At 41.0% G+C, this 72,089-nt stretch overlaps 2 protein-coding genes across 2 annotated transcripts; both read right to left on the bottom strand.

The window, feature by feature from the left end:
- Positions 1-25,879: 25,879 nt before the first annotated feature.
- On the bottom strand, positions 25,880-27,856 carry LOC114490854 (interferon alpha-4-like). The gene has a single exon (XM_036021543.1). The coding sequence runs from the start codon at positions 26,756-26,758 to the stop codon at positions 26,183-26,185; it is 576 nt and encodes a 191-aa protein (XP_035877436.1). The 5' UTR covers positions 26,759-27,856; the 3' UTR covers positions 25,880-26,182.
- A 6,052-nt stretch (positions 27,857-33,908) lies between these two features.
- On the bottom strand, positions 33,909-38,342 carry KLHL9 (kelch like family member 9). Its single transcript, XM_028508344.2, has one exon. It carries the CDS (start codon positions 37,692-37,694, stop codon positions 35,841-35,843), a length of 1,854 nt encoding a protein of 617 aa, XP_028364145.1. The 5' UTR covers positions 37,695-38,342; the 3' UTR covers positions 33,909-35,840.
- Between the last annotated feature and the right edge of the window lie 33,747 nt (positions 38,343-72,089).

The following is a 72,089-nucleotide window of genomic DNA, read 5'->3' as shown; positions in this document are numbered from 1 at the left end:
GTTCCTGTGAAACTTTGAAACCACAATGAAAAGGTCTGTATTTGGGGTGAAGGAGTAGTTTGTCTCCCCAGTTTTCCAGCTGCTGCCTCACTTTCACCCTCACTCAGGGCCTGAGCTGATTCTGCCCTGGCAGGGAGTTCCCTCTAACCACAAGTCAGCAGCTGATGAGGTAGAGACTCCACCTTCAGGCCTCCTACCTGGTAGGAAAAAGGCAGGCTGTGCATCTGGGGTCTAAGTGCCACTGGCTTCAAACTCCTCCCTTCCTTTTCCCTTTCCCAGCTCCTGGATATCTAGCCACAAGCCTTTGACTAGACTCATTCCTCAGTGTGCCTCCTGGCTACCTTAGCTGGGAGTAGGCCACTTTGCTGGGGGCCCTGCCTAACTCTTGCTAACTGCAGCCCTCCTCCACTATGCACACCAGCCAGAGGGTTCTACACTCTGAGCCCCTGCCACGTGCCATCAACAGGTTGGTGGCCCAGGGACACACAGGGGCTGACTACCCACTGTCTCCCACCATGTGCTGCCAGGACTCCTGCTGCTGCCAGACAGACTCCAGACTGGCCTTCTCAGATACTAATGCCAGTCAGCACCAAGGCTGGATTGCCTTTCCCCTTCAGTTAAGAGGCAATTCTCTGAACTGGACATATTGAATTCTCTGGGGGTTGCACTGAGCTGGGACTAGGGCTGAGAAGAGAATCCAAGGGCAACACATCTACAGCAGCTGCTGCATTAGCGCGAACTCCCTTTCCTCTGCTAACACTAGACCTGTGGTGTTGCCTGTTTTCTAAGTGAGTTTCCTGTCTCCGAAGAGGTTTCAGGATCTTTAAAGTGAAAACGCTCTACATAGTTGAAACTTGCCACTACATTTCGTTTTGTTTCATCACCAGAGATTGGATCATAAGCCGAGGAGTGCAAAAATAATGACGAGCTGATGCAACAAGCGAAAGGGAAACTAAATGCAAGCTGTCAAAGTCGATTTGAGGAATGAGGTCAGGGTTTCCCTCTGGCCTGGAGGCTTGGCTGAATAGAATGGAAAGAATCTTCACAAAGGATTCTTCTGGCTGCCTGCCTGCCAGATGCCTACGTCATTGAGGTGGAAAGTTTTAGTTCCTGAACAGGAGGGAAAACCATGAAACCAGTGGAAGGATGCATGTCCTTGCAGACAGCTGGTGTGTGTGCCAAGTAGGAACGGCTCTGCCCAGAACTCTGGGATATTTCCTGTGGCACACATGGCCCAGGCATCCCAGTCAATGGCTGTTTCTCTGCTCCCTTGTGCAGTGGTTGAGTTGGCAATAAACGTCTCCTGGATAGCTCTCGAGGAACTGCCTCATCTTCCTGTCCACCGACCAGGAGTGAACTTCTCACCAGGTTTAAAGAGAGCTGACAAGTGAGGAGCCCCCACTCCTCACCAGAAAAGTGTCAGGTAGCATTCTGAGCACAACACACAAATTAAGGGAATTAATTCTCATCATAGTTTTCTGATGTGGTACCATGATTATCTTAGTTTCACACATAAGGAAACTGGGCACTTGAGGTCTCTTTTCCTTTCCTGGGTTAAGAAATTTAACAATAACAATAACATGCTGGTCTTTAAGTTTTAGTAGGAGCATTAAAGGCCTGGTATAACTTTCCCAACTTTCATTTCTGGACTCCTTCCTTATAGGGAAGGAAACTTAATCTTGTCCTTAATTCTTATTTATTTTTTATTTTTATAAAGTGTCCAATTTTGCCAATCCTTTTGATTTGGCTTTTGCTTCCAAATGGCCTGCACATCTCTGGTCCTTCTCCCATCATCCAATTATTTAACTGTCAATCCCTATCCATCTATCACTCTTGCAGCACTGATTATTTGCTGATGTGTCTCCATTTCACTCCCCCTTCACCTCTCCACCCCCACCTGCCTATGGCTCTTTCCAATCACAGCTCTTCTCTTAGAAGACTTACTGTTCTGTCCTGTAATTGATGGTTTATTTATTCTGTTTCTTCCTGGAAATTAGACTTTTTGGGTCTGAATGTGGTGTCTCCAGTCATTAGCCAGTGTCTAGCCCATGGTAGGCACTTAAGTATTATTTATGGAATAAATATTGTGCTTTGGTGAGTTTCTGGCTGTCAAACTGCAAAGAGTTGTCTGACATTGACACAGTGCAGCAATGGAAAAGAATGCAGTGAATGTTTATGTACTAATAGAGGAAAATCTCTAAGATCTATTATTAAGTAAAACAAACAAATCAGAGATTAATTTTATGGACTAATAATATGTATGTAATATGTTCTAAATATATTGTGTATGTGTAGATTTACTAAATGCATGGAGGAATGTGTAGAAGGATACACAGTAAAGTATTAGCAGTGTGGAATGGGGTGGGTCCTCCAAGAGCAAGGATGGCCTTTCTCCTTATATGAATTGTTTGAAAATTTAAGGATCACAAGAGATTCTTAAGTGTATTTTGTCAATGTAAATAAATTTAAGAAATCCTCTTTAGTTCTTTGAAGTCACACTTATCATGGCAGCTACTTACCCTCCCATCTCTCCTTTCTCTCTGCAAACCCCAGCCCACCTTGCTCTTCTTGCTGCCCTCTGAACAGCTGACTCAGACTTTATTATCCCACGAGTAACTTCATCTGTGCACCTTCATCCTTAACCCCTGAGAACACTGATCACCAAGAGACACAAACAGGGGTAAAAAAGAGGCCAAGAACATTTACTCTTGAATATTTTTCTCTCTGTTGTGTAGATTTTGGAAATGAAATACTTATTAACGGTACAATGTAATGCCTGATAAATGTATGTGCAAGAAGCTACAATAAGAACAAGGAGAAAATGATGGGAGCTCATAACCTGAGAAGTTTCCATGAGTCTCTGTTTTAGTTTTCTTTTCTTGTTGTTTTTTTTTTTGTATTTATCTGTGATGAAATAGCTTTCTTAATACTGCCTTCACATTTCTCACTGAATAGGGCTCAGTCTGTCACTAAGTCAGCAATGACATTACCCTCTTCATGATTACCAAGGACCTGAATGACAAACTCAATAGACTTTTGTGAGCTTTAATAATTACAATGATTACAGTCCATTGTAAGGGCTAAGTATTGTTCTGCAGTACATACATCATCTCATTCAATTTAACAACTCTCCAAGGAAGGTATTATCATTCCCACTTTGCCGAGGAGAATACTGAAGCTGCTCAAAAAGGTTAGGTGTACTTCCCAAGGTCATTCACTTAATCAGCAGGAAGCCAGAACTTAAACATTGTTTCAAACTTTGAACTATCCCATCCCCAAACCCACAATTTATGATTCTTGGCTGTTCATGCAACAATTTAAATGTTTTCATTTTAATTGTGATAAAATACACAAGCATAAAGTTTACCATCTTAACCATTTTTAGGTGTATAGTTCAACAATGTTAAGTATATTCACTTTGCACAACCAATCCCCAGAGCTCTTTTCATTCTGCAGAACTGAAACTCTGTACCCATTAAACAAGTCCCCATCCACTCTTCTCCCAAGCTTGTGGCCCCCATCATTCTGTATCTTAGAACTTGACTACTCTAGATACCACAGATAATTGAAATCATGCAGTATTTGCCTTCTTGTCTTATTTCAGTTAGCATAATGTACTCAAGTCCAGCTATCCTGTAACCTGTGATGAATTTCTTGCCTTTTTTAAAATTTTATTTTTATTTAATTTTAAAAAGTTTTACTTACAGTTGATACACAATATTATATTAGTTGCAGACATATGACATAGTGTTTAGACATTCATTTAACTTATGACATGATCATCCCAATAAACACAGTGAGTACCCACTAACTATATTCCTTGTTGCTGTACTTGACACCCCCAAATTTCCTTCCATGTTAACACTGAATCATAGTCCATTGCATGGCTACACCACATTTTATTTATCCATTTATTTATCTGTAGATACTCGTTGCTTCAACCTTTCAGCTATGGTGAGTAACAGGGCTATGAACATGAGTGTACAGATCCCTCTCAGAGACCCTGCTTTCACTTCTTTTGGGTATATACCCAGAAGTGGAATTGCTGGGTTATACGGTAATTCTATTTTTAATTTTTTGAGGCACTACTATACTTTTTTCCAGAGCAGCTGCATTCTCACCACCAGTGCTCAAGGGTTTCCATTTATCCACATCCTTGCCAACACTCTTTTTGATAGTAGCATTCCAATGAATGTGAAGTAGTCTCTCATAGTGGTTTTGATTTGCATTTCCCAACGAGGAGTGGTGTTGAGCATCTTTTCATGGCCTTGTTGACCATTGTATAGCTTCTTTGAGAAAGTTCTGGCCAAGTCCTGTGCCCAATTTTTAATCAGGTTAGGTTTCTATTGTTATCTATGCAAAACTTTTATCCCCACCCTCCACACTCTTGTCCTGTGGTTTTTGAGATACTGTAACTTCTCAATGTTTATCTTTGTATTTGACCAGTTCTTTCTCCCTAGCCCCCTAAATGTAGAGGTGTTAACCCAACATTAAGAAGTAGCTGAACTTGTTTATATAATTAATACACAAACTCAGAGATGAAGAATTATTTACTAACTGCTGTGTGCACAGTTAATAACAACAGCAGCAGTAACGAATTTCTCACATCTGCTGGTTCCCCACCTTACCCAGTTGTTAGCATCTCCAGTGGTTAGGGGCACCAAGCAGGCAACTGTGCCCAGGCCCTGGGCTTTCTTCCACAGGTGACCCTGCCACCCTAAACTGTATCTTAGGGAACCACATTCAATTTAAAAACAAATGGGTTTTTAAAAAATTGTTTGTGTTTGCCATACTTAAATATGAAAAGTAGTCTCATAATAAATATAATAATAAAGAGTGCTTTATGACCAATAAGCATTTAAATACTATGGGTAGCATAAACATTTCAAATAATTTAAATAAAAATGATAAAAGCTTTTCCAGGAATAACATATGGATTGTTCATTTCTATGTTCTGAATGACCTATTGTAACTTACAACATTTAATACAATTTTATAATTGATACATTTGCTATTATTTATTTATTTATTTATTTTTAAAGATTTTATTTATTTATTTTTTAGAGAGGGAAGGGAGGGAGAGAGAGAGAAACATCAACGTGTGGTTGCTGGGGGTCATGGCCTGCAACCCAGGCATGTACCCTGACTGGGAATCGAACCTGCAACACTTTGGTTCACAGCCCATGCCCAATCCACTGAGCTACACCAGCCAGGGCTACTATTATTTATTTTTTCATCTATTATAAAAGTAGAGATGAAGATCACACTTTGAGTCTCAGAAAGGAGCCATCTAGTTGACCAGATGACTGGTTTTCAGTATCAATGTCTTCTTTATATCCTGGGTTCTCCTGTGAGGGTGTCAATGCAGAATAAACACCCTCTTCTTTCTACCCTGACAACCTTCCAGGCACAATGGCTGCATTTGTTCTCTTTCAGGTAGAGTCTGGTTCCTGGGAAGCACCTCTTCACAGCCAGTCTACAGTTCTTACTCCTTGGAGGTGACTGTTCCATCCCCCTTCCCTTTTCTAAACATGTGTCCAGGTCATCCAGTTGCTAATAAAGTCCAGGGAGGAATGTGTCCAGGAGGGTCTCACTCCAAGCTGTTAAAGAGCCACTTATGCTGAAGAGGCTAAAGATATACTGCAGCCTCTCACACATGATGACCAAGGCTTTCTTCTTCTCAAACTGGCTCATATCCTCAAGTATCTGAGGAAATCTGAAGTCAATGCTGTCCCTCAGAAGGACAGAGAAGATTTTCTCTCCATTTGACTCAAAAGTGTGCAGGTTCCTGGACTGCCAGGGCTCAAAGGCAGGCCACAGCCCAGGAGCCCAGGGCTGGCAACACAGCACCACCAGGGCCCAGCAAAGCAATGCACAGGGCCACTGGGGAGCAGGAGGGGATTGCACAGGACTGCCCCAAGAGAAAGTCTTGGCAAGTTCTGAGGACTTTGGGTGACGAATTCCTTCCAAATAAGGAGCAGAGAAACTTTATTTCCAGTTTTATTCTGCCACCTCCTTCCTTTCCGCTTTTTATTTTATGAAGTTAATTAAAAGTGTACATCTACTGACATGAGTGTCTAGATGGGGGACTCTAAACTACAATTGCCAATGCAGTATCTTCCACAGCATTATAACATATTTTCCATACCTCCTAGTTTGTTTTGGAGGAAAAAAGCCTAGATGAAGTCAGAGAAGGGAGAAACACTCACCCAATAAATGGGAGCTTTTGTCAGGACAGTAGGAAATGTAAAAGAGCAGATTATGATTTTTTTACAATTTTCCCCTTGTTGCCATTATTTCCCTTCTTTAAAAAAATTTCACTTCTATATGTGTTATGAGTAGACTGGGGCCCATTCACATGGTGCCTTGGTGGGCAACCCAACAATTAATACTGGAAGGAGCAGGTCGTTATTTACAATAGTCAAACCTTGGGAGACTTAGAACACCTCAGCTAGGACTCTCCTTTCCCACAAATCCCAGCACTTCCCGAGCTCCCCAAAAGATGTAAGACATGAACCTCAAAAGTAGAAGTTCCCCATTTCCTTACCTTAAGCCAACTGTGCAAAGAGTTCTCCATTCCCTCTGGCAGGTACCAAAGTCGCCATCCTCATGCAGCAGTTCTCTACTCAGGATCTGGAGTATGAGGTCATCAGCCTGCACATGATGGTCCAGAGAAGTATGTACCATGTTACTCTGGATCATGGTGACACTCAGGAAAAGCACAGGTCTTAAAATGCAGGTGCAGCAGGACAGGATCTTACAAGCAAGTCCTTTGCAGCTCCAGAGTTAGCGACAGCAGGCATGGTCATAGCAGCGGCATCTTTTTAATTAGTCCAGGCAGTATGGCCTCCTTCCTGCCCCCTCCCCCCGCCATGTGCCCTGACCAGGTATCAAACCCACAGACTTTTTGGTGTATGAGACAATGCTTCAACTAATTGAATCACCCTGCCAAAGCTGTGATATTAACTATTAAAATGGGACAATATTGTAAAGCGATAGACTTTTATCTTAGTTTAAAAGGGCAAATGATGTTTATATGAGGGGGGGCTCAAAAAACAGAATTTATTTATAAAAAATTGTGCATTTATTCTTACATGTTTAAACATCAGTCACCTTCAGAGTACTCTCTATTTGATGCAATACAACTATTGAGACATTTTTTTCCACTGCTCAAGCAGTTTTGAACTCATTGATTTTGATGCCTCAGTGCTTCTGTCATTTTTTGTTTCACTTCTTCCACATCAGCAAAATGTTTTCTATGGATGACTTTTTTCATCTGGGAAACAAACAAAAAAATTGCTCAGGGTGAGATAAGGTTAATACGGAGTATGGGGCACTGGAGTCATGCCATTTCTGATCAAAAACTGCTCAACACTCCACATAGTGTGGACAGGTGTGCTTGTAAATCACCCACCATGAAATGGGCAGATTTGTTGAAAGAGTGGTTGAAAAACTTCACTTGGAACAGTTTAAGTTGTCCCAGAGGCTTCTTCAATATCTTTATTTTTTTGGATTTGTTTTCTTCTTGTTGTTCTGATTGGTTGGTTTTTGCTTCTTTATGTTCCAAATAATTGATTTGATTTCAGCTTCATCCACTCTACTCACTATAAATTGTTTTTTATTTCAATTAGTGTATCCTTCATTTCTGACTGGATCTTTATGCTGCTGAGGTCCTCATTAAGTTCCTTGAGTATCCTTATAACCAGTGTTTTGAACTCCACATCTGATAGGTTGCTTATTTCCATTTTGTTTAGTTCTTTTTCTGAACTTCTGATCCATTCTGTCATTTGGGCCTTGTTTTGGTAGCCTACCTGTGTTTGTTTCAATGTATTAGGAAGAGCTGCTATGACTCCCTGTCTTGGTAACATGGCCTAATATAGTAGGTATCCTATAGGATCCAGTGGCATAGCCTCCCTGATCACCCAAGCTGGGTTCTCACTGTGTGCCCTCTGTGTGGGCTGGGTACACCTTCCTCTTGCAGTTGAGCCTTGGTTCTGGCCTCCTTTCTCACTATAAACTGCATAGCTGCTTTCTTACTTCTCTCTTCTCACTGCTCTCTTTCAAACTGCATGGCAAAGATCACCTGCTACAGATAGGATACTTCTTCCCTCACTACTACTTTGCACATGGCAGAGAGAGAGAGAGTTAGAGAGAGAGTGAGAGGGGCTTATGGCTACTACATTATTTCTCACTTCTTCATGGCTCTTCTACTCCCTTCCAAGCTTCATGGACAAGCACCCTTCTCCTTCCCCAGCTGCATGGCCAAGTGCAAGAGAATGGCTGCCATGCTTCACTTTAAATTCTCACCCTGGCCATCTTCCACAACCCCATTTCTGACTCATCCCACTATGGGCTACATCTGCCCATCCCTGTAGCCTTGACTTTCATTGGCTGCCATTATTTAGTCCAGGCAGTCATGGCCCCATGGTGAGGAGCCAACTGCCTCCTAGCTCGCCAGCTTGTGCTGTAATCCTGGGCTACCACAAGGGCTAGAGTCACACCCATCTCCCTCACCCTGAGGGCGGAGGCTCAGCTATTTAGCATAACTATGAAGCTAAAGTTGCCAAAGATGTGCAAAATACCTCTTGAGGTCTGTCCTCCTCTGGCTCCCCAGCCAGGTTTCTGGGTTTCTTTGTTTTTTCCTGAACCTCCTCTCATATACCTCATATCATATGTACCTCAAAGATATCACCTGAGTGGTCTTAAACTCACTGAGGATATTTTAGGGGAACATTATCACAAATATCGTTTGTTAAAAATAAAGTTGGTGCACCTATGGTCTGCCAGACACCTTGTAGGTGCTGGTTTTCTAGAGGTTTCAAGACTGCCAGTGTGCGACTCTCCCTGTTCTCTAAAGGACACACCATTCACAGTGAAACTTGCCTCCCTCACTGTGTGGTAGAGCAGGTAACATCATGTCCTCAGGTGTTCCATCGACCAGTGACAGCCTACCACACACTCAGGGACACTGAGGCTGCAGTGGTCTTCACAGCTTATCGTGACATGTTTTCATGGAATCAGTAGTGCACAGATTATTTTAATGAAATTAATGGCAGAAATCTTGAATTATATACGGGCCTTCAGCAAAGTGTTTTACAAACATTACTTTATTTAATCTTTACAGCTTCCCTATGAGATAATTACTGTAATTATTTACATTTTGCAAATGAGGAAATTGAAAATTCAGAAGTTCCTTAATTTGCTAAAAGCCACAATTTATTATGTAAGTGGTACTTACTGCTTACCGTTCTGTTTGCACATTACTCCTCATTAACTTTAAGTGTTCTTCTTTACATTCTGTGTGCTTATAATTAAGTAATCAATCTAACAGTTTAACATAGGACTGCCCACCAGACTGTAAGTATCCTGAGGGTGGTAACACCCGTGTCCGGGTGTCCAAAAATGTGTCTGTCATGGAGGAGATGCACAGAGGCCTCTCTATCCCACAGCAAGTACAAAGAGAACTACATATTCCAAAAAGGGAGGTGGCCTAGAGTTTCAGAACTGTGTCAGAAAATGAGTCTTGTGAAAACAAGGATAGCAAGAATGAATTTCAAATAGACACCTTTATCTTCCTGGATAATTTCTGGATGAATTCGGAAAAGAAATCTCAGATGGGAACAGGGTGTTCCAAAGTTTCAGGAGAACTGCACGAAACACATCATTTGAAAGGCAGGCAGAATTGAACAAGTGAAAAGGAAGCTGCATCCTCTTCCAGTGCATTGTAATGTCTCTGAAATGAGGGAGTGTTCCTTTTTATTGACTATGAAAAATGGGAATTGGAGAGTAAGAACTTGGTAACTGTTTATCCAAGACTGCAAGAACTTTGTCTGAGCACACACCACAATTTAGTGGTTAGGATGGTGGACCTTGGTGTCTGTTTATGTCACAGCTCCAGCCTGCACTGGCTGTGCAACTTTTCTCCTCTGCTTGGAAATGACAATCACATCTTTTTGTTGGGTTGGGTGAAGACTGAGTGATGTAATATGGCTAAGAGCATGCTGAACAAAATAAGCACTCAACATCTGTTAGCCTTTCCAACAAGGGACTGAACTAACCCATCCAACTATGGGTTCTGAATGGAAGTTTCCCTGAGATGGTCAGCTTCCCTCCTTTCATTCTCAGCTCACTAATAAACGTGTTTTATCTCTAATTTCATCTCTTATGTGAACATAGGCTTGAGTTCATGTGACAGGGAATGTTCTGCTCAAATGACTAGCCTCTATTGGCTTCCAGGTACTAGTTGACCCCTCACACATTAATAAAATGGCCATCCAGTGTATAGCCCAGTCACATTTGGGTGTGACTAAATCCTTGGAATCTGATAATTTCCTTGGATGGTGACAAAAATGATAGATGATAGATAAATAGATAATACATAGATAGATTGATAGATAGATACATAGATAGATAGATAGATAGATAGATAGATAGATAGATAGATTCTGTGATTTAGCAAAGCTGAAAACTAGCCTCTTAGTAAACAGCTTGCCCTGCTTCCATACTTGTCTGCAGCTACAATTGCACAAGGGCTCATTTGAAACCTGTCACTCCATAGAGCTTAATCCTGACTTGTGTAGTTAAGTCATTTCATCATTTGGATAGAGAAAATGTTACTTCACTTTTTCATTTTCAGCATTTACTTTTGATTTGCCTTTGTGTATCACTTTTCCATAAGTGCTTACTTGTACTTTCTAAGAATGTTAAAAGAGAGGGGAAAGTTCTGATGTTTTGAAAAATCATAGAGGAAATATATTACCTCTTCTTTCCTTTATACTTTCTCTTCCCTTTTTTTTTTTGCAACAAACCTCAAAGTGGATATAGAAAATATCGCAGGAACATTAGAACAACATTTATAAAATGAAAAGACAGATAAAAAAAGAAGTAGTAATTTTAAAATTATGTAAAAATAGCTAAGGAAAAACTGGGTTGCTTAACCACGACTTCAGCAGAGCTAGACCAATAGCCTGGGCTAGGACAAAAGAGGCTGTCACAGGAAGAAGCAAACCCACATTCTAACTCTTTGAACACCTGAATGGTAGTAGTGGTTGCACTTTACTCTTCTTGAGAGCAAGATTGGAGGTTTGATTATCTTGGTATATCCAGCCTGAATTCTGTGTAATGATTGACATCTAGTAAATGTTGAGTAATTTCCTCAATCAAATAGAATAAATAAAACCAAATTTAACAAACTAAATGTGTTTTCAGCAGAAAATAAAGTAAGATCCATGACTATAAATCTCAGGCATATTTTAGTTGATCAAGACTTCCAAGACAGATATCCAGAGGTGGGGAAAAGAAGGTTTGAAGAAGAATCCTAGTGAAGCTTCTTTAAAAGTTGCTCTTGGGTATCAAGATGGTGGTGCAGTAGGAGGATCTTTCCCATATATCCTCCCAGAACCATATAAGCATTAAAAACAAACAGACACCACTGGTTGGCATAGCTCAGTGGATTGAGAACAGGCTGTGAACCAAGGTGTTACAGGTTCAATTCCCAGCCAGGGTACATGCCTGGGTTGCAGGCCATAACCCCCAGCAACCGCACACTGATGTTTCTCTCTCTCTCTCTCTCTATCTCCCTCCCTTCCCTCTCTAAAAATAAATAAATAAAATCTTTAAAAAAAGTGACAGGATGCTAAAATATTAATTGATGTTAGTTTGCCTACTCTGGCTTCTTACTGTAGAGAAGAAAAAAATGGATTTAGATCTGTTAATGAATATATATTGTACTTTTTTTGAAGTATGTCTCTTGAAAATGTCTGTGTTTGCCATTGGGGGAAAAAACATTTCTAGAAATTATGAACTATACTCATAAAAGTATCAATCTTAAGAATTCTAATTAGGGTGAAAAGAAATTGCATGATTTAGTAATAGAAAGTATACAATATGAAAACACTTGTTGAAGAAAAAAAGAGAAAATAATCTGTTCTAAAATTGATTATTTCTGAATGAGTTAAGAAGAGGAAAGCTAAAAGAGACCATGTAACTTGCAGAAATATTATCTAAGTTGTGGGGGGTTTATGTACATTTCACAAGGTCTGTGTAAATTAAAGAAGGTTTGTAAAGAGAGATCTTGAGAAGAAATTATATAGGTAAACTGAATAATAAATTTAATTAGGTAAATGAATCTAAATATCAAAAGTAAGCTAGTACAGAATTTGTTTGGTTTTTCTTCAGCTTGTTAAAAAGGAAAAGTTTTTTCTGTATCTGCCTAGAAAGCAAAGATCCTATTTTTTCAAAAAGTACTTATGTGTTATATTGTGTTAATCAGGTACTCCATTGCTTAAAACCCCATATTCTTTATTGTAAGAACTAAAGTTTTGCTGTCCTGTACTTATGTTTGATATCTTTATTCTCACTTTGGGTAGATAAATAGTTTAATATCATTTCATAATGATATATAATCTTTTGGTCAATATGTTTGACAACCTTTCTAGGATTAAAATTTTGAGACATTTTCTTGACTCAAATTGACTTTGGGTCACTCCAGTAGGTCCCTGGAATGCCACAGAGATCTGTTCTCCTTATGATTAAGAAATTCTGAACTAATTAAGCCTATTTGATACACATAAAGCATACTAGAAGCTTTATCAAATAAAGAAATAGTATGTTTTGGATTAAGGAAAGACTTCTGGCCAAGATGGAGGTGTAGACAGATACACTTTGCTTCCTCTCACAACCAAAATAAGGACAACAACAAATTTAAAAGCATTAAACAACCAGAACTGCCAGAGAACTGAACTGCATAGAAGTCGGACAACCAAGGAGTTAAAGAGGAAATGTTCATCTAGATTAGTAGGAGGGGCAGAGACAGGCAGCTGGGGCAGAGAGGATGCATGCTAGAGAGTGGACTAGGTGGTCAAGGCAGTGGCTGGCAGACCAGGCAGTCCCCCATTCATGTGTGGATAAGCTAGGAGGAACAACTGGGGAGTGAAACAAACCATGCAACCTATGGTTCCAGTACGGAAAACTAAAGCCTCAAAACCTCTGGGGTTAAAAACCTGCCTGAGTTGCAGCAGCTGGAAAAAGTCCCAGCCTCACAGGAGAGTTCATTGGAGAAACCTGTTGGCCCCTAGAATCTACACAAACCCACCCACTTGGTAACCAGCACCAAAAGGACCCAATTTGTTTGTGGGTGGCAGGGGAAGTGATTGAAAGCCAGCTGAGAGCTGAGCAAGCACATTGTCCCCTCTCAGACCCCTCCCCAACAATGTAGGGAAGTGGGTTCCCCCACCCTGGTGAATACCTAAGGCTCCGCCCTTACAATGTAACAGGTGCACCAAGACAAAGAAATATGCTGCCAAATGAAAGAATAGATCAAAACTCTAGAAAAAGAACTAAGCGATGAAGAGATAGCCAACCTATCACATGCAGAGTTCAAAACACTGGTAATCAGGATGCTCACAGAAATGATTGAGTATGGACACAAAATAGAGGAAAAAGGAAGGCCATGCAAAGTGAAATAAAGAAAAACATACAAGGAACCAACAGTGAAGGGAAGGAAACCAGGATTCGAATCAATGATTTGGAATAGAGGGAAGAAATAAACATTCAACCAGAACAGAATAAACAAGAATTCAAAATTGAGGAGAGGTTTACAAACCTCTGGGACAACTTTAAACATTCCAACATCTGAATCATAGGGGTGCCAGAAAGAGAAGAGGAAGAGCAAGAAATGGAAAACTTACTTGAAAAAATAATGAAGGAAAACTTCCCCAATCTGGCAAAGGAAATAGACTTCCAGGAAGTCCAGGAAGCTCAAAAGTTCCAAAGAAATTGGACCCATGGAGGAACACACCAAGGCACATCATAATTATATTATCCAAGATTAAAGGCAAGGAGAGAATCTTAAAAGCATCAAGAGAAAGGGAGACAGTTACCTACAAAGGATTGCCCATAAGACTATCAGCTGATCTCTCAAAAGAAACCTTACAGCAAGAAGGGGCTGGAAAGAAGAATTCAAAGTCATGAAAGGCAAGGACCTACATCCAGCAAAGTTATCATTTCGAATGGAAGGGCAGATAATGTGCTTCCCAGATAAGGTCATTTTAAAGGAGTTCATCATCACCCAGTCTTTATTATATGAAATGTTAAGGGACTTATCTAAGAAAAAGAAGATCAAAACTATGAATAGAAAAATGACAACAAACTCACAACTATCAACAACTGAACCTAAAAAGCAAAAACAAGCTAAGCAAACAATGAAAACAGGAACAGATTCACAGAAATGGAGATCATCTGGAGGGCTATCAGTGGGGAGGTGGAGCGGAGGAAATGGGGGAAAAGGTACAGGGAATAGGAAGTATGAATGATAGGTACGAAATAGATGGGGGAGGTTAAGAATAGTATAAGAAATGGAGAAGCCAAAACAATTATATGTACGACCCATGGACATGAACTAAGGGTGGGGGGAATGCTGGAGGGAGAGGGGTACATGATAGAGGGGAATAAATGGGACCACTGTAATGGCATAATCAATAAAATATACTTAAAAAGAAATAATATGTTATATTTGTATACACATATTTCATTATTAAAATTGGTATTTTAGAAATGATATAAAAATCTCCAAGGGTGTACAAAGTTCTGATAAGCTCTTATTTGTAGCTTTAGTTGTTATAATGTTGCTATAGGAAAGCAGATTCCTTTATCAATTGCATTATAATCAGATCTGTAACCATGCCACTTACAAATATGTTCCATCTTCAGAAAGATCCATGGAAAGGACTCTGACATATTCTAAATTATTATACATATTTCTGAAAATAAATTTTCAGATCATATTTTTGAACTGGATGAAGATTACTGGAACTCTGTGGAATAATTGGACCCATAGGAATACTGGCAAATAATCAGCATAAACAAAAATTGATTATGGGACAGAATAAGCTGAATATGAGTGTAGTTTTATAAGTTTTTATTAAAGATATTGTTCATTTTTAATCCTTTTGTTTTTTACACATCTAGAAACTTATTTCTTTTTTTTTCTTAAATGAGTTTGTTAAATTATGCTTTCTTAAGCAATACTGAAGCATTTTCTCCCTACCTGATTGCTCTGGAATTTGGAAACTCTTAATGAGTATTATTATTTCCATGACAGTGTTTGTTTGCATAAATCCAATAAAAATCTGATTTCTTCATAACAGGACATAAAAAGCCAGTTTCCAATTGTGGTTTTGTCAACCAGGACTATGGCTGGAATGTCATGTCTGAGAGAGACATGCCTAAACTTTGGATGTCAGTAAAAGCTTTAAGGAATGAAGATTGAAGATGATAAAAGCCCCTTGGAGAAATGACCTGGTATCTTGCTTATTCTTAAAGTTCATGGAAGTCTTCCAGGTAAGGAATGAAGGTTGTTTTCCTGGGAGAGGGCAAAGAAGAACCTCAAGACATTTTGGAGACCTCGAGAACTCAAGGAACTCACCCAGAGTTTTAGTAATTGCAGGCAAAGCCTGATGGCAACTGGATGGCTCGGCTCCTCTGCCCATGGGGCTAATTAAAGCTCAGTCTGACAAGTACTGATCAGATTCCAGCAAAGCACATTTAAGAAAGCCTATGTAATCATCTGCTATTCCTGTTGTGTTTATGCAAATAATCAAGCTGAATTGAAATTGGACTTAATACAGAATAAGAATTATCCTTGATTTGGCTCTTTGATAAAAAATAAGGGTGATTTTAGGGATTTAGTGTATTATAGAGTCTATTGTGTTTCAATTGAAACACAATAGACTCTATAATACACAGTTATGGGTATTAAACCCTAGTTCGGTTTTTGTCTTCAAAGCTTTATTTTTCATTTATGCACAAATTGAAGCAAGGACAACAGACCAGGTGCAGAAGGTCACAAAGGCAGAAAGCCCAGGTGCCTAGCTAGAGGCACAGAAAAGATAAAACAATTAAAAGAGGCACATAGGCAGATGGCAAAATGGAATGGTGACTCAGATGATGAATCTAGAGGGGCCCAGGGTCTCCTCTAGACACCCCCAACCATCACTACTTCCCCACAGGAGCCTCAATACAATTGGCAGTGCTGATTGTCAGGAACAAGTTGCTGATTGACTTTTAGTAGACATGGGAGCTAATACACACTCTGTATTGAACACCATATTGACTTTCAATAAACCCCAAAATAATCTCAGTGAAGGGATAACAAGACAAATGCAGCAACAAACTTCTGTCCAGCCTTTAGAATGCCAACTCAGAGATCATAAGTTATTACACATCTTCGTCAGCTTCCTCTACTTGCCTGAATGTCCCATCCTTCTGCTGGGATGGGATTTGCTGTGCAAACTGCCCATCCAAGTAACTTTTTCTCCTGAAATGCAGCAGCTTCACCTGTGGGTCCCATAGGAACATGCAATCCAGCTCCAGATGCTTTTAACCTGTTCAGCGGGACCCAGGGGAGAACTGTTCCCTCCAAAGATTTATAAGTAAGTAAGTAAAACTGTTTGGGGCAGTGGGACTCCAGGGTGAGCAATCCAATGTTCATCTAAATGGGCTAGGATCTTCTCAGAGGAATTCCATTGCTCTATCATTGGAGAAGGCCTGAAAGCAATGACGCTTCACTAGGAACCAACCCATTCACCACTCAGATCTAGGTCACCAGATACCACTTTCACTAAAAGAACCAGGACTCCTAGAAGAAGTGACTGATTCCAGGACTGCAGCAGGAAATACACAGCATGAACAGGATCATCATGCAGTGACAGACAGAAAGCGATAACCTGTGCACACCATTGCAGGACATGTCACAGGGACACACAAGCCCACTAAAGGAGCTTGTAATTGCCAATTCTGGATGAACCTGAGCAACAAGGTAGTATTGGATTATATTTCAAAGCACAAAAATGCTCATTAGTACATAGTGACATCCATAAATTATTGAATAAATAATTATGAGAAAAGAGATAAATCTCCTGTTTGGGAAATTCCAAATAATTTATAATAGCTCTTATGCCCCCAAGGAGTTGGAAAATAACTCCTTACTCTAAGTGTGGGCTGCATATATGCCCTTTCTTCTGAAGAGTACAGTATGGAAAGGGAAACAGTAACTTCACAGTAGAAAAACCTGACCCCCCACCACAGCCAGGTGGTGAAGTGGAACATCAGCAGTAATAAGTCATGTTGATAGTGTACACATTCAATATGGTGTGAAGAAAATGGCACTTCGCAAATGGTCTTCTCAAAACCCTGTAACCCCAGCATAATCACTAGAAAAGCATCAGAGTACCTAACCAACATTCCTCACAACTGTCAAAGTTATCAAAAAACCAAGGAATGCAGAGAAACTGCCACAGTGCAGAAGGGACTAAGGAGTTTTGACAAAGAGGTTTAGACTCCATGTAATATGTCAATATTGGCTTATTAATTGTGACAAATGTCCCTTACTAAATATAAGATGCTAGTAATGGGAAATGGAGACGGGTGATATGAAATCTATGTTTTGAGCACATGACAATCTTCTCCTGGTGCAATCTCATCCTGTCTGTGGAATAGGACATGGAAGTGCCTAAACAGGGGCATGGATGAGCTCCTGGATTCTTTACCACTTTATTTAGCATAGACCTTTGGGCTAGGTTCCTACTATTTACTGTGTCTCTGAGCAAGACTGGACAGTCTTGACTTCCAGTGCACAGGGTTTGGCAGGCAGAGAGGGTGGAGGTGTGGCCATGTTCACACTCCCTGTGCTCACAGGACCCTGCTGTCTCAAGACCAGTGATCTCCTGTCACAGCTCCAAGGGAATCAAGATGAGGGCCATGTATCCCTGTGTCCCTTCTCTAGTTTCACTGCCCAGGGACCTACCTGTTCTGGGCAGGCCTGTGGTTAGGGCCTCTCCACTGCTAGCTCAGCATAGCCACCATCACTCCACCCCACCCCTCCTTCCCACTTGGTTCTGTAATACTTTTGAATACATAACAAATGAATAACTTCTGTACATGATCAGGCTATAGCTACAGAGGTTTTTCAGGGTAAGATGTAATGGAGCCAAATCATACAATTTTTATATATAAAGAACTTATACAACTCAACATCAAGAAAACAATACAACTTAAAAATCAGCAAAGGACCTGAATAGATACTTCTCCAAAGAGGACATACAGATGGTAATAGACATAAAAAGATGCTCAATATCACTAATCATCAGAGAAATGCAAATTAAAACCACATAAGATATCACCTCACAACTCTCAGAATGGCTACCATCAGTAAATCAATAAATAAGTGCTTGTGAGGATGTGAAGAAAAGGAAATTCTTGTGTACTATTGGTGGGAATGCAGACTGGTTTAGAAACTGTGGAAAACACTATGGCATTTCCTCAAAAAATTAAAAATGGAACTGCCTTATGATCCAGTGATTCCACTTCTAGGAATATATCCAAAGAAACCCAAAACACTAATTTGAAAGAATATATGCACCCTGTGTTCACTGAAGTGTTATTTATTACTAAAATAGCCAAGATCTGGAAATAGCACAAGTGCCAATCAGTAGATGAGTGTTTAAAAGCTGTGGTACATTTACACAATGAGTTACTGCTCACCATAAAAAAAAGGAAATCTTACCTTCTGTGACAGCATGTTTGGACCTGAAGAATATTATGCAAAGTGAAATAAGCTAGTCAGAGAAAGACCAATACCAAATGATCTCACTTATGTGTGGAATCTAATGAACAAAATCTATTTTGTTAGATTTAACAAACAAAATAGAAACAGAGGCATAGATACATAGAACAACTGTCAGAGAGAAGGGCATTGGAGGGCTGAATGGGAAAAAAGCTGATGGCATAAGCAAAATATCAAGGTCTGTCCAAAAGGTACCAGCCATGTCATATGAAAAATAGAGACATTTATTGAAGAAGACACAAGAAACATTATACATGGCACAATGATGTTCCAGTTCCCTTCAAAGCAGGCACCTTGGGACCTCACACAGCTCTCCTAGTCACTATCAGCTGCCCCGTCATATTTTCCTTAACCTCATCAATGATCTGAAATCCCTTCTATTTCAAAGGTGATTTTAATTTTGGGAAAATCCAGAAGTCTTAGGGTGCCAAATCTAGGCTGTCAGGGGGCTGAGTTACCTGGGTGATTTCATGTTTCATCAAAAACCTCCGCACAAGATGCGATGCATAAGCAGACGCATTGTCATGATGAAGCTGCCAGTTACCAGTTGCCCATAGCTGCAGCCTTCTGAATCATCCAAATAGTTTCCGCAGAGGAATGGTCAACCTTAATGCAAAATCTGAATCAGGTTCATTGCTCTACTCGCTCAGTTATTTTTCATGTAACAGCTATACAGTACCCATGCTCACTCACCGCCATCTGCCACCCCTGTCTGTACTGACTAGTACAGTGACGTCATCATTGTTCATGCATTTGCATTCCAGTTCACTCTTTTTGGCTGCCAGGTTACTTCAATGTCCTGCAAACTATTCTGGTTATATTAACAATGGCTGGAATTTTTCTGGACAGACTATATATATACACATGTGTATATATACAAGGTCTGGCAGAAGGGAAGTCTGCTTGAGGGTGGTTGGTAGGGTAATAATATGAGTGTAATAATTTATAGTTTTATTTGAACATTTCACCTAAAATGTCATAAGGTGTGCTTGAATGTGATGTGTTATAGAATTACATGCTTATGATTTTCTAGTAAAAGATTTTATAGTAAAAATGGAACATTATTTGTCCCAGGTCCTATATACATACATGTGTGTATGTTTATATGTGTGTATATGTGTGTGCATGCACATGTGTGTGTGTGTGTGTGTGTGTATATATATATATATATATATATATATATATTACATATAACACATAGACACAGACAACAATATGGTGATAGCCAGAGGGAAATGCGGGTGGGGGGAGGTGGAAGGAGGGCAAAGGGGAGAAATAGGGATGGAAAGAGACTCTGCTCGGGGCAGTGGGTGCCACAGGGTAGGAGGTAGAATAGGTGGAGCACAGAGGATTTTTAGGCAGTGATACTTAAATGGTAGATCCATGTCACTGTAGATTCATACAAACCCAAAGAATGTATGTCAAGAGTGAACATAAATATAAACTATGGACTCTGGGTGATAATAATATGTACTTGATGGTTCAACTGTAACAAATGTTCCATCTGGTGGGAGATGTTGATAATGGGGAAAACTATAGCATATGTAGGGGTAAGAAGTATGTGGAAAATAACTTTATCTTCTCATTTTATTTGTTTTTTAATCCTCACCAGAGGACATGCCTATTGATTTTTAAAGAGAGGAAAAGGGAAGTAGAGAGAGGGAGAGAAACATTGATATAAGAGACAAACGTTGATTGGTTGCCTCCTGTATGAGCCCCACCCAGGGACTGAACCCACAACCTAGGTACATGCCCTGACCAGGAATTGAACCCATTGCCTTTTGGTTTACAGGAAGATGCTTCAAGCAACTGAGCCGTACTGGCCTGGGCTGTTTTTCTGTGAACTTAAAAATGATCTAAAAAATAAAGTGTATATTTTTAAAATATATAAAATATAAAAAATGGACTTCTTTCAGTATTAGGGTCAGCTCTTTCCAAGAAAGGGCCTTTTATAAAATTTGAGTTAAATCTGCAAGGGGACTGGTTTCTGCATAGAACAGAAGCCAAGTCTCCAGACCTGGTTTCAGTCTTTGTCCATCTTGGCCAGTAGGTGGCACTCATCCTTTGTAATTTTTTTTAATAGCCCACAGAATAAAATGGATCCTACTTTCTATTTCCTTTTTGCTACAACTACTGTTACATCATTATAAAAGGGACATTCCCTCTTTCAAAAATTTTCACAAGGAGGGAAAAATGCCTCTCATATGAAAGTTTCTGAGAAACCTAGAACTTGCACTCAATTTTTGCTTTCAGTTGGTGGCTTTATACTCTTAAGGGAAAATTGACAGCTGGAAACCTTAATGAAAAAGAAAGCAGCTGTTTGAAGGGGCAGTTACAATGTAATGAAGAGTGAATGAAGGGAGGGTGCTGGGGATTTCTACACTGGATAGGAAGAAAAAGATTTGGAAGTGAAGGAATAGGATCCAGAAAGCAGAGGGAAAGGGGAAATTGTTCCAGGTGTCAGAATCAGCAAATGAATACTGCATATAGATACAGATAAATATATATTATATTATATGTAGTTTATGTCATAGTATGTATAGTAAAATATTCTATAGTATATATGTATATATTATATTATGTATATAATTACATAAAATTGATGAGCCACTTTTTCCCAGTTCTGTTTCTCAGAATACGAGTATCTTGAAACTGGAAAAGACCCCAGAATTTGGGCTGCCCGTCACTACCAAACTCAATAAGCACAGACAGGGATTGAATCTTTATGGGCACTTTATTCAGATGGCCCTTGATCTGAGAAGATGGTGGGTTCATACCCTAACAGACCATCTTGTCTTTTCTTTCCAGGCCAAGGTTTTTATAGCAGGGAATAAACCAGGTATGGATTTTGAATTTGAAATTCAGGGAAAAGTTAATTGGATTAAAAAAATGACTTCAGCATTCTTGTCCTGGGCAGTGGTCTTAAGCTGCACCCCTGGGGTTAGTCTTTAGCTGTGCCCCAGGCAGAGGTCTTTAGCTGTGTCCTGGGCAGTGGTCATCTCACCCTGGAGTGCAATGGCTCAGATATCATCTTGAGTAGCTGGCAGTCCTTCTGAGGAATAAAGGTGGAACTGCTTATGGTCTCCTGGAGTCAGGGTGGGTCATACCTTCAGTTCCTGGAACAAAGGCTTTTACGTTCATTGATAGTAAGCTTATTAGCTATATCACTTAAACTAAAATTTTCCAACTCTTAAGTCCCCTGTCTATTTTGTAGCCAGTTACAGAGAAAGGGGTAGGAAAGTTTTCTATTCTCGTATAGATCTACAGGAAAAAATGGGAAAATAGCTACCATGTGCTATTTTCCCATTTACTCAGTGGAAGTACTCTGCAAGGTGTTTTTAAATGTTCTAGTTTATTCAGTACAACACTAGAATTATTTCTACCTTATTATGTTTGAGAAACTAAGGCTTGTTGAAGTAAAGTAGACTCCCAAATATCATACATATGTCCTGACAGAATCTAACTTCAGTACAGAATAGTATATCACATGTTATAAATAACTAGTTAAGTTTCACCTTGTGGAATTCTCAAACTTCTTTCAATACTTCCCGAAGATCATTCTTACCTGGTTGTCTCCTAACTGCACTGGCTGCTCCATCTCTGCCCTTCACAGACTCTCCTCTTTTCACCTTGATAGTTGAACATCTTTATAAACTGTAGGTCATCTTCTCATTCTATACCCATAAGTAGTGACACCTGTTTCCAATTTCCAAAACTACAACAAACAATTGCAAATCAATATCTCCAGGATGTACATTGCTGGAGATCCCCGATTCACATATGCACCCACCAATGGGAAGTCTGTCTTTAGATGTTTCATGGATACTTTACAGAGTATGTCTTCTTTTTCCCCCTTAACATCTGTGACTGAAAAGGGGGCTATGTAATAAATCTGAAAAGCTCAGGGGACCACATGGCAGGCTTGACAAGCTCAGTGACCAAAAGTAACCACATTGGATGGTCTGATCATAAATTCTTAACCAGGCAGACCATGGCTGGTAGTCACGTCCCAAGACTACACCTTCCCGAGCCAAGATCAATCTTTACCTAAAGTGAGCCCTGTATCTTATTCTTAAGCATCTAGAATAACATAACTTTTAAATGTGAGAGTAATTTTCTTTTCCAGACGCCTCAAAGGCACAATAGAAAGCACCAGATCATGTGATCACCAGAGCAAGAGACCACACAAGCGATCTTGTTGTTATCTTATTCCTTGCATATAATCTCTGTTTGCTGTAAATGTTAACTATCTGTACCCACCAATGTAAAAGAAGTATGTGTTTCTCCATTTTTGCTTCTTATCCAATCCTAGAGATTTCCCCACTTTGCTTTTTGTTACCTCTGTAATCTACCAATAGATTTCAGTAACCTTCCTTGCATTTTCTGCTTCGACTCTAAGTGCATATCAGGAACTGCAGAACTGCCATTTCCCAGAGCATTTTCTCAATCCATTGAGATTTGGCTTCCAGGCATGTTCTCAAAACGTTGGCTCAAATAAACTCATAAGTCTTTTCTATAGGCTGGACATCCCTTCTTTAGCACATCCTTCATTGCAGCTTCTGGCAAGATAATTCCTTGTCCTACCTCTCATTGAAGCATAAACATAATGGAAATTCATTAAACATGATTACTGATTTTTATCTCTCACTATTCAAACTTGAAAGGTTAAAGAGAATAAGTTATCAGACAGAGAAATATATAGTTTTAAAACATAACTAACTGGGAAAAAAGAATGAGTGAGTTCAAGTCACCGTGGATCTTTCAACATGGGTTGAAAGTTCAGCCTATTTCTTTTTCTAAGATTAAACAAATCCAAGATGTGTTCTGGGGAAAGTTTTTCACATATTAAAAAAGAAAACTTTTGATAAAAGGTAAAGGTGAACATAATTTATTATGTTTGAATACATGATGAAGATAAACTTGATATTATATGAAAAAAACTATTTTAATTACCATAGTATGACTGAGATAAAACAGGTAAATGAATTTATGAATACATTAAAGCCCTTAGAATATTAATTATAGTAGTTTTAAATTTCCAGTCTGATCATTTCAAAGTCTCTGCCATATCTAAGTCTAGTTCTCACTCCTGCTATGTCTCTTCCAAGTCTTTTTCACTTTTTAGTATGCCCTGTCAGTTTTTGTTGAAAGCTGAACATGATATACTGGGTAAAAGAAACTGAGGTCAGTTGGCTCTTAAGGTGAGGTTTTGCATTTATCTCGCTAGGAGTTCTCTGTGTTGTCTGTTTGCAGTAGCTGTAGGTGTCAGAGGCTAAAATTTCCTCTGTGGCCTTGTTTTTTTCCCCAAACCCTGTAGTCTTCAGATTTCCCTAGAGACTTCTTCTTCAAGCCTGACTCTTGCAGTTCTTTTCCATTGTAATCCCCTGTTATCTATGGGAACCCTACACATGGTAGTATGTAGGGGAAAGTGCTCTATAGTTCAGTGACTACCCTCAGTCTTTTAGTGAGCCTGTGCCCCTGGGCTATGACCTTCACAAGTGCTCCTCGGCTTTTTGAACACCCCATTAGGTGAGATGGGAAAGTTGGAGGGAGTTGAAGTGAGGTGTTTCCCTTCCCCCAAGTGGGTTAGGCTCTGATAAAATAGTTTCTTTTTTCTTTTTCTTTTTCTTTTTCTAAATTGTTGTTGAAGTACATCTGTCTCCATTCCCCCACTACTACTCTCCCCACACCCCATCCATCCCCATCTCTTATCCTCAATCCTACCCCCCTTTGGTTTTTCCATGGATCTTTTATACATATTCCTTGATGACACTTTCCCTTAAATAGTTTCTATTGAGGGCAGGCCTTTGTTTAGGAGGACAGAACACTTCAGAGTATTTCAAAATTATTTCTCTTTCCCGTCTTCTGTTGGAAGCACCAGGAGATTTTTCTCTGATCTTCAGAGTGAGAACCTGGAGGTGGAGGCTGGGGTGGTGGAATTTTGAAGGTAGAATACCCACATGTGTGGGCCCCCCCCTAAGACTGGCTATACTGCAGCTTTTAAATCTCTAGCCCATCCCCACAGGCCCTCCAGTAATTCTCAATTACAGTTTAAGCGTTCCTACCCACACCAGCTCCAGATATGGACTTTACCACCAGGTAAACCATGATTCTCCACATTCCTCTTCCTCTCCAGTTATCAGAGCACTGGCTTGCTCTGTGACCTCAATTCTTGATGGTTCCAAGAAGACTTGTAGTTGTTTTTATTTATCCTGGATTTTTAATTGTTGTTGTGAGGTAGGGAATGATGACTTCTAAGTACTTACATGTTGAACAAGAAACCAAGAGTTCCCCAAGAAATGAATACATACATGTCAGAATAGCTATCTTGTATAGAGTGATGCCTCTAGAGGTATGCATTTTTACAAAAACATTTTAACAACAATTTTGAACAATTTAACTCAATGCATTCTATGACTAAAGAAGAAATAACAATCCTTTAAAAGACTAAACACACGGGCAGTGTGGCTTACTAAGTAAAGAGAATCATTTCAATAATTGTATTAGTTACAGAGAATCATTTCCAGGCCCACTTTCTTACTTCTGCATCTTTCAACTCTGGTAATGAAAATGACGGATGATTTCCACTCCGATAACTTCTTAAAGGTACAGTCACTCTGTTTCTCCCCTTTCAGGTGAGGCATCTCTTCATTGCTACTGTAGGGCCCTTCACTCCTTTCTTCTCATTATGGCCTTAAACCTAACTAGTACTGATTTTAATATTAATTGGTGTCAATTTAATATTTAAATACTAATTAAGTGATTATTGTTTCTAGATTACTTACCCTAAAAAAATCAAAGACACAAAAAAACAGGATCTGCATTTATGTTCACCTCCATATCCAGAACATAACAAACCCTGGCTTAGAGGATATCTATTTTTGCTTAAATATAATAGTAATGGGTAAATGAACTGTACCATCCATCCCTTTTTATTAATTGATTTTTTTATTTTTAGAGAGAGAGGAAGGGACGGAGAGGGGAGAAAGAGAGAGAAAGTATATATTGATTTGTCATTGCCCTTATTTATACATTTATTGGTTGACTCTTGTATATACCCTGTCTGGGATCAAACCTGCAACCTTGGCATATGGACATGACGCTCTAACCAACTGAGCTACCTGCCCAGGGACTGTCTATTCTTAAATCAAGTTGCATGTTTAGGCTTGGCATTTCTTTTTTTTTTTTAAATGATAAACAAATACAATAAAGTTTCTATAGTAAAAATTTAATGAACAAAGCAAAATAATTATTTGACAAAAAATATAAAGAATATATTTTTTTCTATTAACAGTGTAAAGGTACACATAATATTTATATAAACAAAAAATAATTTAAATCTTGTAGTTTAATAAATAAAAATAAATAGATCCATCAGCATGGTCACCTGTATGAGACTAGTGTCCACAGAGTTAAGTACAATAGCAATTGATACTCTTGAAAACATTTGACAAGTTTGACTGAAATCAAGTCATAATTATAGCAGAAATGAGTCTTTAACATGAGAGAACATGCAGAATTGTGATATCATTAGCCAGTTAGAATCATTTCCATGTTGATTTAGCTGTCATTTCTTGCTCCTAATCTTTCCTCCAAGTTTGCTGATAAAGACAAGGATCTTCTGATTTCTGCTCTGACAATCTCCCAGGCACAAGGGCTGTGCTGCTTCTCCTGCAAGTAGAGAGTGATTCTCTCAAAGTATTTTCTCACAGCCTGGATGGAGTCCTCACTCATCAGGGGAGCCTCTTCCAGCCCCACCTCCTGCATCAGACAGGCTTCCAGATCACTCAGCTGCTGATAAAGTCCATTGCAGAGTTGGTCTAGGAGGGTCTTGTCCCAAGCAGCAAACACTCCCTCTGTGCTGAAGAGGTGGAAGGTCTGCCTGATCATCTCATGGATGGCAGAAGTGGCTTGAGCCTTCTGGAACTGGTTGCCACTGAACGCCTCCAGAGGGAACCCAAAGTCCTTGCTGTCCTTCAGGCAGAACAAAGGGGTGATCCTTCTCATTTGTCCCAGGAGCACCAAGGCCCTCCCGTTAACCAGGCTGTGGGTGTGAGGCAGGTCACAGCCCAGAGAGCAGATGGAGTTGCAGCTGAGAGCCACCAGGGCCACCAGGAAGGAAAAGGGCAGGGCCATTGGGGACCTTGCAGATGCTGCTGGCCTGGCTGAGCTGGGGGACTGTCTGAATCTTGCTCTCTAGGCTCTGTAAGGTCCAACTTTGTGCCGGTGTCTTATATAGAGAGCATAGGACTTTTCAATTTCTGAATGTTTCGCTTACTTTCTATTTCTGCTTTTGCTTTCCTTGTGCACTTTCTACATACATTTGGTGGTGTTTCTAGGGCACATTTTTTTTTTTCATTATTAGCCCCCTGTCCACAGAGTCTTTCAGACATCTTTCTAATTGAATCCCCCAAGAAAACTAACAATACATATGCAGTATATATACCTATGTACTCTATTTATATCTGTGCTTTATACATTAAAAAATGAAAGTGTAAACTATACTTATTTTATTAAGTGAAGAATTAAGAATGAATAAATAAAAATTTCAGCTACAAGTTGAATTTACAAGCTATTGAGACAATTTAATATAATTAGAATGTCAATTTGATATTTGATTTAATTAAAGTTAGTTGAATTTAACTTTATAATTAAGTTTGCAGAGCAATGTAATGTATTTTAATGTAATGTATTTACTTAAATAAATAGTAATATACATAATTACATATTCAAATAAAATTTACATAATACTTCCAAATACTACCAATGTATAGATATAATTTAAAATCATTCAAAATGGCTAAATGCTATTGAAATATTATTTTCTTAACATTGATTTTTAGGTACTTAACTTTTAATTTGGCTTCATATTAAAAATACTTTTTAATTGCTGTAGCTGCTGTATTAATCTAGAGATAATCAACATTTTGTTTATTTAGCATTTGACAATGAGAACAATTTAAACAAAATCACCAGTTTGAATCTTTTTTGTATTTTGCATTAAATCCAATTTTTGAAAAGACTTTTAGAAGTTTCAATCCAAGTCTAGTCTTTTCAAACAGAAGCAAACAGCTTTTTTCTAAATTCATAACTGTGTAAATATTATCACATGAATGATTTTCAGCTCTGATTCTGAACTCTTCTTCACACTGTTTATTTTGCATAGAAAGTCAGGTTGCCTCAGACTTCTGGATTTTCTATTTTTTTTTCCAATTCTCACCCAAGAATATGTTGTTTGTTTGTTTCTTAAAGTTTTTATTTACTTATCTTTAGAGAAAGGATAAAGGAGGGAGAAAAAGAGGGAGAGAAGCATCAATGTAAAAGATGCAAAAGAAACATTGATCGATTGCCTCACATGCCTCCAACTGGGGGCCTGGCCCACAACCGGGGCATGTGCCCTGACCTGAAATTGATCCAGCAGCCTTTCTGTTTGCAGATAACACCAAACCCACTGAGTTGCACCATCAGGATTGTTTGTTTGTTTGTTTAATTGATTTTAGAGAGAGAGGACGTGGGAGAGAGAGAGAAATATCAATATGAGAAACATCTGTTGGTTGCCTGCCATATGTACTCTGACTGGGGATTGAACCTTCAACCTAGGTATGTGCCCTGGCCAGAAAAGGAACCCCCAGTGCTTTGGTGTATGGGACAATGCTCCAACAAACTAAGCCACCTGGCCAGGGCTGGATTTCTACTCTTTAAATGGTAGGTGCTATGATCTGAATGTTTGTGCCCCCCCACCCCAATTCATATTTTAAAATCCTATGCCTGATGTAATGGTATTAGCATGCAGGGCCTTTGGTAGGTGCTTAAGTCATGAGAGCTCAGACCTCATAAATGGGGTTACTGCCCTTATTAAAAAGGCTCCAGAGAGATCCCTATTCCCTTCCAGCTTGTGAGAATACAAGAAGTCTGCACTCAGAAGGTGCCTTACTGCCCATGCTGAGGCCATGATCAGCCTCCAAAATTGTGAGCAAATAAATTTCTGTTATTTATAAGTGACCCACTCCTGTATTTTGCCATCACATCCTGAACTAAACTAAGGCATTAGGAATGAGGCCATCTTCAGCAAATCAGCTCATTAGTAACTGGGCTTTGCTTATTTGCTTATTTGAGGAGTCAAAAATGATGTCCATGTCTCTATTTTGAATGGAAGAATGGGTGGGAACCCTTTTACATAGAGAAAACAGGAAGAAGATAAGGGCCTAAGGGCCAAAAGGCCGAAAGTATATATTCAATTTTGGACATGTTCAGTGGAGATATTCTAGGGTAGCGGGCAGAAATACAGGTCTAATGTTTGGAGACATGATTATGAGTAAAGACATACCTATGGAAGTCATAACCATAGAGATGACATTTGGAACTATTTGGGAGGTTGACTGTATGAGCAGAGAGGACAAAGTGCAGCATCTGGCTTAGACTGTTGAGGAACACCAACATTCCCTGAGATGACAGGGGATGGTCAACAAAGAAAAGAGAGGAGGGGCAGAAAAACAGGAAATGGTGGCATAGAAACCAGATAAATGAAGGTCAGATTTAAATAGAGTATGTGGTCACTGTCAGATGCTTCTGAGATGTCAATCATGGCTAACTGACAGTGATCTCTGACCTCAGCAAGATGTAGCTCATAGTAAACCTTGGCTGAGCAGTTTCAGAACAGAGAGGCTGCAGGCATGTTGCTGTGAGTGGAGAAATGAGTTGCATGTGAAGAAGCAGGGGCAGATCTTGCAGAAAACACGCAAGAAGTTTGGGTATGAACAGAATGACAGGAGCAAGATAATACAGGTGGTTGCAGGACTGGATAATGGTCATATTTAGGATGAAGAAGATGGAAATAAAGTGCATTTAATATTGATCAAAAGAAGCTAGTAAAGTAGGAAAGAGGAAGATGTTATACAGGAGAGAGAGGAGGTAGCTGGTAAAGCATTGGCACCTTACTAGAGCCCCCTCTGCTTTCCTACTGAGAGTCCTTCTCAAGAACTAAACCTTCTAGAAGTGTCCCTGTGTTTGGTGTCACAGAGGTTTTGCACTGTGGGGAATGCACCATGGTGAGGCTTGGGATGAGTCAGAGGGCCTGTGGTGTATAAGGTGATGTAAGGGCCAAGTGTGAGACTGGAAGTGGGAACAGAAATAGGCCACACTTGCTCTTCTTGGCAGATCAGTTTTTTCTTGAATGTTTATCAATCTTGAGGATGTAAAAATGTGTTCTTTAAATTCATGTGCTTACATATCCCTAGATATTAATCATGTATCCTCAGGGATGCCAATATCTAGGTTTGAATATTGTTGTATAATGAAAGCCAATGTTCTGTGGTTTCAGTTGCTGTTACTTACCTAGAATCTCTTTCCTTTGGAGCACAGATAAGAAAATCAAATACTTCACTTTGGAAGAAATTAAGACCTTGTTTTTGGACAATCCAAAAGTTTTTTTCAACAATTTTCATGTTATTTTTTTGCAGTGAAAAGACTTTGATTCTTTAAATTACAGTTGACATTCAATGGTATATTAGTTTCAGGTGCATAGCATAGTGGTTAGACAGCTATGACTTAAGCAGTGATCCCCCCATAAGTCTAGTACCCACCTAGCACCATACATGGTTATTACAATATTGTTGACTGTATTCCCTGTGCTGACTTTATGTCCCTATGACTATTTTGTAACTACCAATCTGTACTTAATTTCTTCTCCTTTTTTACTCAGTCCCCCAACCTCCTCCCTTCTGGCAACCATCAGTATCTATGAGCTTGTTTCTATTTTGTTTGTTCATTTATTTTGTAAAACAATTTTTATTCTTTATTTTTGGGAAAAAATGAAAGCCATTTAACCAATTGTTCCCTAGTCACGGCCTGGTCTAAATATTTACACCATCCGTTCCTTTCATCAATAACCAGTTACAAAGGGGCAGTGAAAATAGCCACTTGCTGGACTTCATGTACCAGTGAGAAACAGTGAAGTTCAATATCTCAAGATTCAAACTATTTTTCCTTAGTTCCTGACTTTTCCTCTTACAGAAAACTGGAGAGCTAGCCTAGAAAGTTATAAAATACCCTTCCCCCTATTTTCTAGCTTAATTCATTAACATCTACAGTGTATCTGTATACATGTGATAAATGGAAGGTTTTGTGAAAACTGTTTGTGACTTTCTCATCTGGAAAAGGACAGAGAGATAAAACAAACCAACCAACCACACCCTGTCTGGTGTGGCTCATTGAAATGAGCACTGGTTGATTCCCTTCCCGTCACAGCACATGCCTGGGTGGTGGACCAGATCCCCAGTTAGGGGCATGGGAGAGGCAACAGATAGATGTTTCTCTCCTTTGCTTCCCCTCCCTGTAAAAAATAAAATAAAATAAATACATATTTTAAAAACCGAAGTAAACATTTTGCCTAGCATTAAGAAATAGGTGTTATTACTGACTTCAAATTAGTATTTTATACTGAATATGTGTTGGCTCATGATCTACTATGAATTAGAAAGTTTTATGGATTGCTAATGTTTTGACTTCTAAGTGATATACTTCCCAAATAAGATAAGGTTGTTTGAGTCTGTAGAAATTAGGCCTGCTGCCTACCCACACATACACAGATTCTGCTAACTGGCAGACTTTTTTAAAAATTCACTTTAAAAGTAAAGTTATGGAATGTCTGATGAGGTCCTATTGGGAAGAAAACACTAATAGTGTAATGCTGAGATGAACACTTTGGAGGCTTACTTTTTTTGTCATTATTAATTCCAGAAATACGTTTAATGTCTAAAATATGTATTTGGAAAATAATCTTTTACTACTTTTGCCAAATTGCTTTCTAAACTATGTTAATTGATAATGCACTTAGCAATATAAGAGGATGCTTTCTAATCCAACAGTTGTCAAAACTAAGAAACAAACTCTTGAGTACCTGAAATGAGAAAAATTGCTAGTGATAAATTTTGATAAGTATTTGTGATAAAAATATGAATCTATCACTTCAAGGCTCCCAATTAATGAGAAACAAGCAGATATTTCATGAACAAGATCAAGAACATCTCTCTTTAACAAAGAAATTCTAAAACTAGAATTATCCCTATTAAAGTACAGATACAGTGCCTTGTGTAATTACTATGATTTTGCTGGAAGTATTTATCAATGCTTCAAGTTATGAAAGAAATAATATGAAATACAGTTTTTATACTATGTAGGTAATATGATTTTTTAAGGTAAAAACACATGAGAATCCATGCCAAAAAACTGTTAAAAATCAATGAGAGTGATGTTGCACTCAAAAACCTGTAAGAATCAAGGGAAGTACTAATGACAGAAAACATGTGAAGACCGTGTATTTTCTTACTACTGCAATCAAGTTTGGAATATAATGTGAAAACAAAATCCCAGTTGAAATGGCAATCCATACAACTAAGACGACCTCAATAAAAGATCACTGGAACTGAAGGAAAAATATCCTAAATTGCCCATATAATAAATTAAATTTTAGTATATGATTTTAAAAAGCTCAAAAATTCAGTGAGAAAGTGAAGATTAGTCAGAAAGTGGTGATGGAGTAGTTGGGTGATAACTTGGAAACATACATTAAATTTTATACTGAAAGTTTTTAGTAAAAAGTCATGTCCTTAATAACAAAATACTAGGATAATTATACCATCTCATAAGAAAAAATTAAGAAAGCATTTTAAAAATGACAAAAGAGATTTCTCAGAGCTTCTTCGTTATGCAACTTCCCTTCAGTCTGATTCTCCAACTTACCTCACAGCATGGCCCCCAAATGCCAGTCTCACTTCCACCCCAAAGAAACCAAAGCCTCTTCCTGCCCTCAAGCCACAGAAGTCAACCTCTCAGACTTACCAAGGGAAGAAAAAAAAAACAGCAAGAAGCAACTGAACATAGTGAAGAAGTACAAAATGAAGTAGACAGACTTAATGAAAAAGGCAGTGAGGAGATTCTGAAAGTAGAACAGAAATATAACAAACTCCACCAGCCACTTTTTTCATTAGAGGTGAATTGACCACCAGAATCCTAACAAGATGGTTGTGATTTGTCAGCCATCACAAGTGTCTGCACTGCTTGGAGAAGAGGATGAAGAGACACTGTGTTACCTGACAGGAGTTGAAGTGACAGAATTTGAAGATATTAAATCAGGTTACAGAATACATTTTTATTTTAATGAAAATCCTTTCTTCGAAAATCAAGCTCTCAGGGGTCTCAGAGATACACTCTGTCTCTGTGAATATGGACAGTGAGCATTTACCAACATGTATCTACTTGTTTAAAAAAAGGGAAAACAACTTTAAAAAGGGGGGCTTTATAGAAGGTCAGCAAAGAGTGAGTTTGAGATGTTTGGGTGGGTTAAGTGGGCATTTTGACAACATGGTTTCTCCTTTGGCATGTTTAATTGTGAGGTTTAATAGACATCCTTTCAATTTAAGATGACACTTTCAAACTAAAATTCTCTCCTAATGATGACTTGAGCCCTGCCACTCATTAGGAAAAGCAGCAGAACCTGCAGGATCTTATTCAGATTGACATCAATTGTAATCTTGTCCTATTTATTTTTAAATTTTCTTTTTGTCTCACTGGAAAGATGATGCTCAATTTTAAAGGTTAAAAGTGTACAAGTTGGTTTGTTACAATAAAACTAAATGCATATACACATACACTAAATAAAATTTTAAAAATGGCAAAAGAAAAACTAATTTCACTATATTACCAAAAAGCTTTATGTTAAGACATACACTGAAAGAAAAATGATGGGAAAATATATGCTGTAAATAAAGATTAGTATTCTTACTAAAATAAAGATTTTTATAAAAATTTCACTTCATTTCAACCAGAAAGAAAAGCTACCGTAACTGGAGACAAAGAGTTAATGCCACCTTTGCATGTTAAGAATTAACACTGAGGCACTGGCTGGTACAGGTCAGTGGATTGAGCAGAGGCCTGTGAACCAAAGGGTCAGTGGTTCGATTCCCAGTCAGGGCACATGCCTGGGCTTGCAGACCAGGTCCCTGGTGGAGGGTTGAACACACTGATGTTTCTCTCCCTCTACTTCTTCCTCCCTTTCTTTCTCTCTAAAAATAAATAAATAAAATCTTTTACAAAAAAATTAGCACTGACAAAGCAATAGGATAAGGGCAAGGAATGTGACATCAGTAATATGTAAAAAGACAGCAAAATTATCTCTAAAGATCAAAGTGCAAAAAAGATGGACAAATTTGATCTTGAAATTTAACTGAATGACCCTGCCTTTGGAAAACTGTAATATTGAGGGGAAAAAAAAATCAATGCAAGCAAATGCCAGTTAAATTGTATTTATTATATAAAGAGATGATGTAACTTGGTATGAAAAACAAAGCAACTCCAACAGTTACTACAAAGGCAAAGGACATGAATATCTGATCAAAGGAAACACATATTTAACTTCATTAATAATCAGAGAAATGATTGCAATACCATTTCTTGCTTATTCAATACACAAGGTTAACAGCAATTTCTACATTTTCTATTTACTAAATGTACCCAAATGTGTTATTTTTAGTAATAAAAAATTAAATCATTAAAAAAACACAAAAGTACGAAAATTTCTGCCAATGCAGAAATCATAAAAAGCATTGAAATGAATCAACACTTGTGTGGGCAGTAAAATTCAGATCCTTGGAAGCCAATTCCTTTCGTCTTGGTTCCTGAGTTTTATGATGGGATTGTCAATAACAAGGCTGTTCCTGATTTACACTACGACAATCTCCCAAGTATAGGGATATAAACATACATATACATGTAAGTAAATGTATGTATGTAAATTTTTTCTTCAGGTAGATATTCCAGGAAAGTACTTCAGAATTACTCACTACAGAGGACTCCTATGATTCCATTTGCTGATAAGGTCCCATTAAGATCTCCTTCCAAGGTTCTCAGCCAGTAGGGATATCCTTGATATTCAAGATGTACTTAGTACTGCTTGCAAGATAGCAGTGCCTGAGGCTTTCTGTAACTGGCTCCTTAGGGAATCTGAAATTGGTCCAGTCCTTTAGACATGGCCAAGAGGATATTTTTCTGATTTGATGTTGAACAGAGTGTATCTACTGCCTGCTCAGATGATTATCTAGATGACAGCCTTGAGGAAGATCACACAAAACTCAGGATGCACCACGGGCTGGAGTAGCTCCCGTGCAACCAGCCCAAACCTAATAATCTTATTAGAATGACTAAATTGGGAGAATGAATTTAAAATCCCATAGCTTTGTTCAGCGTACTTCTTTCTTTGCTTTTATAAGTTTTACTGAACAAAAACAGAAAAAAGCAGAGCTTAAATTTACTAAGCAAAAGCAATCCTCTGAAACCCTAACTTTGCTAAGTAATCTGTATAAAAGCAACTCTACAGAAAACAATATACAAGCAGAAAAAGTAACATAAGTTTTATCTAAAGTAACAACTTAGTCAAATGCTAAACTTGGTTATCAATTTCACATAGTACTTATCTATTTCAATTCAGCATATCTATATAGACATTTACTCCCTGGTACTGAATTCCCATTTGAATAGAAATAGCTGCTACGTAGAAAAACTTAAATTTAAAAACAATTTCACTCTACCTTAAATGCCAATCAATTTAAAAACTGTGTATGTATGTGCATATATATGTATGTATGTATGTAAGTTCATGTATTTTTTTCTCTCTCTCCAGAAACACAAACTCTGCCTTAGAGCTATACTGATTTTTTTAGTTAATACATTTTAACTTATTATTTCTCCTGTCTACCTAAGAAATTTCACATAATTCTGAACGCACCCACACAATCTGGTGAGTTGGCAGCTATGTCAAAAATTCTATGAAAAAAAGGGAAGTAGTTAACAATATGTGGTGACCTTTTGTTTACTATTTTAGGTTAGCGCTGGCAGCCTCCCTTTGATGGTTTGCAGTTAGATGAAAACTTTCAACTTCAAAGCATGATGAACGTAACTACACATTTACTACAATCATCTACACTCTCACATAACACCACAAAAAGACATCTAACATTTTTTATGATCTTTTTACATTTCTTAAAACACCTATGTTGAATATTTTCAGAATCCATTTAAACATCCGATAGACATACTAAGCCAAACAATACAAATAATATCAGTTACCTTTTCATCTAATAACTTGACCAATCATTGGAAAATACAACTAAAGGGGAAATACAAGATCATCCTCTATGCACTGCAAAGACGTATCATCTTAGTCCTAGGAATGATCCGAAGGTGCTGAAAGAGGTGATTCTCTAGAAGGTGACCCAGGGTTTTCTTCAGGTGGAAAAACTGTGAGAGTACAAGCTCGAATGCCACCAAGCGACTCTGGAAGATCAAAAACTTTATGCCACTCGTCCTTTTCTGGATCATATTTCTGGACAATTTCTACCATACAACGATTATTCCAAGAATATCCACCTACAACATAGATTTTATTTTCAAAGACAGCAACTCCAACATCACTTTGACCTCTTAACATAGCAGCAATTGGTGTCCACTGGTCAAGGGTTGGTGAATAGTATTCACAGCTTAGAACATCATCATAGTCACTCGTTCCTCTGAAGTGATTGCCACCGATGACATAGAGCTTGTCTCCAACTGTACACATGCAATGCAGACCTCTAACTGTAGTCATTGGAGCCTTCTGTGTCCATTTGTCCGTATCTGGGTCAAAACACATGAGCTCGTTTTGAAAAGTGTCATGAGTAATTCCTCCCGAAATATACATTAAGCCTCCATATACTGTTCCTGCATGGCCATAGTGGGGTTCACTCATTTTTGCAACATAGCTCCACTCATTCATTCTTGGATTGTAACATTCTACTGTGGCCAATTCACCAGCTGCACTTCGCCCACCAACAGCATACAGATGTCCTTTGAGGGCACTCAAGTGGAAGAACGTGCGCTTTTCATTTAATGATGCAACCTGCATCCATTTATTATACCGAGGATCAAATCTGAACACTGTATCGACAGCAGTTTTTCCTTTTGTATCATAATTACTTTGACCACCAACTACATAAAGAAAGTTCCCAATGACAGCAATGCCATGTTGGTAACGGGGGGCATCCATGGGAGCTAATGATCTCCACTCTTGTGCCCTTTCATCATACATCCGCAATTCCTTACTGACAACCAGCTGCTGCCTCAAAACGCCTCCTAAAGTAACCAGGTGTGTTGAGTCAGAGCGAATGGCAGTTCTATCTGACTGCATCACCGGCTGCATATATGGCATCATTTGGTAATTGCTAGCTTCCAAAAGCAAGTTCACACAGGTATTGTCTGTTCGCATGAAATCTACTGTCTGCACATAATTGATGAGGTCCTGTGGTGTCATTAGTGGAAATCGAATGTTCTTCATTAATTTTGCAGCATAATCCATCCGAGGGTCTTCCAACCTGAGCCAGCGACAGGCAGCCTTGAAGAGGTCAAGTTCACTACAGTGCTTAAGACTGTTACTGGAAAGCACAAAGGCAAGTCGTTCAAAAGGGAGTTTTAGAAACTCCCCAGTACTCAGTAATGCAGGAAAATGTTTCAGGATGAAATTATTGACATATTTATCCACTTCTATAAGATTATAGGTGTTAGCTATTCGCCCAACTTCAACACAGTTATCTAAAGAGACTCCTGAAATAAGAAACACTTTACAGAAGTCCAAAACAGGTAAAATTTGTAAAAAGCTGGCAGCTTCAAGTGTGTCCTGAAGATTGTCCATATTAAGAGAAAGTTTTGCAGTATAAATAAAATCAATTATTTTCTTCAGACCAACCTTGTTCACCCCATGAAGCTTAATGCACATTAAGTCTTGTTCTTTCATTCCACCTGTGAACATAGCCTTGAAATAATCACTAGCAGATGACATCATAGCTCTGTGAACAGGAAAGATTTCCTCTCCATCACCCGGCACCAGAGTCACATCACAAAGCAATCCTTCTATTCTAAGCTGATCAAAGCCTTGCAATACCACTGAACTGTGAGTATTGCTGGTAAAAAATCGAGTGGTTCCTGCTTTACAAGGCTGTAAGTGGGCGGAGACGCCCATTTCTCCGTTACCAAGAGACACTTTCATGGGAAAGCCTCTTGCACAACGATGTATGCCGGAGTGCGGGATTAAAATCGGAATGCTTTCGAGGAAAGGAGGATGTCCAAAGAGCAGGAGAGCTCGCTTTCCTTATCAAGAGGAAACGTGGCACCCCTCAGGCACACCAGTCAGTTATCCACTTAAAACTGCTGTGCAGCAGAAGCACAAAGCGCTGTGGACCTCAAATCTGACTGTTACACAGATGATTCATCATCTGAAGGCAATTAAGTAACCCGGTTCACCTTGTCCGGCGGCTTTTGCTGCTGCTTTTCCAGCGGTTCCGCTCCGGGCAGAGGAGGAGGCCACGCCACGTACTGCAGCTCCGCAGCTCTGCAGCTCTGCAGCTCCGCAGCTCTGCAGCTCCCCAGCTCCCTCGGCAGCGAGGCCGTGCACCCTAGAGAACCGCCGGTAGAGTCCTCTGCTGTCACCAAAGCGTTGCCGCGGCTACGGGTCTGTCAAGCCAGGGCCTGGAACACGGGTCTGCAACAAGGGGCCTTACCCCGAAAGCCAAGCCAGTCCTTCCGGAAAGGCCTAGTCCCAGGATCCCTCGGGCTAGGAGCGGCCGCAGCAGCTACTGCGGCTGCGCGGCTGCCGGACTCCTCAGTGGGCGGGCGTGGAAGGAGGGGAGGGTGAAGTGCGCCAGAGACGCGAGAGGCGGGGGTGTGAAGCGTAGCAGGGCTGGACATGCGTAGAGGGTTCCTGCTCCTTTTGTATGTGTGACTGAAGACCGGCAATAGCTGCACTTATTTATGCTGCTCGTTTGGTATAAACTCTTAACAGCGTCTGAGCGCTTCACACCGAATGTATACCTTTTCTTTAAGATTTACACTTCCAGGCTTCTGCCTTTTGAATAACAATGAAATGCAGCTTTTGTGTAAATGGAAAGGAAAGGCAAAAGAGGGCATGGTGGAAGATGCTTAAAATATTTCCTCTATAAAAGACTTTATAATTTATATCACATACCATTTAATGGACACCTCAATTATAACTAGTTAATATTTTCAAAATTTTAATCTTTTAAAATACATACCATGTCTCTTTAAATACCAAACTGAGACCATGCTATCTAAATAATATAGCCTATATTTTTTAGCTTGCAGTGGAATTCCATCATCAGTAATTTTTTCATGTTTTTTTCCACTCATAAATTTTTAAATGACTACACAACTGTCAGTAATCATACATACTGACAGTAGTTTCCTTTGCCCATTATTTGTTTCTGAATACACACCTTCTTATCTTACATTGTTTTGTAGAATCTGTAATAAAAATAGAATTTGGGAACAAAACTTTCCCGTTTTTTCAGATAAATTCTAATGGCAGAATACTGATTCAAGACAGATGTTTCCTTTCAAAACAGTGTCACCAGCAATATTTGAGTGTGCATTTCCCTTTAATCTCTTTACAGATATTTTATTAATTTGAATTTCTTTAATTACTAGTAAATTTAAATTTGGCATGTGAGTAAATGTATACTTTGACAATTCTTTCAACACTTTCCACAATTTGAAGTTATTACTGTCTTTTAAACTCTTCTAGTTTTTTCATGTATATGCAAACTAACCAGAATATAGCTATATTCTTTTTACACTCTCCCTACTTGTATATAAAAGGTAGTTTACCATACTCACTGTTCTGCATCTTTTTTTCACTTAGAAATCTTCCTATATTAGTAGATAGAGAATGTCTTTATCTTTTTAGACAGTTGTATTGTTTCAGAAATTATTTAGGCAGCCTCCTACTCATGGACATTTAGCTGGCTCCGCTTGTTTTCTGTTGTTTCTGGTGGATGGCAGCAAAGTCCAAGAAGGCTCAGACCTCTTCTGTCCTCCACCAAATGCTTCAGCAGATCTTCAGCCTGTTCCACATAAGAAGTTGATTGGAATTGGTCTGGAGAAATTCTTCACTGGACTTCATAAGCATTGGGAAGTCCTAGAGACCTGCTTGCTTTCGGAGTTGGGGATGGAAGGACTCTCTTAAGCTATGAAGACTTCGTACTGGACCTGAAGAGGTAATTCCAAGGACTCAGTCTCTCTATGGAAAAGATAGTAGAGCTGCTGTATCTGGGAAGTTCTGAGAGGAAAAAATCATGGAATAAGACCTATGCTCTTAATGAAACAGTTGTTACAGACCTATACAATTTATCATACTCTAATATGTTAGTCATTTCAAAGACTATTTTTTTCTGCCTTTATCATGAAATAAATTAAATTTGTCACAACCAAAATTCAGGTTCATGTGCACAATGCACTAGTAAGCCAAACACTGAGTGAGACAATGGTGCTTGGAGATAGAGAAAATTTCAATTTGCCCAGAGCTAGAGGGCAGGGGAACAAGATGTTTCAAGTGTGTCATCCTCAAAAAGCAAAAGTAGGGAGGTTTTATGTGGCTAGGGAGTAAAGGAAGGGAAGTTTCAGGGAACCGAGGGGAAACATTATGTTTCTTCAGAAAGCAGATAACATTTTGTGCAACCAGACTTCTGGGCATCAGCAGCTGATGGCAACTTTTATTCCTTCTGTAAAACAAATTCATAAATTTTCCTTGTGTCTCTGGAATTATCTTCTCCCATTTGACAAAGACACAACACATCAGCAATTTAAATGTTTATTGTGAGAACAAGGGGTGCTGGGTTGAAGAACCAAGATTCTGCAAAAATATCTCATAATTGTGCATCACAGACATTATCTTTAAAGCAAAAAGCAGAAACTAGACATCTTGTGACCATTGCCATTAAGTATCACTGTTTTGTACTTAACTAGCTGTATTTTCTATTATCTCAAGCAAAGTGTACTTTTAAACATTTCTCCTGGACCTTGCTTTACAGGCACATCTTCAGAACATGACTAACATTTTCTTAATCTTTGACTATAAGCCATGTGACAACAAAGCAATGAAGCATTTAGTTAAAGCCCATATCTATATCTCTAGACTCTATGATCTAATACATACACATGTTTATTGTTAACTGCCAGTTTCAGTAGTATTAAGCTACTATCAGTTAATAAGGGGCACCAACCCCTCATAGACAGCCTTTTAAAAAACTGATCTAGATTGTTACTAAACAATCTAGTTTACTATATTCATTGTATTTCAATATTTTTCTTGCATATCATGTTCAACTGTACATTGTGTTCATTATATTAAGTGCTCTCCTTTATATTTTAAAATTATTTTCTTTATTATTTGATGTTTTACCTTCAAATCTTTTTGCATTTATTTATTTTTAATAAACAATGCCAAGACTGATTTTGCACCTTCAACTGAAGGATGAAGATGCAGTTCATTCATTCATTTCATTTATGCTGTATACAATACTTAAGTAACTAAATCACAGGTTCCATGACTATCTTCATGGGATAAAAAAGTGAAGAAAGTAAAAGTGCCTGCCTTCTCAGAACTATAGAAAGTATAGGCCATAGTTGCTAAGAAATAGAAAGAAAAAGCAATTATAAAGTACAGGCCCAGACACCCCCTGGAATGACTAGCAAAGGCTTGGCAGGACTCCCTTCCTTCACCATGTAGCCTTTGGATTTCTATTACCAGACTGAAGGCATCTGTTTGCCTGCATGCATCAAAGACTAATAAGACACAAACAGGAGCCTGTGTCCAAGAAAGTAAAGATTTATCAAGGAGATGGTGCCATATCCAGAGTCACAGGTAGCTCATGCTCAAAGACCCGGATCCTCAGTGGCTTCTAGGGGATGGATTATATAGGGAAAGAAGTCATTGGTCATGGTGACCAATGGAGTTTGGGTCATGATCTCTACCAAGTAGTTGGTGCTAGGGTAGTGGGTAATTGATCATTGCATCTGGTCCTGATGTCAGCCATGGACTTGCTCTAATTTTGCAAGGATTTGTTCTGTGGGATTGTTTGTCCTTCCTGCATCCAGAGCTAAAATACAGCTGAGGCCAAGATATTACCTTTTACTCTGTCTCAGTAGTCAACAGACCCAGGACGTTGTTCCTAAGACTACTGATTGTTGAGCAAAACCACATTGTCCTGGGGACTTAATGATTAAGCAAGGGAGAGGAAGATGAATGAGTCAGGGTGCTAGGCGAGGCCAGTTTGAGTTAAAGGGAAAAAAATCAAACTAAAAGGCCAGATAAAAAAAATAAAGTTTTTGCAATGTTACATTTCTTAGCAGAGGCTCAGCAGGAAGGCCACATCAGAGCAAAGCAGAGCTGACTGCAATGATTTGTCCATCTCACATTCTAAACCATCTTCCCGAGGCATTAGTCATCAGTTTCCCCACACTCTTTCATTTTAAAGTTAGCAAAACTGTTGAAGCTTGGGCTCTATTTGCTTCACAAAATAGAACAGTGTGGTGATTTAAAGATGGCCACAACTTCTTATACACTTTTTCTATTCCTTTTAGCCTTAGGGGCCACTGTGAATGTTATGACCAATCTGTTTAGCTCAAAATGCATTCACAAGTAATTTGATAAAGTTCTATAAAAACTCTGGGAATGGGGCTGGGCTGGAAGCCATAGAGTATGCTTGACATCTCTCAAGTCTGAACTCTGTGCTGCATCACACTGTTCCCTTTACCCTCCTCTGTGATACTTACAGGAGTAGGCCTACTCACCTAAGGGCTAAGGTTAAGAGTTCCTGCTAGCCTGCCCTAAAATGCTTGCTATTGGGATAACTGCCTTGGGATTGACAACAAAAAAGGGAGTCTTGTCTTTAGGATGCCATTGTTGTTCTTCCCTAAAAGGACAAGAGCCTGAAGTCTTTCTTTAGTAAATTAGTTGATATGATTAATGATCCAGAGATTTCAGGAATTCTCAGAGAAGCACCAGCTTCCTAGTCAGGCTTAACAGAAGTGATGGAATGGAGCAAGAGTGGGTTCAGAGTTAAAATTGGGAATAAGGATCACGTGTTTCTTAGGGACATGTTTGCTGATTTAGGGATAGGTGTTGAGAGGCAGCCAATGATATAAAAGACAGAAATAACTACCACCTGGTAGTAAAAAAACAAACATTCAATTCACCTGAACCTGGGTTTTCTGTTGTCCTCCTGCCTGAGCCTTCATATGCCTCTCTGCAAAATGAAGATAAAGTGCCCCTTCTGGGATGTCTCATGATGTTCTGAGAATCAAGAGGGATTATGGGTGCATGCACTTGGGAAAAATCAGGGTGCTCTGCCCCCATTAGGCAGTTTTTGGAGGGAGTAGTGTGATATAACAGAAGGACCTGTGAACCAGGGGTCCAAAACGCCTGGCATCCTGCCCCTGACCAGTGTGGTTTAGTTGCTTGTGCCTCATCTCATAGTGAGGGGTTGCTGGTTGGATTCCCTGTCAGGGCATGTGACTGGGTTGTGGATTAAGTGTCAGGGCATGTGCAGAAGGCAACCGATTGATGTTTCTCTTTCACATCAATATTTCTCTCTCTCTCTTTCTACCTCCCTTCCCCTTTCTCTAAAAATAAATAAATAAAATATTCAAAATGAAAAAAGTCCTGGCATCCTGACCCACCTCCACCTGTGGCTAGTCATTAGTCACCAGACAAAACACTCATCTGCTTCCTTCTCTGTAAGATGAAGTAATAGTTGCAGTGCTATCCTTGGACATGTGAAATACCAATGAAGAAGCTTGTGGGAAGTTCAATGCAAACTACTAATTGCTGTATAAATGTCAAGGAGATTAGGATTCCAACCCATATGCCTTGCAGACACACCCTTTTAATTGAATACTGCCTTCTTATTTGTAGACTTTGAGCTCTTCAGAATAACCTTTATAATGATTTTGTCATTGTTCATAGTGGTCTACTTTTATTTACAGTGTTGTACACATTATCTTTTAGTCATTGTAGCTGGCTCCTCAATACCTGTTCCCTGCCAAATAAATGGCTCACACGATTCCCAACAACCTCATCCTCTTCGCCATTGTCTGGTCTAAGCACCAGTGTATGTCCAAGTCCTGGCCACTGAAGCATGTGGCAAAGTCTGCCAGGGGATCTGGACAAGACATCCCTGCCCTCAATTAGGAGACAGAGGAAGGATAATCCCCTTCTTCCTCTTGACACTGTGGTGCGTGGCTGCGATGCCTAGAAGAGCAGTGGCATCTGGAGCCCCTGATGGAAGCTGCTGCCTTACAGTGCGGTGGATACATCCTGGGTGTGGAGGGGAGACTTAGAAAGAATCTTAGACTCTTGAGAATCAATCATTGAACTGTTGAATCAGCCATCCCTGGAGCCATCCTATCTCTAGGCCCCTTGCATCATAAAAAATAACGCATTTCTTTATTATTTGAATCCATTTCAGAAGTTTTTTGATGTTGCTGTAGCCAAACACATTTTAACTAAGAGACCTTGTAATTTGACCAGTAAATTTGCATAATCTTGAAAGTTAGTTTTCCTTATTAATATTTTTGTGACAATAACTCCCATTCTCCCTATTATAAAAATGATGGTTATTGATAATAATAGATTTGGCAAAGATAGAAATATTTAGTGAAGGAAATGTAAATGATAATGACCTCTCAACTTGGAGAAAGTCACAGCTAACATTTCGTCAATATCTCCTTGGTGTTCACTATAACATGGTTTTATTTGTTTGAAAAGATTGGAGGAGGAGGAAACTCACAACAGAGTTGGCTTTATTTGTGTCCTTCTGGAAGGAATGCCAAAAAAGGATGGGGGCAAATTTTTGACCCCTTGTTGGAAAGAAATACCAAAGAGTGTAAGAGGTTTGGGAAGAGAGGAGTGGAGAGGAAATTCTAAGAGACAAAGCATAACCTTTACGATTTTCCCAAAAGTTAACTGTGCACCACTCTCTGGCTTTCCTTACCCTTACCATGGTAAGGAAAGGAGGGCCTTTCTGTTTCCACTATCTTCTCCTCTGTGGGCCAAGCCTGCAGAGACTAACCCTGATCCCTCTGTCTGGAAGAGGCGAACACTGGAGCCAGCTGGCGCCTCTCGGATTTTGAGCAACTCATCCTGATGCATCTCAGGGTGTCTTTAATGAAGATAAGAGCTGTGCTTCCAGGAATCAGGTCATGAAACTTACACAACACTCAGAATTCAGGGAAAGGCAAGAATTGCAAAACTTTGTTTATGGTGGAGGTCACAAACTGGCAGCCTCTGAGCTGTGTGTGACCCCTATCTACATGCATTTTGTTGGGCTGCAAAGTATTGAAAAATCAGGAGATTTGAGGTACATGTGCAGATTTCACTGTCTTTTACTTTTTTTTTTAAATATGAAGATATGGCAACATTGAACTTGCTCTTCAACATAGGAAGACAGTAGCTGGAGGTGACTTGGCTGCTCCTTCATCCGGGACATAATGCTTGCATGTTTAGCACACATGAGGTATGTAGATACTCACATCTCTCCTGTTTTACTTATTTCCATGACCTTCCTTCTGTAATGTCTAGTCACCTCACTTGCCAGATTTGATCAAGTAGTATGGGCTCCTGAAGGACTGTGTTGAAAAAGATTCTGGGGTTCATTAGAAAAGAGCCACTATTGATTGTTGGTGTCTGCCATGGGCAGCCAGTGGGGGGTCATTGTCACCTGGAGTCTAAAGGTCAACCACTAAACATTTTGAGGAGAAGACTTGTAGAACCTCTTAAATCAGGTAGAGAGCAGCTTTCAGTATACTTTTGTGACAGGTGTGGAATAGGGTCCAGAACTTGGGGTGTCCAGGAATGTAGGAAATTCCCCCATAAACTTGGCTGGGGGATGGGAGACATGGAACGGGGCCATTCAGAGTTACTTTGCATATCAATAACAACAGGCTAGCTTCATAGCAATGCTGAATAGTTTGCCTAGGCCAGGGAGATGGGCATGACTCTGACCCATGATATAGATGGGAGGCAGCTCCCCCCATTACAGCCCCTGTGCGAGAGCTTGGAGATGGTTCACTCCACACCACAGGGCCACTCCTGCCCAAACTAACTATGGCAGCCAAGAAAGATGGAAAATAAGGGAGTGCTAGCAGGCATAGCCAATTGTGGGAGGAACTGGAAATGGGGTTACAAAGGAGGATCTAGGCCAGGATTTAAACTAAAAGGTGGGCAGCCATGCACAGCAGGACCATGCAGGTCAAGAAGGGATGGAAGGACCCTCACAGGCCCCCGGCACGAGGAGGTGCTGTGCAGTTTTGGATTAAGAACTAGAGATTGAGGCAACACCGCTGATGGTACTGGGAACCATGGGAGGCCTGCCTAGCCGAGCACAGATTACTGGGAGGAACTGGGAGAAGTGAGCCATGGACTTTTGTTTTGTTGTTTTCCTGAAAGGTGGTACTTCTGACTGGCATGCTCTGAGATTGGCCTGGCTATGCAAAGGAGAAAGGGCAGGGCTGTGTGTGTGTTTGTGGGTGTTCAAAGGGATTGAGACTTAACGGCAAAATTCTGCATTTACTCTAAACCTGTATAACTTTTAATTAAATAGTTCCTTTCCTTTTTACCAAACTCTGGCATTGAGAGCCACAGTTCTTGTTGGCAACGAGCAATAGAACTCAGAGCAATAGACCCATGGGGGTTCGGTTACAGTTTGGAAGAAGTACTGGGCCAAGCTACCTGAGGCACGATGATTGATTATTCCAGTTCCCAGTTTTTTCACCTGCCAGGTGGGGTCAGTGATCCAAAAATCCCCACAGCATTGGGGGGAATTTTACTCCCTACCTACATCTCAGGCTCGCTGTGGGAGTAAAGTGTGATGCTGTGTGCAGAAGGGCTGGGATAACCACCACAAGTGTTGCTATTGTTGTTCTCTTGTATGGGTTTAAAATCCTTCCTGCAGGGCGCTCGTTGTTTAGCAAAATTTGGAAGTGGGCCTTTACCCAAGACAACTTGTAGAAGTAACCTGTATTTGTTTTAGTTTCTGAGTTGCTAAGGAAGTCGTGTAATACAGCTTTCTTTAATTTGAATGAGGACTGGCCTGTGTAGATCAGTCTATGTCCGTGTAAGGCCTATTTCCTGATTCCAAGAAGTCAGTGTGGAGAGTCAGCTCAGGTGCTGTGATCACCCCTTCCTCACTTTTTATTAGGTAAAACAATAATCATAGGAATAATAAGAATAGCAGATATTTTCTTAGTGCTTACTAGTAGTGAAGACATTTCAGATGAATTAGCTCACTTAACCCTTATAATATATTTATAAGGATTTATTGTCCCTCCAATTGCAGGTAAGGAAACGGAGTATCAGGAAATTTAAGTAACCTGTCCATAGATAATGGCTACAAAATGACAGAGCTGTGATCATTATAATCACAGCTAAGGTTATTGAGCACTCACTGTGTGCCTAGAACTACCCTAAGTGTTGACATGCACTATTTCCTTTGATCTTTGAGGAAACTGGGTTAGGTAGATATTTTCTTATCTGTTGGGAACTTCCCTGCCTGGTTTCAGAAGCTGTAAGCCCCCATGGCTAAAGCCGAGTAAAGAAAGAAAACTTGGGACCATAAGCCACTAAGGACACAAAACTTATCTTCCTAGCAGGGGTGCCACCTCTGCCCCCTTTTACTTCACCCTGCTTGGCCCCAGGTGGATGACTGGTTAGCCAATGATGGGTAAGATTCCTCAAAGGAGGGACGACCTAAGACAGGCATGGTCAAGAAAGGCCCTCAAGGAAGGACTTGGGAGACTATAGAAAAGGGGGTTGATGGATCCTCACCCCTCAGCTTTGACATAGCCTGAGTCCTCATTCTGTCTGCAAGAAGTCTCCTAATCTCTTGGCTGCCTTACTTCCCCTGCCTGACTTAAGCCTGAAACAATGGCGGAGGTTGGTGAGACCCTGGGCAGGAACAGGTGGTTCCCCAGGGCGATGAGTCCTAAGAAAGAATGCATAAAACCCTGTGAAACCTGCTTTGCTAAGAATGCCCTCAATTTTTTGATAAGGGTCCAAGCATGAAATGAGTTTGTTTCCCAAAGTTTTATGGCCCTTTAGCTAACTGGCCCTGACTTAGAATAGCCCTCACAGTTGTTCGTATGTTATCTATTGTTTGATCCCTACTGCCTGACAATGATGAATGAGGACCTTCCTTGATGTAATGCTCCAAGAAAGCAATAAAAGACTACCCAGACAAGTGTAGGGGTGCTCTCTCGCTCAGAGAGCGGCCATACTGTCCCTTTTCTCCACAGGACTTCTGCAGTCCATGTGAATTTGTTTGTTGCATCCATAATACTGCAGACATCACTGGCCGGAGTCCACATCACTTGTCCATGCTTTTATCACATAAGAAAACTAAAGTTCAGAGAGGTTGTTCAATTTGCCCAAGATCACACATCTCGCGTGACTCATAGGCAGGCAGGCTGACTCCAGGGTCCGCTACACTTTGTCTTGAGCACAGCATTGTAGGATCTGAGCCTGTGCTCTGTCCACTGTGCTCCCTGGCCTGTGCAGTCTCTGGCTGTACCCTGAGCAGCTTCTCGGAAGAGGGGGAGAGAGATCAGGAGCAGAAGAACCATGAGCAGATCTCTGGAGGATCCCTTATTGTGTACGAAAGCCCCATAGGAGCTTCACCATGTTGGTGCCTCAGAAAAATAAATGCCAGCAATACAGTTTCACATAGAATTGCAGTTCGGTAGTCCTTTATTCCTGATAAAAACAGAAATGAATTCTCAGAATTCTATTTGTGAGGCAGAGACAGTGAAATGCTCTTTCTTTTGGGGGGATTTTTCCCTAACATCTATCCTGCAAAAGGGAACTTTTCTGACCTTAAGATCCACATTGTGGACTGGAGGGAGCACCCATAGGGTCCACTGCATTCACCACTGCTCCCAGCTGCAGCCACCTCCCAAAAAGTGGCTGATCAGAATATTCCCTTCATCTCAGGAGTCAGGTGCTGAGTCTCAGAGAAGCGGACTTTGTCAAGAACACACATCTAGTTGGTCCCAGAGTGTGATCTAGCCCCCAGATTTCCTGGCCTCCACTTTCATGCTCTGCTTCGTGCACATGGGGACCGACAGGTGGATCTAATCAAGCCATATTTGCTGAGGGCTTTTACCACGTACCAGCATCGCCCACGCACTGTGTGTGCTAACTCAAACCTCATGAGCATTTTGGGAGGCACTATTACTGTTCTCACTTTACAGATGAGGAAACTGAGGCTCACAGAGGTTGGAAAACTTTCCCAAGTTCACACAGTAAATGAGCTTGGCTTCAAGCCTGTGCTCTTAACTATTATGATGTGTGGCCCTTGGCTCTTTGTGATGGTCACGGGAGAAGGTTCTGAGTGTGGAAAACAGTTGACAGTGAGAAGTGTGGATGGGGGTGGGAGAGGCAAGACTATGTGCTTAGAGTTTGTGGTGAGGGTCTGCCGCTGCCACAGTGAGAGGGGCACCGCCACGGGATTTGCTTGAAAAGAAAGCGATCTGCTGATTCTCCAGTGGGTGAGCATGTCAGTGACTGCTCTCACTCAGGCTATATACTCACGGGAATGTCTTGATTTTTATACTACCATTAAAAATTTTTTATGTGAAGATTTAATGAGATAATATCTAAAAGTCAGTTGAGGTACTTAGCAGAAGGTATCATTTAAGTTCAAGACATAAATTGTCTCAAATGTTTTTCTGTGAAAGGAATCTCATTTTGTAATAATGCAGCCCACTGCATAATGCTCATTTGGGATGGAAAAACAATATAAGAAAGTCATGTTCCCTGGAGGTAGATGGGGATCCTGGTGCTGCTGCTCTCCCCTGTAAAAGGTGAGCTGGAGCAGGCTTCACTCAGCAGCTGTGTTTGGGAGCGGCAGCTAGAGCTGGGCGCGCTGTGAATGCAGGCCATCCTGATGGGCGCTCCTACCAGGCACCAGGTCTGAGGTGTGTCTGCGAACGGTGTGCCTGGTTGTGCAGACAGTGTAGCTGAGGCCCAGAGACCAGGGCAGGCCAAACACTGGCTGATGTTTCCTTCTAGTGTTCTTGAACTTTGTAATTAAATTTGTGGAATGAATGAATCTCCAAGAGCAAGATCTACTTTTCCAACTATTTATTGAACATATCTGTCTTGATATCCTACAGCAACCTCAACATTTACATACACACATGGTTTCACTTCTTTTCCTTAAATACCGTGTTAGGTAGAATAGATAGCAAACCAAGGCAGGGAGGAGGAGGGAGACATGTCTCACCCACTAACTCAGTAGCCCTGAGCTTGGTCCTATAACATTGCCAGGAGTTACATCACAGGAAACATCATGTTAACCCGGGAGGAGGGCAGTCCTTGAAATTCTACTTATCATATCCACTATCTGGGAAAGAGCCTTTGAAACTGTGCTTTCATCCCAAGGCCTCAAAGGCCAGAAAGGGCCCAAAGGGCCCAAAGAGCCCAAAAGAAGCCCATTAACACTTTAGGGTATTCAAGCTCCCCCCAAAACTGACACCACCTTTACCTGCCAATTAAGATATAACTTCTTCACCCTCTGTCCTGCCAACTATATAAGTCCTCAGAACAAAGGACTCTCTCTCAGCTCTCTGGCCACCCAGACACTTGCTACCCTAGCCTTTGGCCACCCTTCACTTTTGCTGCCCTTACCCTGCTTTGCCCTGAATCTATGCCTTGCATTCCCCACCCTCGACAAGGCCTGTTCTCTTCCATGAAAATATATTACCAATAAACCCTGCTTGCATGCTATTGGCTTTCTGATCTGTAATTCTTTACTGCGTCAGTGAGACAAACCAAGTTACTGGGAGTTTCTCCCATAACAATCATATCTCTTTTTCTGTGAGCAGTATATGCAGTGAGTGTCTGAGGAGATTAGACTGCATTCATTTCAGTTATGGCTTCATCATTTATTAATCTGTCACCTTAGAGTATTTACTAAACTTCTCTGTTTCATTTTCCTCATCTGTAAAATGCATCTAATAATAATATCTACCTTACGGTGTTTTTGTGAAGATTAATTTAGAATGATTAGCATGGATCTGGCACATAACTCACAGTAAATGTTAGCCATTATTATTTCCAATTTTAGCCAAGTAACTCGTTAGGAACTCTGTTATGAACTTGATTATTAAGTTTACCTGCCTTCTTCTCTTCCGAGATAATCTGACTTCATCTCCCCCTTTTGTCCACTCTAACACAGCCATAGTTCAAGGGTCCTTGTTGCAAATCTTGATCCCCTTTCTCTTCCAACATAACCCCTGAAGACCAGGTGGTTCTTTAAACTGATCATTCCCCTCCCCAGTACTTGGGAGTCCACCTTCCTTAGTACTGGAAGGTGAATGGCTTTCTGGCTCCAAACCCACATGCCCTGCTCATCTTCAACCATTCCTTGCCTCTCCACCCCCGTACTCTAGCCACACTGGACTGCCTTCTGCTCCTGGGAGATACCACTGAGTCCCACTGCTCCTGGCTGTTGTTGCCTCTCTCTGAGGCTCCCTCACCTTTCTCGTTTTGCCAATATCATCTAAGTGTAGTTTTCCTTCTCATGGTTTGAGTTTTACGGAAATAATTGCTTCTGCGCATATGCCTCACAGAACCGGATTCCTAACTCAATTGTATCACCTATCACTTTGTGTTAAATTCAGTTATTTGTCCATCTGCTCCTCTGTATCTTGCTTACCTCCCTGACAGGCATGAGCTCCTTGAGGGCAGAAGCCACAGACCATGGGATCTTTATCCATTTCTGTGTCAGGCTGCAGCCTAATACATGACTGCAGTTCAATGTTATTTTTTCAATTACAAAATTTACATATTCTTATGCAAAATAAGAATTAAAGATCAGCAAGTCTATTAGCGTGCAAGCAGGGTTTATTGGTGTCATTCTCATGGAAGAGAATGGGCCTAGTTAAGGTGGGGGACAAAGGCAAGAGCAAGGGTGACAAGGGCAGGGGGGACAAGAGCAAGAGAGGTCCTTTGTTTTAATGGCTTATATAGTTGGCGGGATGGGGGGTGGGGAAGAAGTTACACATTGATTGATGGGTGCAGGTGGTACCAGTTTTGGGGAGGCATACAGGTGTTAATGGGCTTCTTTCTTTGGGTGTTATGGGCCCTTTCTGGCCTTTGAGGTCTTGGGATGAAAGCACAGTTTCAAAAGCTTTCTTTTCCAGATAATAGAGAAGATACATGGAATTTCAAGGACTGCCCTCCTCCCGTGTTAGCATGGTGTGTCCTGTGCTGTTGGCACACTTGGCAAGATTATGGACCAGGCTCAGGGCTGCTGAGTCAGTGGGTGAGACATGTCTCCCTCCTCTCCCCTGCCTTGGTTTTGCTATCTATGTTGCCTAACAATTCCTTCTGTTTTAATAGGATGCCTCCCATAATAATTTCTCCTTTTCACTTGAAGGAAAATAGTATGAATGCCCAGAGAGATGGTGAGGATATTAATTTCTCTTTTGAACCTAAGGGGAAAGCTCATGCTTCCACCAAGCTTCCATTTGGCTTTGAAGGCACAACGATTTTTCATTTGGAACCCAAGCAGAATGTCAAAGATGTTTGGTGCCTGTACCCTCTCTCCGCATTGCAGCTAAAGGCAGGTGTAAATCTGCAGGATCTGAGGGCTGTGCACACACACTTCACAGGAGGCCAGCGTGCAGGGCTGGGTGGGCCCAGGACTGGCTGGCTGGGGGTGAGGGCCATCTGGTCTCCTTTATCCATCACTCCGGCTCACAGGCTCCCTTTCTGACTCTGCTCCCTCCTTTCTGCAGTTTCCAATGCTGAAATCATCTGATTCCTCACTTGTTTTCACTTCCCGTAATTGTCTCCTTGGCAGCTTATACCCATTTTATGTCTGGCCCATAACTGTTTCAAAGCACATGTTTTAACCCTGTAATTCATTATCCTTTCCTTTCTTTCCCCCCAAGTTCATTGTTCTTCTAAACTACCTTGGCTGGACTGCAAGAGTCGGGGTGCTTCTCGGAGGTTTGGAGCCTTTCAAAGGTGTGGATCTGTAACCGGAAAAGACACCAGTATTTGGGCTGCCTGTCACTACCAAATCCAATGAGCAATGACAGCGATTGAATCTTTTATGGGTGCTTTATTCAGATCACCAGCGATCTGAGAAGATGGTGGGTTCATACCCTAACAAACCATCTTGCCTTCTCTTTCCTGGCCAGATCTTTATAAGGGGGGTCGGGGAGGACAAGGTGAGGGCTTTGAAATTTAGGGAGGATTAGGTGAGCAAAGCTGCAGCCTTTCTGCAGCCTTCCTGTCCTGGGCAGTTAGCTGTTCCCAAGGCGGGGGGTGGGGGGGGGGGTCACACAAGAGGCCCTGATGCCTCCAATATGTCCCCAGGTGGTAATCTCTAGCCAGTGCCCCAGGAGGTTGGCTGCTTTTCCCAGGAGCCTGGATGGGCCTTATCTGTACTTTCTGAAACAAAAGCTTAACATACACATTACTTGGTAGACTTATAACTTTTTACCCTAAGCTAAAATTTTCCCAAGTCTTGAGTCCCCTATCAGGTCCAACACTGCCCAGACTCCCTGGAGTCACCAAAGCCCCCAGCTCGGGCAGCTGGGACAGCAGCAGGACATCCTGCTTGAGAGTAGTAATCCCCATGTGGTCCCCTTCTTTCCATCCCCCATTCCTCACTGTCCCTCCTCCTGTCTACCAGTAAGTCAACCTGAGAAATAATCTCTGAAATAAGAAACTTCTCAGGCCCTATTGTCATACTGGTCTGGAGCCAAACCTGAGTTTCAAAGTGAGAGAGGAGTAAAAAGCTAGGAGAATTCCTTGGCAAGTGGAATAGGGAGAGGAGACAGATAGCTGAACAAAATGGTGGAGCAATTCACAGCCAGGTGCAGACTGTCACCAGGGCAGAAGGCCCCAGTGCCTGGCAGGGGGCAAAACTGGAAAAACAAAGACATCGCCCCAGGGTAGACTTTCCCCCCTGGCCTTTCCTCCCTGGAGATAATATCTAGGCCTTGGTTATGTTTCAGCTCCAGGCCCAGAAAAGCAGCAAAACCAGGTGGGGATGCGGGAACCAACTGCAATGACTAAAGACCAATCAGTGGAGACCATGACCCTGAAGGCACACACCTGGAGAATAGATGAATATTCTACTGGCAACCCTCCCCTGAGACCTCCTCTGAGACCTCTCCTAAGAGTCCTGCCTGCAAGAGAGGGACAAAAGGACCTGGCAAGGTGTGCCAGGTCTCCCACTCCATTCCCTTTCCCTTCTGCTGCTTCTTTCCCCACAGGCACGTGTCTGTCTCCTAAACTTCAAGGAAATGGGCAGCTGGCAACTTGTCCCAGGCTAATCCCCTGAACCTATCCCCAAAGCCCCCTTTTCTCTGACTTCCCAGTGAGCTAAGGCAGCCCAGAATAGGCTGTCCTGTTGCTTCTTCTAAGTTTAGCCTTTCCTTGTTTCACTGTCTCTAGCTTTAATAAATGGATCCTCATAAAAAGTCACCTGGACTTGTTTTGTGAAATCTTTCCTACACAAAGTCAAAAACCCACATACTACAGCTGGTCCTAGGCAGCCCCACTCAGGACCAGGCCCCTGTCCTGTAATAGGAGGGGGGATACTGGAAGGCAGTCAATCCCCCAAAGTGAGGTCATTAACCACCCCCACCTCCAGCAAACTCTCATGCGCTCTGTCTTCCTTTTCATTTAGAGGAAATGTTCTCTAAGACATTCTCTAGGCTAGTAATGAAACTCCAGAACACCTTGATAATACATGCTCAAAGAGAATGTGTGTGTTCATGTAAATTTGTGTGTATAGGCATGTTTACAACCCGGCTAGTAAAACTACCCTGAGTCAATGGTCTCTCTGTTTCTGAAGGTGATGTTTATCATTTCTAAGCATGTTTAAATATTTTTACTATTCATTTACACACATATATCCACAACAGTATCATGTACTGTTTAGTATGCTACACAACTTTATAGCTAGCACCTTATGTGTATGAAATATTTCATGCATGTAATCATAAAAAAGAGGAGCCAGTGTGTCAGCATTCTGATCAAGTGCTTTTCTGATTGGGATAGTCTCGTGAAAGGGGATGTTTAATGCATTCTCACTTGAAATGCAGCAGATGCCAACCATAGTGAAATGAAGGAGATAATTTACAGGTTTTTACAAATTGGGCAAAGGGAAAGTAAAAAGGAAGGCAAGTGCAAGCTTAGCAATAAAAGGGAAGTGAAACACTCCCAGTGTGGGGGAGGGGGTGGGAGTGGAGTCCTTTCGTCTGTAACCCAGGAGGTCTGTGAGAAACTGCGGAAGCTTTTGCTAATCTGAAATTCCACCAGCTGAGAAATAAAACACTGCTGGGTTATTGAAGAAAGGTCTTGGCACCTTCAGCACGGGAAATGAAACTTTTCATTTTGCAACTGACTTGATTTGTTATAACCACCTTCCTCCCACCTTTCAAAGTCTGAGGAACAGGCTGGAGTTAGAGGTGTGATTTGCAACACTGCCTAGTGGACAGCAGCAGGGCAACAGTGGAAGACAAAGCAGCAGTTTTGCTCACCTGGTGATAGCACTGAGGTGTTTTTGCACCTATCCACATTCAAACCTATGTGAAATGACTCCCTTAAGCAAATACACAACTTTTCAGCTTGAATGAGTTCTGAAGTCAAACAATTAAACATCCACTACATGCAATAAAATAAGCACTTTTCAAACTATCACTTCAATTCAGCAAATACGTATTGAGGGTCCACTATGGAAATGGGCAGCATAATAATTAAGAGCATGGATCCAGGAGGACGGTGGCTCTGAAGGAGAAAAGGAAGGCAAGAGAAAGCTCCATCTCTGTATGACTGGACTTCCATATATATACAGAGGCCGTCAATACAGTGGCCATTCAGGTGCACTCTGCTCTTGGTTATGAGAGCCCCTCAGAGGTGCAGAAAGGGCTGGTGGAAACAATGTTATCACATCATTCAACAGATTTTCATCTGCACTTTGGCAAACCTTTCTTCAGAACGTGTCTTCCTGGGATTCCACCTTTCACCTACTTACCCCTCAGTGCAGAACCCCCTGGCCCAGGGACAGTCCAAGCCCTGTACCTGCTCTCTGGTTGTTTCAGACCCTAGACATTTTAAATCCTGCTATAATCTTTGAAAGCAAAGAAGCTGAATTTAAAAAAAATTAACTCTATTCCATTAAATCACCCAAGTTAGAAAGGAAGCCACTCAGTGTGGTCCTCAGCCAGTTTGCCTTCACCCCCCTACTTTTCACTCTTGATTTTCAGCAGAAAGACACCCGAGTCAGATTCCACAGGGCTGTGGTGAGGAATGAAGCTGTGAAATCAAGGCAGGAGTCTTAGCTTTCATGAGGTTCCAAGTTCATTGACATCTTTTCTCCAACACTCAGTACTTCACTTGGGGCGAGCTTGTTTGGGTCCGTTTGAGTGCCCCCTGCAGCCCTGAGTACAATGGCAGGGATTCAATTCTCCTCCAAGGAAGGCTCCTCCCAAGAAGGAAGAACAATATGTGAGTTAAGTGAAAAACTACCACATAGCACCTCAGGCCAAGGAAGGGGCTGCTCTGCTCTCTCCTGCTTCCCCCTCTCCTTCCCCCTCTCCTTCCCTACTTCCATGGAAAGGACAGTGCCCCACCTACACACCAGGCCCCAGAGACAGGTATGAAGAACAGGGTAGGAGAGAAGGGGAGAGGGAGAGAAAGGGATTCCTTTACCAGAAGGGATCAAGTTCCCATCTCTCCCGAAATCCCTAGCCCCAGTCTCTCTCCCTAAGCTTCCCTGGCCGCTACCATTGAACAGAATGACCCTTTCCTAACCCAGATGTGGACAATGAAAACACACTGACGCCTTTTCTCAGCTCAGTTGAGGTCAACCAACTGAAAAAAAGCAGGAGGCAGAAACTGTTAGGTTGAAATCACTCAAGAAACCAGATGGATGCAGCAAGCTAAGGAGTAGGGTTTATTAGTGGGGAATAAGCGGGAAAAGTGGAGCCGACCAAGGGAGGTTAGGACTTGCTCAGTTGTTCTTGGGGCAGGGTTTTTAAGCACAAAAACCCATGAAGGGTAACTTGTTGGGGAGTCAGAGTGTGATTGGCTAGAGCTGGCTGCTGGGTGCCATTTCTGCTGACTATTTTTTCTGATACATCTTGTCAGGCTCAAGTTAAAGCTGCATCCTTTTATACCGGATAGGCCGACCCCAGACCCCAGTGTTAGCCGGGAATCTGTTTGTCCTGGGTAGGGTTGGCAGGTAGTCTCCTGGGCAGGCATTTTCCCAAGCTACAGTTTCCCACAGTACAGTTTTCCTGCCTGGTGATTTTCCATTCCTCCTAGACCTACCTAGGTCTGTCAGAAATATTCAAAGCATTTTCGTAGCATACATCTCTCTTTCTTTTAAGGTTATAATGAAGGCTGCTAGTACTGAGTCCTACCAGGTGTTGAGCATAGGACTAGGTTTCTTAGCAATAGTAATCCTTGTAAGTCTCTATTTTAGACACAGTTCAGGTAACTGAGGCTCAGAGAAATAAAAGGACTTTGCTCAAGGCCCACAGTGGAGCCCAGGTCTCCTTACTCCAAAGTTCAAGCTCTGTTACTCACAGAGCTCCCTCTGGGCAAGAGGGGCCCCTTTCCTGGGCTCAGAGCTTTGTAGGGACCAGGGGGTCTGCCTTCCCAGGGTCCACCTTCCCCCTCCATGGCCCCCCTTACATTTCAGACTCTTGTAAACCAAAATTCCCAAAGAAGTGCCAAAAAGGAGACGTTTTAGAAAAGGAGAGACCACATTCAGGTGGAACAATTTGCAAAGAAGAGAAACACAGCCTTCTGCAAAAACTGAAAATGCACTCCATAGAGGCAAAGGGGGGATTGCTTTTTATAGAGAAAAGTTCCCACCTTGACTCAGATTCTGAGAGGTATCACAGTATTCCTGTAATAATTACCTTGCAAGACATATTGATGCAGATTGTCACATCTTGCTAGAAGCATGTATGTGTACATTTTTTGAAGACAAACCATGCCCCTTTGATAATAAAAAATATACTTTTGAAATATTTTATCATAGATTTACTTGTCCATTTTAAAATTTCTACTGTAAGTATATACTTTATAATATAGTATTTTATAACTGTAATACACATGGCATGTATATTATAAATAAAAATAAACATTTTGGTGATGTGTGCTCAAGAGGGGTGAAGTATCGAGGACCTATACCTCCATAATCCTGGGTACTCTGGCTTAAAGGCACAGGTGGACATTCTCTGGGATTCAACATACATGTTAAAAGTTGAAAGTTTTATTTTGGTCACAAAGAGTAGCACAAAATTTATATACATACAATTTTTTGGACATGTTAAGTGTACCCAGGAGAGCTACATGGCATGAAACTGTGTGTCCATGGCATTAAATGTCACAATCCCTTCCCCCACCATGGCTGTTGGCCGTCAGGAAAAATCAAGTGCTCACAAGTTACCCCTCCTCGAGTCCTGGTCCACAGAGAACCTCTGACCTGCTCCCCCTGGGCTGCACTCCTCACCCTCACTCTCTTCTCGTCCTCCTACACTTGGATGTAGCTTCCCTCCTTACCTTGGACATGACAGAGTTATGGCACGGAGTACATCAGTTACACATGCCTCATAGGGCCGAAGCTTCCTCCCTGAGTTTCTAGGACTAGTAAGAGAAAATAAGGTCCACATAGCCCAGAAGTGGAACTCAAAATTTTGGAGTAGCAAGGCCCTGAATGAGGGGTGGGGGGAAATCTGTGCAGCTTAGCTTCCACGTGCACCCAAGCCTCCGCTCCCCAATAGTGAAAACCAGAAAGGTGAGCACCACCATTCAATTCTCAGCCTTAATGAAAATATACAGGTGATCACAGCATACATCCTCTCTTCCACGGGATGCACTCCGAGCCTGTGGGGGACACAGACCTCACAGCTTTGTGATTTGGTTAAGTGGTAGCAGTGGTGGAGGCAGGGACTGGGGCTCTCAGCAAGGCTGCTGTGGGTGTTGTTCACCTCCCTGCTCCATGTGAAAAGTGTTCACATGTTACCTACCTTCCTTTCCTGTCTACACCCCTGAGAGCCTGTGCAAAGCCCTGAGTGTGTGGCACAAGTGCATGGAAGTGCATAGTTACCTCAGCTCTTTGCTAGGAACTGTGGACCCAGAGTGCCTCAGAAACTGACAAGAGGTAGTTAAAGGGTAATGAAAGGGCTTAGCAAAGCTGGGAGGAAGAAAGTACATGATTTACGGGCTGGGGGAAGACATCTCCACATATCGTCAAGTAACACCATGTCACTTTCTAGCCACTAGAAGTAAACTGGATTCAAAAGTAGCGACATGAAAATTGACCCATGACCTAAGTTGCCCTGCCTCCTGCCCACCAGGAAGCCCGGTTCTGATGGGGTTCAGAGAAATGATAATTTTCCTCTAAAAAGTGGCTTTTTAGATGTTAGAAAAGTAACTATTGTACAGTAGACACAGAAGTGGGTATGTGCGTATTGTGTAGAGGATGGGGGACCCTGCTATGCTGGCACACTGCATACTAAGGTAGATGTGATTGTGTTGCGACAGGGCAAGGCAGGTCCATGGTATTCTTGCAGACAGAAAAATATTCACAGAGCCGTTGGGATGTCTGGCATGACTATATTCATGGGTGGGTGAGCTATGCACACTGCAAGCTGCATGTCTCCCTGCATGTCACATGTTGTGGCTCTTGATCCCCAGCATGACACCCATCACGGTACCTGTCACCTGGCATGTGTCTCTCATCATCGCTCCCAGCAGGGAGTTCCTACCTGTCAAAGTACTAGAGGGGAACAAAGCTGGCAATATGCCAGAAATAATATAACATAATTCTGCACATGTGAGCTCACTTCATATTATGGGAACAGTTTATCCCACCCAGTCTCAAGGCCATGAGAACACTAGTAATCAGGCCCCTCCAAGGCTATGGGAACACTGCTCCCCTTAGTTACCCAGCCACCTGGGTGAGGAAGTCAGACTGCCTCCACTTACCCTACCATGTGCTTAAGCCAAGACTAGGGTGTGTGCTACTTAAAGATGGGCTATATCTGTCATATTCCTCTGTCTTCAAACAAACTTTAACTCAAAAATCAATTTCTACTGGTTGGTCACCCTGGGCAAGGAAGCAACTCTTCACTGATGACAGCAATGCAGGGCAAATGGATCACACAGTCATCAATGATGGGAATGTTCACAGTGCAGCCACACAGCACCTGCAGAGAAATGAGAGAGTGAGGAAAAGGTCAGAGGTTGACTGAATGGAAAGGAGGAGAATAAATGAAGAGGGGAAAGAATGCGGGGGTGGGGGAGGAGTGAGTGTGTCTCCATTATTGCTAATCAGCCCACTTCCTCTCTGTGCCCCTTCCCCAAAGACCTGACTTAGGCTCCACCTGCTGATGACTGACTGGAACACTGACAAGGTGAGATGGACTTGGTGCCATCTTGGCAAGAGTGTGTGTGTGTTCAGAGCAGGTGGTGGTAGAGGAAAAGGCAAGTGCTTTCCTTACAGCCATTCTTTCTGACATTGTGCAGGATGTTGTACTCAATGCAAGCAGTTAGCCTATGAGGGCTGAGGTATCCTCTGTGATCCTTATGTGCTTGGTAGAGTGGTGGGATGTCTTCTTCAGGACATGCACAGTGCATGCATCATGGGTGGGTTCTGAGATTTTTACAAGGGTGCAGTTTTGCTGGGCCCAACTCGGACCACTACTCAGCCCACCAAAGCCAACCTGGGCAAATGTTCTAAAGGACATCCATGTGGTATTTGGGTCAACACCCTTAAAGGGCTGAGTGGAATGACTGCAAAACAAACAAACAAACAAACAAACAAACAACCATGGAATAGAGTTACTGAAAGGAAGAGTCCTGTGAAATAAAGAAAAGTGTCACTGGAGCCACTTGCTATGCCATTTCCACTTGGAGAGAAGAACTTAGAATCAGTGTAGTTCATCCTGGCTCCACTTCAATCTCTGTACCTGCCGTGGCTCCCACATCTAGACCTGGAGAAGCAACTTTTACCTCCTACTGAGAGATTCACACAGAGCAAGTAAAGCCTGGGAAGACAGTCTCCTTTTTATTACATAAAAGGCCATGTGAGGACACAGCAGGAAGGCAGCCATCTGCAAGCTGAGGAGAGAGGCTTCAGAAGAAACCAAATTGGCCCATACCTTGATGTTGGACTTTCAGCCTCTACAACTGTGAGAAAATAAATTTCTGTTGTTTAAGCCACCCAGTCAGTGGTGTTTTGCTATGTCAGCCCTAGCGGACTGAGTTCATGGCTCATCGCTTAAGCAACATGTTAAACACCCTCACCTCATTCTTGTTTCATTGTTCCTAGCTGGCAAAAGTCCAAACCCTCTGCCTCTTACGTAGGTCTGACCTCTAGTTAAGTGGCTGAGACCTACTAGATAAAATCAAATGATTGAGTGTATTGTGTCACCACAGTTCTATGGTCTACAGCTAAATGGCATCTCCAATACTGCATGGAATTCATATTTTCCATTCACTGCATATATTTGGTTGGTTCCTTCTATGTGCACTCAGGATAAATAAGAGAACAAAACTGACAAAGCTCCCTGCTTCTTGGAGCAGATATCACTGCTGCATGGTCAGCTCTCTTACCCTCAACTAACCTGTTTCGAACATTCTCCACTTGAGAACTTTGGCCCCCCTACTTCAGCCTGTGTGCTCGGTACCACTTCACAGAGGAAACTGTGGCCATGAGGAAAGAACTTTTCTTCACAAAACTCAAAAACATGTATTTCCCACTCCTCCTCTCTTCCTTCCTTCCTTCCTGTTAACAGTGGGAAAAAAAGTTTCCCAGGGTGAGTCCTTTGACCTTTCCACTTGGGAAAGGTGCCTTTAGTTCCTGAAGCCTACTTTTTAGTCTTTGATGTGACTTTTGACTTAATTATCTATCTTGTTCCAGAACAGGGACTCACTGCTCTGTCATCAGCATTGGGTGCTTAGCATTTGGTTGGTACTCTAAGCATTGTTAATGAAATGAATGAGAAATGAGAGGGCTAGTTGGAGAGACGGTCCACATAGCATGTCCTAGGACAGAGCCACACGAAAGGTGAGAAGAGCCTGAGGGGTGTCCACCTAATGTCGTCTATTGGAAACCACCACCGGTTTCACCTCAGGAAACCGCACTCTGTCTCCATGGCTTCTGGAAGACCAGAGATAGAGAGATTTGGCCTTACAGATGAGGTTCTGGTAGAGCTTTCTGGACATTGAGGAACCTTACTGTTTCTCCTGGCAGAGGAACTCTTCTCACAGTTCTTCTATCACTGTTTGACAGGCAGCACTCAGCTTTTGGGCCTCCGAAGACTCTCCAACCAAGAGTGGCTCCAGACCCTCAGATTCCCCATGGATAGTCTCTGCCTCAGAATATTTTCAAAGGGCTGCTCACAATCTGCACTTGCTGGAGTGGGACCCACCTTCTCTACATGTTGTAGGCCCATGAAGATAATAATAGTAATAATAGTTTTGATATTTAATATAGAGAACTGAGTACTCAACTCTTAGATCTCATTGACTAACTGGGAAATATTCAAATGTACTAATAACATGATAGTGAAGGTTAGAATATACAGGCGAGCACTTTATACAAATTTAACACCTGACTTTGAGGCTCAAGTTGCCTCATGGACTTGCAAATACACGAAACGCAAAGTCCCCATAGGTCCCAGTACCCTAGAAATATCAGACTGGTCAGAGGACAGTGAGACCTCACGGTGGCTCCTATCCACTAAAGGTGGGGGTTGACATCTGAAATGAGCTCTGCAGAACAAATGTATTTTTTGATATGCTCTTACCAATTTACACCAAAGGCAACACTGTATGGTTTGATATTTTTGTGTAATATACAGGATGGGTCAAAAGTAGTGTTTAACAGTTGTTCATAGGAACAATACTATAATAATTATAAATAACAATACAAGAATAAACTTTGCTTCATGTGTTCACACTGTAACCTACTTTTGTCCCACCCTGCTATGCTGGAAATCATTTCCATGGCACTTCACATAGATTGACCTATTTTGTATTTTGGCTGTGACATAGTTTAACTGACTATTTGACAATATGGCAGTTGTTTTTAAGATTTAGGGTCAGGAGTAGACACACTGTGCCTCCTTGCACAATCAAAAGGACAACAACAATGTAAAAACAAAAAAACAACTAGAACTGACAGAGAATTGAACTGTATGGAAGTCTGACAACCAAAGGGTTAAAGACGACACATTCATCCACACTGGTAGGAGGGGTGGAGACAGGCAAGCCAAGCAGAGAGGACTTGGCAGCAAGGTGGTGAAGGGTGAGGTGGGACATGCAAAGGGGTGGCTGGTGGACCCAGTGAGGTGGCAGATTGTGGACAGGGCACGCAAGGCATGTAGCTGGCCAGCAAGGCAGCTGGTGGCAGACTGGGTGGTCCCACGTTTGTGGCAGATAAACCAGGCAAAAACTGGGGAGAGGGAGGGACTGCATAACCCAGGGTCCCAGTGCAGGGGAAATAAAGCTCAAACCTCTCATTGAAAACACCTGTGACGGTTAAGGCACCAGCGGGAGCAACTCCTAGCTTCACAGGAGACTTCACTGGAGAGACCCACAAGGTATTAGAACATACCAGGCAACCCTCACAGGAATCAGCACCAGAAGAACCCAGTTTGATTGGGGCATCGGGGAAGTGGTTGAAATCCAGCAGAGAGCTGACCAAGCGCCATTATTCCTCTCGACCCCTTCCCAACTTACAGGGCCACAAACCGCCACGTGGGTTGCCGTCCTCAGTAAGTTCCTAAGACTCTGCCCCTCACTAAGTAAAAGGCATGTCAAGACAAAGAAATGGCCCAAACTGAAGAACAGATCAAAGCTCTAGAAAAAATACAAGTAAGCAATGAAGAGATAGCCAACCTATCAGATGCACAGTTCAAAACACTGGTAATCAGGATGCTCACAGAATTGGTTGAATTTGGTCGCAAATTAGATGAAAAAATGAAGGCTATGCTAAGTGAAATAAAGGAAAATGTACAGGGAACCAATAGTGATGGGAAGGAAACTGGGATTCAAATCAGTGGTATGGACCAGAAGGAAGAAAAAAACATCCAATCAGAAAAGAATGAAGAAATAAGAATTCAAAAAAATGAGGAGAGGCTTAGGAATCTCCAGGACATCTTTAAACGTTCCAACATCCGAATTATAGGAGTACCAGAAGGGGAAGAGGAACAGCAACAAGTGGAAAAGTTGTTTAAACAAATAATTAAGGAGAACTTTCCCAATCTGGCAAAGAAAATAGACTTTCAGGAAGTCCAGGAAGCTCAGAGAGTCCCAAAGAAGTTGGATCCAAGGAGGAAACACCAAGGCACATCATAATTACATTAGCCAAGACTAAAATGAAGGAGAGAATCCTAGAAGCAGCAAGAGATAAGGAGACAGTTACCTACAAAGGAGTTCCCATAAGACTGTCAGCTGATTTCTTAAAAGAGACCTTACAGGCAAGAAGGGGCTGGAAAGAAGTATTCCAAGTCATGAAAGCCAAGGACCTACATCCAAGATTGCTCTATCTAGCAAAGCTTTCATTTAGAATGGAAGGGCAGATAAAGTGCTTCTCAGATCTGGTCAAGTTAAAGGAGTTCATCATCACCAAGCCCTTATTATATGAAATGTTAAAGGAATTTGTCTAAGAAAAAGAAGATAAAAAATATATACAGTAAAATGACAGCAAACTCACAATAATTAACAACCACACCTAAAACAAAAATAAAACAAACTAAGCCAACAACTAGAACAGGAACAGAACCACAGAAATGGAAATCACATGGAGAATTATCAACAAGGGAGTGGGACGGGGAGAGAGAGGGAAAAGGTACAAAGAATAAGTAGCATAGATGGTAGATAGAAAATAGACAGGGGGAGGGCAAGAATAGTATGGGAAATGTAGAAGCCAAAGAACTTATATGTATGACACACAGACATGAACTAAAGGAGGAGAATGTGGGTGGAAGGTGGTGTGTAGGGTGGAGGGAAGTGAAGGGGGAGAAAATGGGACAACTGTAATAGCATAATCAATAAAATATATTAAAAAAAAGATTTAGGATCAGGGAAGTCAGAATCTCCCAAATGGGATCTCTAGGACAGAGGCTTGTCTGCAGGGCTATGAGTAGCAAGGCCCAGGCCACACGGTCAAGGCTGTGCCTGGCACACAAGAGAAATCGCACAGTGCCCCTGAAGCTCCTTCTGGAGAATCTGAATCTTAGTAAGTTATCTGGCAGATCATAACTACTCTGTGAAATGTATTGTATAAATAACTTACTGTATATAAATAATTTCTTCCCTACCTTCACTTAGTTCAGATTACCTCTGGTTATAATGTTTAAGGTACAGGAAAAACAATGTTATAAAGACAAAGATCTCTTGTAAAAAAAATAGTGATGGATAGAGAAGAAAATGTTCTTTGATTTTCAAACTTAATTTTCAGCCAAGGAAAATCACAACAATACATCAGAAACTCTGTCTAGTGTGGGGATTAGCTTTAGGTGAGTCAGTAACCTGTCTCAGATACTGACTGAAAGGGGGGTGCCAAGTGATGGTAATGAAGAAAAGGAACATATTAAACCACCATTTTTGAAAAACCAAAATTAATAAAAAATCCATAATGAACAAAATTGAAAAGTTTAAAGACAAGATTTGGCCCTGCAATTATGAAAGCCTGAGTATTGTACGAGTCAAGGGCAGGGGTGGGGGAGAGTCCAAAATTAAATGTTGACAAATCACATTCAGTCTATAAATTGCTCACCAAAGAAACTAAAATGTACTTACTTACCAAATATCCTGGGCCCCTTTCACACAACAGTGCTGAAAAAGGTGTGATTTGCTTTGATAGTGAAGCTGTCATAATAAAAATTTTGGGTCACTTTTCAGTCTCAATACATACAGAAGCACTTGAAGAAAAAAGGAAGAGGTAGCCCCCTAAAAAAATGCCAACAAGATGGTTACTATAGTTGTCGACCAAAAAGATAGCAAATATTGGGCTGCCATAAAATCATATTGTCAGACTGTGGAACAGGACAACTATCTCCTGAAATTTGTAAATACATTCGGGACCAAATGGGGAAAAAGAATGCAAATCAGAAATTTATACACTGCTTCTCCAAAACTCTTTCATTAAGCCAGAATTAAATTATTCCAGATGGCAATTCTCTCAATTGTAAATGAGATGAGTAAAGAAGTAATTCTGGCAATATTATAGGTAGATGTGCTTTCAGTAAAGCCCAGGAAATTATAGCAAATTTCCATTTTGGCATAAATAAAATCTTTAAAGTTAAAATAGAGTTATAATAGACCTACTTTTCAATATTTTTCGACTATTTTACCATTGTAGGGAAAATTAACCATTAAAATTTAATAAATACACACAGGTACACACACATATACATATATACACACATACACATATACATTCAGACGTACATACGTGTGTGTCTCTCTCCAGATTGTTAGGTGCGTTTCCTCTTTCGCTGAATTCGCATCCTTCTCCCGGGAAACAATCCTAAATCTGGACACACACAGCAGCACCCTCTGATTTCCAGACGTCAACCCCCTGAATAAATTATGCTTTCGTATACCTGTCTAGCCAAAATATTCTCCGAGGAAGGAAAGGATCACTGCATGGGAAGGTGCAGAAAATGAAAGGCTCTGTGCGAAGCCCCGCAGAGCTGCCCCTCGGCGTTCAGGCCAGAAAAGGAAGAGTTTACTCAGTGATCCTGCGGCCCCAGCGACGCCTCACCCGGGCCGGGGCTCCAGCTGGCGTGGAGGTCCCTATTCTCTCTCCCTATTCTCTCCGTGGACTTGGCACGGGGACCCAGAGACAGGTCCTCCAGGTCGGCGGCTCCGGTTAGTCTGTTACGGTGAGTTCGGGCGTCCCCTTCCGGCTGTTAGGTGGCCGCGCGCTCAGTTTCACTGTCCAAATAAAGCACTGAAATTCCGGATTCCTTGGTCTCTGCTAAAATGGCAATGGTGATGCTCTACTATAGCTTTCCCTGTTCCTTCCGTTGCGCCATGCCTTGGAACCAGAGCCTGAAAAACAAGGAAATTTTCATGTTTGTAAGGTATCTGAAAACGAACGCCTCTGAACCACGCTGGAATGTCAGAATCCACTTCATGTTTCCTGAGAAAATTGGAGATAAAATCTGCCATGCAATTCACCAGCAAACCTTCAAACTCTTCAGCTCAGAAGACTAATTACTGCTTTAAATAAGATCTTCCTGGATAAAGTACCCTCTAGCCTTGACTTTAAAATCAGGAACAACTGGAGCAAAGACAAAAACAGGAAACCTTCAGATTTGTCTTATCCAGTATTGAAGTCCAAACATTCTTCCAGGCCTCATCCCTATATGGAGGATTAGAAGCTGTCAGAGTGAAAATTGAACTATGCTCTTTCCTCATTTAAGAATTCCTGGGGTGGGGTGGGGTGCGGGGGGCAGGAAATAAAGAAGACTGTTATGTTGGGCCCTCTCTAATAAATTATATCATTGTTTGCCAAACTGAAACACCAATTGGTAGCTCTTTCCCGGTACTTACAGAAAAGGCAAAAATAACAGTGGAGCCCTGATCTGTGTGGCTCAGTTGGTTGGGCTTTCTCCTACAAAGAGAAGGGTCTCAGGCTGGATGCCGGGTCAGGGCACATGCGTGGGTTGCAGGTTCTGCCCTGTCTGGCACGTACAAGAAGCAACCCATCATTGTTTTTCTACCTCTCTTTCTTCCTCCCTTCCCCTCTCTCTAAAAATAATAAATAAAATCTTTAAAAAATTGATTTTTTTAAAAAGTGGAGAATGACTATTCCAATAATAACCAGGGACTTGTTTTTCATTTTGATATTCTATATCTTGCAAATACAAACTTGAAGAAAATGTTCTTGATATCAAGTAGCAGTTTAAAAGAAACTCTTGAAAAAATCTTTCCCTTTAACCATAAACAATTATTATTGCCTTTTGATCAATTTTTATATTTTCTCAAATCAGCTATATGTACTATGTGTTGGTATTATTCCATTTTTATTATTATCATGATAATTCTCCTCATGTGCATTGCTTGAGCTCCTCTGGTAGTAGCCATTAGCCCAAATGCCAAGGAATCAGGTTTAATAACACATTTCCTCATCCCGCGGGTATCTTACAGACTCCTGAGAGCTACTCTCAAGAGAAGATGTGACATACATGGCTTCTAAGGTTATGGTAGTGAGGACATAGTCATGCTTTGCTGGTAGAGAGGGCACATTAGCAGGCAATAAATGAAAGCCCAAAATAGTGTTGAAGTTATTAAATACCACAGTATTACAAGTTCATACTGAAATGGAGCCCACTACACTGTACCTTAATGTGAGTGGTTGGAGATAAATACAATATAAGGTAAAAATGCAAAGGTCAATTGCATGCCTCTTGCAGCAGAAGTGGACTTTACACTCTGAGGTTCTCCCAGTCAGCCTTAGATGGGTCACAGGGGAGATAGGGATCAGCGCCTGGTGCCCATGGATGGGCTGTGAGGGATCACCATGTAGCACTAGAGGTTTTTCCAGGTCAAGTTCCAGAGTGTGAATGTGGCCACAACTCCACACTCACTTCCTGCTGATTGAAGCACTACAAAGGTCAATCCACCCCCAAGCCCCAGTCCCCCACAAGAAACCACTGGTTACAACCCTAGAGAGAAGGGATTTCACTGGATTCTAACAGTAGACAACAGGACACCCAGTTTAAGCCACAGGTCAGAAATAGAATTGTTTTTGGGGAATAAGAACAACCACCTGGCCTGACAGAATCTGCTGTGGAATTGTTACTGACACAGCAATGTGGTCCTGCTGCCTGCCACCACCCTCTAGGCAAAATTCTGGAGGCAAGTTTGGTGATAAGGAAGGAGTCTTTATTCAAAAGCTGCACAATTGTTAGAAATACAGCTTTCCACATGCATTAGTCACTTAAGCGTGTCAAATGAAACTAAAAATCTTTATTACCTTAGTTATCCTATCATCCCCTTGTTAGTTTTTAATGATGTGATTCCATAGGTTTAGTATACAAAGTAAAACAACATAAGATCAAAAGCTACACATTGTAGAAGAATGGCAGGCTTCTGCCTCAGAGCTTGTCACCCTTAGAACACTCAAAGAAGAATAACCCTGCCACCCCTCTGCCAGGCCAGCTCAAGACTAGGCTGTGCCCTGAGTGTTCTCCCATCCAAAATCCATCCAAAATATTGTCCTTTGTGAAACACAGACATTGCAGCATCATCAACCAGGCACCCTTGAGGAAGAGAGCCTGAGAGCCAATCTCTGCCCTCTTTTTATTTTAAATCTTCTGGCCCAAAATTCTATGTGCTTCAGATACCTCCAACTTCTCAGCCAATCCCATCCTAGACTGTTTATCATTGCCTTGGGCAACCCCCACCTAGGAGCCTTCCCTACTTCTCCCCAAGGATCTGCTCAGATCTCTTGTATCAGAATCTATGAGGTCCTAAAGGAGAAAAGTCAGAGCCTATATGTGGCTGGGCTACTTCTCGACTGGAAACGTTTAGGTGCTTTGTGTTCTGGAATTCACAAGAAAACCAAGGTCCTAAATAACTTCCAAGAGTCAGAAAAAATGGTTTGAGGAAATAAATGACATATTTCCTAAAGAAACTTTGGACTTTTCTTCAATTGGTAGAAAAAAAATATTCCCTTATAACTATTTAAAAAGTATTTGCCTACCTTTCAGTAGTGCTCCAAAGTCAGTCATTTCAACTCCCTTACGCCAAAGGGAGTTGGTGTGTCCTACAAAGTAATAGACAGCAGCCCTTTGGTATTTGAGGTGGAACTCAGAATCCTTGGTCATTTCACTCTCTCTGCTACACTCATTTAATCTCCTGGACTCTCCTTTGTTTTAAGTGCCATGTCATTTCCATCCTTATTTCCTCTAATGGGCTCTTACAGACAAGCCATGATCTCAACTATGTCTAAGGGGTTTTGGTACATTTGGAATACAGGTATATCTCAGAGATATTATGGGTTGATTCCACACACCTCAATAAAGCAAGTATTTCAGTAAAGTGAATTGTAATTGTTTTACTGGTGGAGGGTCTTTTCTTCATTTTGTAAAATCCACAACATCTGTTTTCACAATTGAGTGAAGCACAATAAAATGAGGTATGCCTGTAGTTCATCCCTCCAAATGTATAATTTCAGTTTTATGGATAAGTACTAATATAAATAGGTTTGTCAAAAGGACTGAGTTATTGTTTATGATGATCTTAAACAGTGCCTACGCCATAGTTAGTATGCAGTAAATTTAATATTATTATAATTAATATCATGATTATTATCCAGATTAAGAGACGAATCTTTTGGGATCATCTGTTTTCTTTTTAATTCTCAGTTTCTTAAAGTAATCTTTTCATTGCCTTTAAGGGATTTATCAGCTAGGGAGTGTTCAGGCAAAGCTAATATCCACCATTCTGCCAGAGAGGGCTAGCGTTCTGGCAACTGGCTTTCTGGTTGCCAGTCTCTTGTGAGCTGACTGGTGTGATTCCTCTCTTTATCTGCAGCGCTCATCACGTGAGGGTTAAAAGGAAGTTGAATCAGGTGGGTGTTCTTGCAAAGCTGAGGACAGTCCACTGAACCAGAAGAAGAGCACAGAAGTTCTCCTTTGAGCGTCTTGCAAGAGCAGCCTCTTTGCTGCCTCTGTGTGACTCAATATTGGTCTTTGTTTTTCCCCTGTGCCACAGCCCCTAGCACCCACTTTGGTTGCATCAGATTTTACTTACATTTTGCCATTTTGTCAGCACTTCCTTTCTCTTCATTTCTTCCCTTCACTTCCCTTCTTTCATTTTCATGACATTTAGACCTATTTTGTTTTCTCTGTTTGCTCATGCACAACTGCCAAATTTTGCTTTCTAGAAATACTGAAATGAGAAAGTAGAAATCTGAAATCTTAAAAATTATGGAGAAAATAGTGTAGCCCTTGCCTTTTTGTTTTGTTTGTATCAAAGTCATGATGAAACAGAGCATCATAGAGGAGCAGCAGGCCAAACCTTGTCTCCTAAGCCACTACCTGAAAAAAAATTACAAAATTAAAAAAAAATCACAAGCAAGTAAGGGACAAGTAAAGGAGAGAAGGCTGTTTCTCTCTGACTTTGCAGCCTAGGCCTCACGGCCCTGCTTTCTCAGAATGAAATAGAAATAGACAAAAAAAGAGAGAGAGAAAGAAGTAAAACAAACAAACAAACAAAAAAACCACCAAAAAACCCTATTACAACCACACCGACTGAGTGAATAATTAGAGGACTAATTATTATATAAGCCTATTATAAGCCTCTGTTGGGAGAGTCATCATTGAGCATAATATGTCCAATAATGTAAGAGTTGAACAACAAAAGCTGTACTGGCAAAATAAAAATTATTGGCCTACTATAATTAAAGTGATTACAATTGATCATTAATTTCATCACCTACTTTGATAAAACATACTTTTGCTCTCAGCATTGAAGGCTGCTTACACTTTTGATACCCGGGGATATGGGTCAGGAAATGAGAAAGACACTGCTCAGAACCAGGGCACTCAAACACTCCAGGGGGAAAGGCAAGGGTCCTGGGGGAAATTATTCTGTGAACAAAGACACAGCCCCTCCCCAGCAGGAGAATTCTAAAGACATCAGATTGTGATCAGACTGTTCTCAGGGAGAGTAATTCTAATAGAGTTCAGATTGAGGACACTGTCACTTCAGAGAAAAGGGGTTTCTAGACCTAATGTCTCCCGTTTGGATGAGTTAGCGCTGGGAAAATAAAATTATCTTGATATTAGAATCTCCACACCTTCCTACACCAGAAAAAAAACAGGGTTCCTACTTGAGTATTGACACAGCCTGAGGAGCACTAATGGCCACTTACACAACATTGGAAAGAAATGGCAATGTCTACAGAAGTCCTGACCTAGTGGCTCCAGTGAAGAAGCATAACAACATGGACCTGCTTGAATGAGTTCCAGAAAGAAGAGAAACATGCCAGTGGCTCATTCACTAAACTCATCAGCCTCTGCTGTGAATGAAAGAGCCAACAAAACCCAGTTCTTGGTTCCAAAGAGCTTAATTGCCAGAGGTATTCTGGTAAATCCCTTGTAGGTGCTTGGTAATCATGAACACAGTACCACTGTCACATGCAATCAGTTCAGAATTCATGTGTCATAAAGAAAGGAAGAAGGCATCAAGAATGTGTTCTTTATTCTCAAGTAAATATGGACAGTGAAAAATATTCTAATGAAACCTTGTCATAACCATAATACCTTGGAATCTTTTTATCTTGTTGTTATGGACTGAAGTTTAGTTTGTACCAACAATTCATATGTTGAGACTCTATCCCTCAATGTGATATCTTATAAGGTGGGGTCTTTTGGAGGGAACTACAATTAGACGAGGTTATGAAGGAGGAGCCCCAGTGATGGGATTAATGTCTTTATGAGAGTCACTACTGTCTTCCTCTCTCCACTCTCCACCATTAGAGGTAGAGAAGAGAAGACACAAATAGAAGACAGCTGTCAGCAACCC

This window comes from Phyllostomus discolor, chromosome 3, assembly GCF_004126475.2.
Source record: "Phyllostomus discolor isolate MPI-MPIP mPhyDis1 chromosome 3, mPhyDis1.pri.v3, whole genome shotgun sequence".
Lineage (NCBI taxonomy): Eukaryota > Metazoa > Chordata > Mammalia > Chiroptera > Phyllostomidae > Phyllostomus > Phyllostomus discolor.
This window is presented reverse-complemented; position numbering and strand designations above follow the sequence as displayed.

Bases quoted from the DNA above. Each gene is read 5' to 3' on its own strand.
- LOC114490854 (XM_036021543.1), bottom strand. From the start codon at position 26,758: ATGGCCCTGCCCTTTTCCTTCCTGGTGGCCCTGGTGGCTCTCAGCTGC.
- KLHL9 (XM_028508344.2), bottom strand. From the start codon at position 37,694: ATGAAAGTGTCTCTTGGTAACGGAGAAATGGGCGTCTCCGCCCACTTA.